This window comes from Chiloscyllium plagiosum, unplaced genomic scaffold (genome assembly GCF_037043375.1).
Source record: "Chiloscyllium plagiosum isolate Xiang-an unplaced genomic scaffold, Cpla_swu_hap1 HiC_scaffold_2, whole genome shotgun sequence".
Lineage (NCBI taxonomy): Eukaryota > Metazoa > Chordata > Chondrichthyes > Orectolobiformes > Hemiscylliidae > Chiloscyllium > Chiloscyllium plagiosum.
In genome coordinates this window covers 78755870-78827958 of record NW_028270140.1, presented here as the reverse complement: position 1 = coordinate 78827958, position 72089 = coordinate 78755870, and the positions used below count along the sequence as shown (strand labels likewise).

General features: G+C 40.6%; 1 protein-coding gene across 2 annotated transcripts; it reads right to left on the bottom strand.

Annotated features, from left to right (window-relative positions):
* Window positions 1–22014: 22014 nt before the first annotated feature.
* On the bottom strand, window positions 22015–50738 carry zfand5a (zinc finger, AN1-type domain 5a). Of its 2 annotated transcripts, none has more exons than XM_043712062.2 (6): window positions 50628–50738; window positions 44216–44375; window positions 40094–40199; window positions 37532–37629; window positions 35694–35819; window positions 22015–23808 (listed from the first exon to the last, which is right to left on the bottom strand). In XM_043712062.2, the coding sequence occupies exons 2-6, from the start codon at window positions 44364–44366 to the stop codon at window positions 23657–23659; spliced, it is 633 nt and encodes a 210-aa protein (XP_043567997.1). In that variant the 5' UTR covers window positions 44367–44375; window positions 50628–50738; the 3' UTR covers window positions 22015–23656. The 2 variants fall into 2 exon arrangements, with proteins under 2 accessions (XP_043567997.1, XP_043568006.1); XM_043712071.2 differs by having other exon boundaries at window positions 22015–23805.
* Window positions 50739–72089: the final 21351 nt, after the last annotated feature.

Below are 72089 nucleotides of genomic sequence, written 5' to 3'. Positions count from 1 at the left end.
GGGCTTATCTCCATGCTGTAGGACTCTATGACTCTATGACACAAGTCAGTTTGAACATTGGTGATGTAGAGGTGGGGTGCTGGACTGGATTTCCACAAATCACTCAAAATGCTGTCTGATTTCTTTTCTTAAATGTTTTCCTTAGTAGTTATTTAATGTCTAAGACAAAGTGAAATGTTATTAAATATATTAATTAATAAGACGATGTATTAATTGAATTGATTCTATGCATATTTTAATGCCTTTAATGAAGATTTTAATTGTTGGTCTTATATTTAGTAAAGGTCGATGCTTAGAACCTTTTTGATGAAACTTACGACATTGGGCTGAGTTTGGATTGTTCAATTTGAGCATTTGCCTAACTCCCCAGGATCCCTCTGTATGATACAGTAGGTATATTGATTAAATGGTTTTCATGTTTACCTTGTAGCATAAGAAAAACTTTTTTAAAATAAATACATTTCAAAACTGCAACATTAAGGAAAGAATATTGCCACCCCAGTTAGCCACTAAGTTGCATGGCATCAGCCAAAGGAGAGCTGGCACTGAGATAAAGAACTTGTAGCAAACAGAATCTATTTACTTGGTAAGGAGTGAAAAAGAATCAACTAACTATGCAAATAAGGTAGTTGAAGTAACACCTCCACAACTATAGCAAGTAGAGTTCATGACCAAACTAAAGCAAAGACTTCTGACAAAAGTTGCATTATTCTTCCAACAAACTGCTGTAAATGGGGGAGAGTTACATAATTCAAATTAAGAAAGTCAATCTCATTTACTTACAGTAGCACAGATTTCAAGCATGGTCAGCAGTGAATGATCTATTCTGGCAAAGACTTGCAGATCTCATTAAAAGAAAGGTTTGTGTGTGAGAAACAGAGTGAATAAACATTAGTATTCTGATGGCATGCTTATATTTTGTTTCAGTTTAGTTTATGTGTTTAACCTGAGTAACGTTGAAAGAAAAAGGCACAGAATACAGCAGTTCTGGGCCAGTAGGGGTGGTAAAACAATGAGGACGAGGAAAGGGCAAAACAAAACAGTGGATGGAAATAGAAAAGATTAGAAAGAGTAAATGTTAATGTTCAAGGAAAGAAATGGAGAATTTTCACATATTTGTGTTATCGATCTTTACCTTGTTGACCGTTAGAAAAGGTAATGACTAATTAATTCACTTTTGAGGCAGAGAAGCAGACAGACACATAGTCTACATCTATAGTCCATTTTGAAGGGAGATTTTCAGAGTCATATTGAATCTAGAGGTGTTTAGAAATTACAAACAGGACTTGATTATTGAAGTCTCATTCCAGTTACTGGTGTTGACATTTTTCTTGACTATTGCATAAGGATGTGGGCAGCATCCCTGTACTCTGTGTCCCCAGCTCATTCAGCTTCATTATTGGTATAGGCAACTCATAACCCTCTGTACTATTTGCAGAGTTGCACTACTGTTTAGATGACATGGCCTGAAGTTGGGAGCATAGTGTGGATTCAGGACTCTTTAGAAAGGTGAGTTTATTGGTATTATCTGAGTTCCAAGAGACCCCTCCACATCCCTTTCATGACCCTGTGCGCTCTCACACCTCTCATGCTGCCTCCAAGCATACCCTGATGTTAAAAGTCCCCAAGCCCCTCCAGACCCATTCATCATTCTGCAGCATGTATAAAATCAATGACCCATCTAATAACAATGCTTAAGTTCTGAATTGCTGAAGGTTAAAAAAATGCCAATTAGAAATCAGCTTGGCAAAAAACTGCTATTTATTGAACACTAGAAATGTATAAATCATACACAGACATTCAGAGCTAGCGAGTTTTGAGAAGATTTGTAGCTCAGGTTCAGGTTCTGGATGTAGGTTTGCTCGCTGAGCTGGAAGGTTCATTTCCAGACGTTTCATCACCCTACTAGGTAACATCTTCAGTAGGCCTTCGGGCGGAGCTTTCAGAAAAGTCTCAGAAAGCCAAACAGGATCTTCTATCCAGCCCACCTCAGCACTGACTTGATCATGATCCTGCTTCACACCTCAAAGCTACTTATTAAGACATGTCATTGACCTCCTTGTGAAGCTTCCATGTCACACTGTGTCAGAGCAGAACATGCTGTTTTATAGTGCTTGACGTGAGGGCTTAGGAATACTATTACTGAAATGCAGCTGTACTGCGATTGTACCAGCCTGGAGTACAGGATTCAGTGACTGGTTTTACTTCAATGTCTTCCAATTTCCTTCAACACCTCTTCAGTTCTTTGTTAGTCATGGAGTCATAGAACATTGCCCTTCATCCAAACATGTTAATGTCAACCAGCAAACACCAAACTACATCTACCCACCGTTGGTCCATAGCCTACTATGCCCTAGCATTTTAAGTGCTAACCCAGATGCTTCTTAAATGTTGCAAGAGTACTTGCCTTCACCACTGTCTCAGACAGTGCATTCCATATTTCTACTACTCTGTGGGTGAAAAATTAGATCTCCTCTAAGTCACTTTACTCTTCACTTTAAATTGATGCCCTCTGGTCTTAGACATGTCTGACACGGGAAAGGGATTCATATGATTTACTCTGTCTATGCCTCTCATAATTTTGTCTACCTCAATCAGATCCTTCCTCTCATCCCACTGCCCACTCCCACCCGCCGCCACCATGCCCCAACTGTCAGCCCACTCAGCCTTCTCTACTCCAAGGAAAACAAACCCAGTCTATACAGTCTCTCTTCATAATTGAGAATTTTCATCCCAGTAAATTCCAGGTGAATTTCCTCTGCACTCTCTCCAGTGCAATCACGTCATTCTGACAGTGTGGCAACAGAACTGCAGACAATTTCCATCTGTGGCCTAACCAATATTTTATGCAGTTGTGGCAAAACTTCCTTGTTCTTATATTCTATGCCCTGGCTAATGAAGGCAAGTATCTATTTGCATTTTCATCATCCTGTATTCTTGTGCTGAAACCTTCAGGAATCTGTGGACTTGTACATCAAGGTCCCTTTGTTTCTCAGTCCATCCTAAGGCCTTACCATGCATTATATATATCCTTCCCAAAATACATTACCTCGCACTTATCAGAATTAAATTCTATCTGGCATTGCTCGGCCCAATTTATCAACTGTTAAGGGTTTAGATGGAGAGGAATTTGTTAAGTGTGTACAAGAAAATTTTCTGATTCAGTATGTGGATGTAGCTACTAGAGAAGATGCAAAACTTGACTTACTCTTGGGAAATAAGGCAGTGCAGGTTACTGGGGTATCAGTGGGGGAGCACTTTAAGGCCAACGACTATAATTCTATTAGTTTTAAAATAGTGATGGAAGAGGATAGACAGGATCTAAAAGTTGAAGTTCTAAATAGGAGAAAAGCTAATTTTGACAATATTAGGCAAGAACTTTCAAAAGCTGATTGGGGACTGATGTTTGCAGGTAAAGGGACAGCTGGAAAATGGGAAACCTTCAGAAATGAGATAACAAGAGTCCAGAGACAGTATATTCCTGTTAAGGTGAAAGGAAAGGCTGATAGGTGTAGCAAATGCTGGAGGACTAAATCAGGAGGGCAAAACGGGGACATGAGGTAGCTTTGACAAATAGAGTTAAGGAGAATCCAACGGGTTTTTACAAATATATTAAGGACAAAAGGGTAACTAGGGAGAGAATAGGGCCCCTCAAAGATCAGCAAGGTAGCCTTTGTGTGGAGCTGCAGGAGATGGAGGGGATACTAAACGAGTATTTTGCATCAGTGTTTACTGTGGACAAGGACATGGAAGATATAGAATGTAGGGAAATAGATGGTGACAACTTGAAAAATGTCTATATTACAGAGGAGGAAGTGCTGGTGGTCTTGAAATACATAAAAGTGGATAAATCCCCAGGACCTGAATAGGTGTCCCCTAGACCTCTGTGGGAAGCTAAGGAAGTGATTACTGGGTCCCTTGATGAGGTATTTGTATCATTGATAGTCACAGGTGAGGTGTAAGAAGACTGGAGGTTGGCAAATGTGGTGCCACTATTTAAGAAAGGTGGCAAGGACAAGCCAGGGAACAATAGACCAGTGAACCTGACATTGGTGGTGGGAAAGTTGTTGGAGGGAAGCCTGAGGGACAGGATGTACATGTATTTGGAAAGGCATGGACTGATTAGGGATAGTTAACATGGCTTTGTGCGTGGGAAATCATGTCTCACAAACTTGATTGAGTTTTTTGAAGAAGTAACATGGAGGATTGATGAGGAAAGAGTGGTAGACGTGATCTATATGGATTTCAGTAAGGCATTCAACAAGGTTCCCCATGGGAGTCTGGTTAGCAAGGTTAGATCTCATGGAATACAGGGAAACTTGGATACAGAACTGACTCAAAGGTAGAAGACAGAGGGTGGTGGTGGAGGGTTGCTTTTCAAACTGGAGGCTTGTGACCAGAGGAGTGCTACAGTGATCGGTGCTGGGTCCACTACTTTTCATCATTTACATAAATGATTTGGAGGTGAGCATAGGAGGTATAGTTAGTTAAGTTTGCGGATGACACCAAAATTGGAGGTGTAGTGGACAGCGAAGAAGGGTACCTCAGATTACAACAGGATCTTGATCAGATCAGATGGGCCAATGGGCTCAGGAGTGGCAAATGGAGTTTAATTTAGACAAATGCAAGTTGCTGCATTTTGGGAAAGCAAATCTTAGCAGGACTTATACACTTAATGGCAAGGGCTTGGGAATGTTGCTGAACAAAGAGACCTTGGAGTGCGAGTTCATAGCTCCTTGAAAGTAGAATCGCAGGTAGATGGGTTAGTGAGGAAGACGTTTGGTATACTTTCCTTTATTGGTCAGGGTATTGACTACAGGAGTTGGGAGGTCATATTGTGGCTGTACAGGACATTGGTTAGGACAATTTTGAATATTTTGTGCAATTCTGGTCTCCTTCCTATTAGAAGGCTGTTGTGAAACTTTGAAGGGTTCAGAAAAGATTTACAAGAGTGTTGGCCAGGGTTGGAGAATTTGTATAATACGGAGAGTTTAAATAGGCTGGGGCTGTTTTCCCTGGAGCGTCAGAAGCTGAGGGATGACCTTATAGAGGTTTATTAGATCATGAGTGGCATGGATAGGATAAATAGACAAAGTCTTTTCCCTGGTGTGGGGGAGTCCAGAACCAGAGGGCATAGATTTAGGGTTAGGGGGAAAGATATAAAAGAGACCTAAGGGGCAACTTTTTAATACAGAGGGTGGTATGTGTATGGAATGAGCTGCCAGATGAAGTGGTGGAGGCTAGTACAATTGCAACATTTAAAAGGCATCTGGCTGCGTCCATGAATTGGAAGGGTTTGGAGGATATGGGCTGGGTGCTGGCAGGTGGGACTAGATATCTGGTCAACATGGGCGAGTTGGACCAAAGGGTCTGTTTCCATGCTGTATATCTCTATGACACTCTGCATCTATGTAGCCTGACCCCATCTCCTCACCATCAACAGCATCACCAATTTTTGTGTCATCTGCACACTTACTAATTACGCCTTGTGCATTCGCATCCAAGTTGTTAATATATATAACATAGAACATACAACATAGAACAATACAGAGCAGAACAGGCCCTTTGGCCCTCAATGTTGTGCAGACCTGTGAAATAATCTTAAGCTCATCCTTTTACACTATCCAATCATCATCCATATGTTTATCCAAGGACTGTTTAAATGCCCCTAATGTGGCTGAGTTAACTACATTGGCAGGGTTAGCATGGTACTGGAAAACCACAGCAGGTCAGGAAGCATCTGAGGAGCAGGAAAATCGATGTTTCAGGCAAAAGGCCTTTATCAGATGTGCTTTTCCAGCACCACTCTAATCTTGATTCTAATCTCCAGCATCTGCAGTACCCATTTCTGCCTAACTACATTGGCAGACAGGGCATTCCACACCCTTACCACTCTCTGAGTAAAGAACCTGCCTCAGGCAACTGTCTTAAATCTATCACCCTTCAATTAGCAGCTATACCCCTTCATACTTGAGTGAAAACAAATGAGAAATATTCATTTAGCACCTCTCCGATCTCAACAGGGTCCACACACAACTTCCTACTTCTGTCATTGACTGGCCCTAGTCATCCTTTTATTCCTCACATATCTATAGAAAGCTTCAGGGTTCTCCTTTATTCTATCTGCTAAAGACTGCTGATGTCCCCTCTTTGTTCTTCTTAACTCTCTCTTTAAATCCTTCCTATCCGATCTCTCACCATTGCCTCATCTGAACCATCTCAATGTCACATAAGCCTCCCTCTTCCACTTAACAAGAGATACAATTCCTTTAGTAAACTATGGTTCCCTTACCTTATCACTTCCTCCCTGCCTGACATGGACATACCTATCAAGGACACGCAATATCTGTTCTTTAAACCAGCTCCACATTTCAATTGTCCCCATCCCCTGCATTTTGCTATCCCATTCTATGCCTCCTAAGTCTTGCCTAATTGCATTATAATTGCCCTTGCTCCATCTATAACTCTTGCCATGTGGCATGTATCTATCCCTTTCCATTGCTAAACTAAATGTAACTGAATTATGGTCACTCTTTCCAAAGTGCTCACCTACCACTAAATCAAACACCAGACCTGGTTCATCACCAAGTACCAGATCCAGTGTGGCCTCCCCTCTTGTCGGCCCTTCAACATAGTGTGTCAGGAAACCCTCCTGCACACATTGGACAAAAACTGATCCATTTGACGTGCTAGAGTTATAGCATTTGCAGTCAATGTTGGGGAAGTTAAAGTCCCCCAGAATGACCATCCTGTTCCTTTCACTCCTGCCCAGAATCATTTTGCCAATCCTCTCCTCCACATCCCTGGAACTTTGCAGAGGCCTATAAAAAACTCCCAGCAGTGTGACCTCTCGTCTCCTGTTTCTAACCTGAGCCCATACGACCTCAGTAGATGAGTCCTCATCAAAAGTCCTTTTAGCCACCATTATAATGTCCTTGACTAACAAAGCCACACTTCCCCCTCTTTTACCGCCTCCCCTGATCTTAATGAAAGATCTAAACCCTGGAACCTGCAACATCCATTCCTGACCCTGCTCTATCCGTGTCTCTGAAATGCCACAACATCGAAGTCCCAGGTACCTATCCATCTGCAAACTCACCTACCTTATTCCGGATACTCCTGGTGCTGAAATAGATACACTTCAAACCAGTTTGCTGTCTGCCAGCTAACAAACAGCAAGGGTCCCAGCAGTGATCCCTGTGGTACACTGCTGGTCACAAGCTTCCAATTACAGAACAACCCTCCACCATCACTTTTTGCATCCTATTTGCAAGCCAATTTTGGATCCAGTTTGCCAACTTGCTGAGGATCCCATGGGCTCTTACCTTTTGGACCAGCCTTCCATTTGGGGCCTTGTAAAAGCCTTACTGAAGTCCATGTAAACCACCTCAACTGCATCAATATATTTAGTCACCTCTTCAAAAAGCTTGATTAAATTAGTCAGAACAGGATTTCTCTCTACCAGATCAATGCTGACAATCCCTGATTAATTTTTGTCTTTCCAAGTATTGATTAATCCCATCCTTCAGAACTTTTTCCCAATAATTTCCCTACCACTGACACCAGACTAACTGGTCTATAAATACCTAGGCTATCCCTGTAGCCATTCTTGAACAAAGGAACCACATTAGCTGTTGTCCAATGATCTGGCACTTCATGTGACCAGAGAAATATTAAATATATCTGCCAGAGACCCCCCCTTGCCTCCTCCCCTGCCTCCAATAGCACCTTGTGATGCAGCTCATGAGGTCTTGAGATTTATGCACCTCTATGTTCGCAAAGACATTTAATACCACCTCTTTATTAATCTTAACATATTCTGGAACGTCACCAACCCAACTGAAATCTCAAGCTATTATGTCTTTTGTATCTGTGAATACAACTGAGAAATATTCATTTAAGACCTCATCCACGTCCATTGGCTACATGTGCAGGTTGCCTTTCAGAATCTAATAGGTCCCACTTTTTTTTGGCAGTCCTCTTACTCTTAATATGCTTATAAAAGGCTTTGAGTTTTACATTGATCCTTGTTGATGACTCAAGGCTATATGCACTAAAGTTCACTCTTTCAGTTACTGGTTGAGAATTGACCCTTTGTGTAGTCTGGAAGGCTTTCTTTTTCCTGCCTTTGATGGTGTACGGAGAAAGGAGTTTACTAGAAATGTTAGGTGAGAACAGCTAGCAGAAGCTGGATTTACTGGTACATTTCACACACAGAGGGTGAAGAGTTATATCTTGATGCTTTTCCTTCAGAAATTAGGTTCCCATTTGCTGCATTTACCTACACTAAATACTAGAATCCATCTCAGAGGCCAATTCCAAAGGTGTTATTATTGGTGTTCTCTTCAGTTACCACAATTGGTCATTGGGAAAGCCAATCAATTGGTGTCGCTGGGTGGACTCACCCTTTACACAAAGATGTGAAGGCAATTTATCTGGCTGTGATGTCCCTCAAACTGAATCATTAGTCTGAACTTTCAGCTGGCCAGATAGTAGTTATTCCAGTGTAGATGTGAGTTGAGAATGGATACTCTGTGGAATCCTCTTTATAGCACAGGCCAAAGGAAATTTGCTGGAGCAACTGAAAATTCCACTGAATAATTCCTCTGTACCTCCAAAAGACTCCATTTAAATCAAATAATTTGGTGGGTTCCAATGAAATTAAGTAAAATAGTTCCTCTGGAAAAATTATATCACTAAATACATAATCAAATTCCTGAGTAAATATTTAACAAATATACTCACACCCACCAAGTATACATTCCCCATCCTTAAACCCTCCAGACCATGACTTATGCATCAAAATTGCCACTCCTTGGAAAATCTGACCCATTGTTTTTCATTCACCTGTTAACTTCACTTATTTGCAATCTGCAACCAGTTCCATTAAACATGATTTTTATATCTGCAGCAACTTCCACATTGTCTAGTCAAAAGTAAATATAAAATGATGTAGTCTTTCTAACAATATGTGTTGAATTGTTTAAAGTTAAATGAAATGGCCACCTAGTAGTGAGTGATGTTTAAGTCTCAAGAGTGAGCATTTAACTCTGAAGACTAACTAGTCCATACATCCAGTGTACTGCACAGGTCTATTAATGAACTCACTCTATTTGACAACTGCAAGTTTGGCTGGAGAACAGGCATTTGTGTCACAGAGGAAAAATGGGTTAAGATAAATGGATATCCGGCAAAATGGAACATTCTCACAAAGAAGTATATCATGGCTGTTCTGCACAAGTCGGGGCGATTGTGCCAGTTGTTAAAAGGTTCAGATTTAGGTGAAGGAAAAATATTCAAAAGGTTTGAAACTTAAGATGTTAACAAAATAGTAACACTTTTTTTTTCGCAATATATGATATAGTGCCAACTTTGAAACTGATTTTAGTGCAAATAGCTAACAGTGACTGGTCTTTGGCTAATTGAATTAACTGTTCGATTTTTAAAATGTTTTAAAATATTTTAAATGGTAGGGCATATATATGTTGTTTTTTGATCATTTTGTCTTCTGCTCAATGTTCTTATCTATCAACATTGGACAATTTTTTTTACTTGTTTTATTAATTTGTCCTTCCACTTTTAAAGGAATGTGCAACTAAATTGTTATGAAGTTTCTCAATTCTTCCTCCTAAAATCTCCCTCTTAAACTGCTTCAAATTCTGTAGACAATAATCTGCCTAATCTAAACCCTTATGTCCTCCTAAAATCACACTCCTCTACTCAGTTAAGGACTCTCCTTATTTTTTGTTACTTGTATAGCTTAATATGAATTTACAGACAAAGAATATAAATAGGCCATTCAGCCCATCAAATCTGCTTGACCATTCAATAGATCATAGCTAATTTGATGATAACATTAAATCCCTGATAACCTTTCACCTTTTCCTTAACAAGAATCTATCTACCTTTGCCTTAAAATTATTCAAGAATTCTGGTTCCATTCACCTTTCAAGAAGAAAGTTCCAAAGATTTACCACCTTCAGGGAGAGAGAATAAAGCTCCTTTAAAATGGTGACCTCTGTGTTTTTAAAGTGACCTTTAGTTTTAGGTTCTCCAATTACAGAAAATATCTTTTCTGCATCCATCCTGTCAAGAACCCTGTGGACCTTTCAATCAAGTTACCTTACTCTTCAAAACTCCAGTGGTTACAGAATTACTTTGTGCAATCTTTCCTCAGAAGATAACCCATTCATTCAAGATATTAGACTGGTGATGGCTTCCAATGGATTTACATTCTAAGGTAGCCAATAAGTTGACCAAAAATATGTCCCAATACCAAAGTCCATAGGATTTATGTAAATTAGAAAGATTAATGGTCCAACAATGCCTTTGAGGGGACATTATTACTCGCATCTTTCCAGGTGATCAACAATGAGGTTTGGCTGCAAAATGTGACTCCTTTCCAATGCTGTTTTTGGCATTACAGTAGCATGGAAGGGTTAAAAATGGCTTTAGCTTCACTTCTGTCCACTTGTGATATAGGTCACATCAATTGCCATTTTGGACTGGGCAATATTGCAGGCATTCACTTCATGTGTCACTCATTCTACTCTCCTAGTATGCTGCATTGTTTGCCCATTCTTCAAGATATTCAACCTCATTTCTCCATTGCATTCTGGATATTGGCTATGAAAAGTTTGGACGCCACCAGAGCACCTTTTTTCAAAAATTTCACTTGTACGCAATTTAGAAATAGCTTTCCCAGTGAAGCTTTTTTATTTGGAAAGGGGGAAAGTAACCCATCTCTATCAGATGTAAGCACTTAAGAGTTTCAGAAATGACCAGTTATGTAATTTGTGAAGTTTCCATTTAGCTTTTGATGCCTCATCTAGACACACTTGGTCTCCAATTTCATGTAGTAGTAAAGTACAAATATGAAATATGAAAATTTTTGCTCGTTTCAAACCCAATTCCAACCTGTCCACTTGCAATTTTAATAGAAGTTGGAAAGCATGAGTGATTCCCATGACCATATTTCATTTCCTGATTTCTGGCCAGCTATTGGATCTGCCGCATACATCATGTTGCAGTCTGTCCCTCCCATTTTCTAGACTGGACTTCCCACAATCAGTGACCACACTATCACCATCACCATTGTACTACCACAAACTCAGGTGTTAGATCTCTGTTTGCCCCTAGCCACCTATTATATTGGTCTCTGTGTACCAGTCACTGGTGGCTTGTGATTGAGTTAGTACGCTGTCATCAATCCATCTTTTATGTGAGTCTAAAGGTCTGTTTGATTATCAATGGGAGAGGATAAATCACTCGAGAATCTTAACAAGAAGAGGTATGTGTCATACACAACTAGGTATGATTTATTGTCTGATAACAATTGTGCAATTCTTCCAGAATGTACTCTCATTTGACTTGGAAGATTGGGAGTTATTTGGCTTAAGGACTGTTGACCCTGATTCTGATCTCCTATGAATATTTTATCCCTCAATGTCCTTTTTGGGAGGTGTTGTTCCTGTGAACTCCAGTTGTTGGACCTTTACATTAAAGAATCTATTATAAAAATATGTAATTGGAAAGCACTTAGAAACAATAAAATTCATCAGAGTCAACATGGCTTCATGATGAGGAAATCATGCCTGACAAATTTAATACAATTCTTTGAGCAGGTAAAAGGTCAGAAAGATAAGGGGAACCAATAGGTATAAAATATTGGATTTACAAAAAAAACATCTGTTAAGGTACTTCACCCAACTACTTAAGATCCCATGGCTTGGGGCGGGGGGTGTATATTCATGTGGATAAAGGATTGCCTAACTAATAGAAGATGGAGATTTATGATAAAGGGGACATTTTCAGGATAGCAATCTGTAATGAGTAGAGTGTCCCAGAGATCACAAGTATTTACAATTTACATTCGTTACTTGGATGATGAAAGTGAATGTATTATCACCAAGTTTCAAGATGGTACAAAAATAAGTGGGAAGGCAAGTAGTGAGGATAACACAAAGATTCTGCAGAGGGATATAGACCATTTAAGTGAATGGGCAAAAATGTGGCAGATGGAATATAATGTGGGAAAATGTGAGTTACGTAATTTGGCATAAAGAATAGAGGAGCTGAACACTATTTAAATGGGGATGAACTGCTGAAAGCTGCAGTACAGAGAATCTTGGGGGTTCTCATGCTTAATCTTAAAAAGTTGGTGTCTGAGCTCCGAACGTAATAGAACGTTGTTCTTTATTTCAAAAGGAACAACATTTAAAATTTGGGACATCGTGCTAAAACTATACAAGGCACTTGTTAGACCACACCTGGAATACTATGGACAGTTTTGGTCTCCTTGTTTATAGCAAGATGTACTAGCATTCGAGGCAGTCACAGGGTCATAGAGATGTACAGCACGGAAACAGACCCTTCGGTACAGCATGTCCATGCCATCCAGATATCCCAACCCAATCTAGTCCCATCTGCAAGTACCTAGCCCATATCCCTCCAAACCATTCCTATTCATATACTCATCCAGATGCTTTTTAAATGTTGTAATTGCACCAGCCCCCACCACTTCCTCTGGCAGCTCATTCCATACACGCACCATCCTCTGCATGAAAAAGTTGCCCCTGAGGTTACTTTTATATCTTTCCCCTCTCATCTGAATCAAAAGTTGGCATCTAAGCACTGAAAGTAATTGAATAGAATGTTGTTCTTTATTTCAAAAGGAACATTTAAAAATTGGGACATCTTGCTAAAAATATACAAGGCACTTGTTAGACCACACCTGGAATACTGTGGACAGTTTTGGTCTCCTTGTTTATTCGCAAGATGTACTAGCATTAGAGGCAGTCATAGAGATGTACAGCTCAGAAACATAGCCTTCGGTACAGCATGTCCATGCCGACCAGATGTCCCAACCCAATCTAGTCCCACCTGCCAGCACCCAGCCCACATCCTTCCAAACCCTTCCTATTCATACACTCATCCAGATGCCTCTTAAATGTTGCAATTGTACGAGCCTCCACCACTTCCTCTGGCAGCTCATTCCATACACGTATCACCCTGTGTGAAAAGGTTATCCCTTAGGTCTCTTCTACATTTTTCCCCTCACACACTAAACCTATGCCCTCTAGATCAGGACTCCCCCACCCCAGGGAAAAGACTTTGTCTATTTATCCTATCCATGCCCCTCCTGATTTTATAAACCTCTATAAGGTCACCCCACAGCCTCCGACGCTCCAGGGAAAACAGCACCAGCCTGTTCAGCCTCTCCCTATAGCTCACATCCTCCAAACGTGGCAACATCCTTGTAAATATTTTCTGAACCCTTTCAAGTTTCACAACATCCTTCTGATAGGAAAGAGAACAGAACTGCACGCAATATTCCAAAAGTGGCTTAACCAATGTCCCGTACAGCCGCAACATGACCTCCTAACTCCTGTACTCAATACTCTGACCAATAAAGGAAAGCATACCAAATGCCTTATTTACTATCCTATCTACCTGCGACTCCACTTTCAAGGAGCTATGAACCTGTACTCCAAGGTCTCTTTGTTCAGCAACACTCCCTTGATCCTTACCATTAAGTGTATAAGTCCTGCTAAGATTTACTTTTCCAAAATGCAGCACATCTCATTTATCTAAATTAAACTCCATGAAACAAATTAAAGTCCAAAGAATGTTCACTGAGTTGATTCTGGGTATGCGGGGATTTCCTTTGAGATATTCACACTTATACTCGCTGGGATTTAGAAGAAGTGAGAATAAACCTTATTGAAAAATGTAAGATTATTAGGGGACTTAATAAATTAAATGGGATGGAATTGTTTCCCTTGTGTTAAAGTCTAGGACCAGGGGACATAATCTCAGAGTACACCTTGAGGAGGGGATTTCTTCTCTCAGTGAGGAATGAATTTGTAGAATTCTTTACTACAGCAAGGGTAAGATAGACAGATTTTTAATCAATAAAGGAATCAAAGGTTATGGGAATAAGGAAAGTGGGAATATGGATGATCAGATCAGCCACGATCTCATTGAGTAGACTTGATGGGCCGAATAGCCCAATGCCTATGTCTTACGGTCTTATTTTATAGTGCATAAGATCACTGCCTCAATTTATTGATTAAGTTGGATGTCTTTGTTCACCCTATGTGATTTTTGTTTTGCTGAACTAAACCATTTCAAATCTTCAGTCATGTGTCTGTCAGTGGCACAGATAATTCTGCTTTGAGAGGTGGCAGATTGAGATGGTCTTTGCTAATGAAAGGAATGGAAAACAGTTTCATCAGTCTAATAAAAGATGTGACTTCCATCTCATTGATAGTATGAAACTATTCCTTCATTTCAATATATTTATTATTGACTCTGCCATGAATCTTGGAAGCTCAATGAAATCTTCTGCTGGTTACTCCTTGACTGGGTAATTGACAATGGTTTGTTTCTGAACCAGTTATTCTCAGTGAACTACTTGAATGCTTTTTCTCCCATAAGGGTGTTGAGTCCAAGATATAATGCAGGCTCAAAAGTTGATGTAAGTCACATACACATTTTCAACTGTTGTACACTGCTTGTGCTTTTCTGTTAGTTGTGGTGTACCTTTAATCTTGGAAGCTGTTCGACTTGGACCATGTAGTTTCATCGTTGCGTGCTGTAACGTCTATTTCCTCAACCTCTGATGTCTAATGCGGCATGTCTACTGATGGAGGTGGTCCAACTACATTAACCTCTTTGCAGGAGTGAAACTTCGGCTTCTTCGTACTCTGAAACTGTTCTATTGCAAATTTTCTAGAAGTAGCCAATAGGTTTATAAATCCATCCTTTTTTGCCATACATCTGTCATATTCCAATGCAGTAACCTACTGTCTTCAAGTTTGTATTCTTGAATTACATCAATACCATATCAATTTTGTTATTTCTGCAGTAGAACAATGCTGTGGAATTTTCCTCACCTGTAAACTTTTAAATTCTGTTTTGGCAATGATGGCAAAGTTCCTCCACTAACTTATTTAAGTCCATTTAACTAGCATTCCTGTATTGCATGAATTCCTGCCAATGTTAAATGACATTAAATAGCAATAATGCATCTCTGCATGGCTTACAGGAATTTTCCCAAGATTTTTTGATGATGGTTTCCTGTCTTCTGGAAGGTTTTCCTGTCTTTTACAAAGATGAGGTTTCCTACTTCTTTCTCAACAAAACAGATGTTTTCTACTTTTCACAGCCCAAAACAACCCTTGCAACTGTTTTTAATTAAACTTTTGGGGCTACAGCCTTAATAAAACTTCCTTAAACATTGTAGCCTATGAGTGTGTCAGTCTCCTATTTAAAGTTTATTTTGCTATACTCTTCCTTCTTTTAAATTTGCCTTTTAGTCCTGTTAAAACGATAAGCACTGTCAGCAACCTCTTTCATCACTTTACTGATGATTGAATGTAGACTGATGGGGCAACAGTTGGCCAGGTTGGATAGGTGTTGGTTTCGTGTTGGTTTCTATGTACAGGACTTGGCTGGACAATTTTCTACAATAGATTATCATGTATTGGAACACCATGGTCAAAACAGTTTGTTTTAAAACATAAATTCATTTGGTTTGGGAGAAATGCATTCAAAAGGGAAGGGACCCTTTTAAAAATTAATCTTATGACCAACTGATTATTGGATGAATAAAAAGGTGGACCTAATACATCCCTCCTCCTCCAGGAGCTTGAAAATTTGGTTATTCCCAATTGGAACCATAATAAATTGGGGAACCTCATCTGGGGGAGATAAAAAATATTTGGGTTGGATCTTTGTATTTTAGGATTGGCTAAGCTATTTTCAGAAACCATGGCCGAAGATTAATAGAGAGGATTATTAAAATTGATCAAGATTGGATGTTTAGATCTTCTCTCACACACCCATTATTAGCTTTCATAGAATAGAGAAATTGACAATTTTTAAATTTGATCTCTAAAAAGATATATTTACCATGTTTTCACAATGTCAATTATGCATTTTGGTTTAAATCTTCTTATGGTTAAATTATCTAAATGTTTCAATATGACGACTTTGGGATTGACTTTATTTGTCCCAGAAAAAGAGTGACTGGGATGGGGGAAATCTGATGGAGGTTGACAAGTCTGAAGAGACATAGATAGGGAGAAACCTTTCCTTTTTGGGGGAGGGGTCAATAGCCAAGGGCACAGTTTTAAGGTAAGAAGCAGGTGGTTTAGAAGGAACTTGAAAAAAAAAGTTGACACAAAGGATTGTGGGCATTTAGAATTCACTACCTGAAAGTGTGGCAGAGGTGGGAATGCACAGGACATTGAAGAAGAACCGTTTAGATGAGTACTTGAAATGCCATACCATACAATACCATCACCTATGTGGCAGAATTTGGGATTAGATTAGATGATGAATGTCTGATGACTGGCTTAGATAATGGGTTGAGGGGCCTCTTTCTCTGCTGTAAGCACTTGGTGAATCTATGTCTCTAATCTGATTTGATATCTGCATTAATAAGAGTCAGAATTTTTATAAACCAACTGAATGCTGGTCAATAGCTTACAAGTTTTTACATACTGTTACAGAATTGATGAACTTACAGCGTAGTCTGCTCCAATACGCAATGTTACGATGGATGGAAAAATAATGCAGCAGCAGTGATTTAATGAAATGGGTCAATAGGGTAAAAGGCAGAAGTAGTGAAAGAAAATAGTAACACATTTTAATGAATCTTTGGAAAATATTAAGGCCACTGCACCATCCCCAGACAATTATTTTCATATGACAAATGCAGAAGAGAATTCTTGTCAATGCAGCATAGTTAATATGTTTCTAAGAAAGTGATTCAGTTCATTAAAACAAAATCAAAAGACAAATCAAGAAAGAGGGCACCTATGTTGATGTGATTGTCTCTGAAGTTACTTCAGCAAAAGTTCACACCCATTTAGGCAGGTGGTGAATTCCCACTCAAATAGGACATCTTGGGGAGTCACAGTGGTGCTTTCCAGAGGACAGTATAAAACAGAAAATGAAATTCATACTTTTGCTGCTCCCATCCATAAACATGCAAATACTGTCATCAAATCATGATGGCATTTGACCCAACAAGCCTATGCCAGCTCTAAAAGAAATCCAGTTCTGTTCCTCAAGTCTTGCAAGTTTACTTTTAATTGTTCAACCAATTTCATTTTTAAAATCATTGACAGTTTCCTCTTTCATCAACCTGGTAGGCAGTAAGTTCCAGACTATTACTATTTGTTACGTAAAATATTCTTCCCTACAACTTCTGCTGCTCTTGCCACAATCCTTAAGTTACATCCTCTTGTGCACATATGATTAACTAATAGGAATGTATTCTTTGTTTATATTATCTAAGCATTCACAAAGAGGGTTTGAAGAGGAACATACTACAGCCTATTTCAAATGGAAAATAAATAATTTTAAAACTCTGGTTTAATCAAAGATAAAAAATAATTCAATTTACCTGTTTTCACTTCCTATAATATTTTTATATGTAAAAAGTAATGGTACTTGCACTGAACAGGTCATATGTGCACCTATCCTCTTCTCTCTTTCCTCTCCTCTCTCCCCCCCCCCCTCCAGTTTGTTGAACTTTTTTTTAAAATCCAGGCAGACAACGGCCTTTCCTGTTCTTTGAACTTCAATTTCATCAGTATGCCTTTTACATGGCATTTTGTCAAACACTTCCTTGAAATATATGCAGGCACTCATTACATTGATTAAGTAACAGGATGTTGAAGACAAAAAATTGAATTTGATTAGCCACACAATATTGTATAAACTTCAGGGCCATTTCTTTAAAATTAAAAATATGTTTCCCTCTATTACCAACCACTGTCTAGTTATTGCTTGCAAAGTAGCCATAGTGAAGACCATAAGAAATAGGAGTAGGCCGTTTGGGCTTGAGCCTGCTCTGACATTTAATAGGATCATGGCTCATCAGCCATTGATGTCTACTCTCCTGCCTTTTCTCTATAACCCTTGATAACTTCTTGATCACTGTAGACAGGCACGAGGCTGGAAGAACACAGCAAGTCAGGCAGCATCAGGAGATGGAGATGTTGGTTTCAGGTGTAACCTTTCTTCAGGACTGGGCGCAGCAAAGTAGGGATACATGAAGACAGGCAGAGGATATGAGCAGGTTGGTCAATAGAATGACTGACTTCAGTAGGTGGATTGGAGGGTGGGGGAGGAGGAGCTGGGAAGTGGTCAGGCAATGGGGAGGTGGTTATTTAAATTGGAGAAAAATAGAGCATTCTGGACTGTAGGCTTCCCAGGCAAATTATGAGGGGTTGTTCCTCCAATTTGGGGTTTGGTTTGTTGTGGCAATGGAGGAAGCAAAGGATGATCATGTCAGAAAAGGGGGTGGGGTGGGAAAGAGAATTACAATGGGTGGTGACTGGATGGTTGATTGGCTGGCCCCTGCAGGCCCACCCAAGATGCTCAGCGAACTGTTCCAAGTTTACATTTGGTCTCCCTGATGTAGAGAAGACTACATAGTGTGGTCCCCACCCATCCATTCCTACCTGCATCTACCTATCACCAACCCATCCATCCTTACCCAGACCCACTCCCTCTGTTTTGCAGCCCCCTTCCTCAGTCCTGATGAAAAAAAAGGTACCAACCAGAAGCTTCAACACCCCTCTTGCTGTTACTCTACCTGCTGTGCTACTTCTTCCAGCAATTATGCTTTAATTTACTTTTATCTAAAAAAGTTCTATTGAATAATTAATTATATACAAATTAAATCAATGATTTTACCAAATAACTGTTGACATTGAATACTTATGATATAAAGCAAAGACAGATTTTTAAAATCAGGGAATCAAGCATTATAGAGAAAAGACAGGAAAGTGTGATTGAGGACTCCAATCAGCATGATCTCATTTGAATGAGAGCCAACTATAGGCTGAAAGGCCTACTTCCACTCCACATTATGGCCTCATTTTAACCGAGAGTGTGAATGAATAGTGACAGTTCCAAGTCAGGATTGTTTTGGTAGACAACCTGAAAAGGATGGATGTCATTCGTCTTTCTATTACCTAGTCCAGCTCCAACGTTGACCACTGCAGTACAAACCATTATCTCAAGATAATTGTTTTTAAAATAAATCACTGAAGTGCCTTGAAATATTTTTCTTATGAGCTGCCTTAAGAGGTTGTTGTGTTGACCAAGTGGTTCTAACATATTAAGATTCATTTCAGCACAAGACCATCAGCTAGTCAAGTAATACCAAATTGTCTTTGTTAACTCAGATTTAAAATTTGTGCTATCCCATATCCTTCACACATTTGATGTTCCCTTCCATATTGAAGTACACTTAGCAGTTTAATCTCCAGGGGAAAAAAAAACTATTTGAATTGGAAATTTAAAAAACCTCAGCTTTGCTCATGTTCAAGGGTTAGTCAATTTCTATTTGAATTTGCTCAATTAAAACAAAGCAATTTTGAGGGGAAATCTTCAGGCCGAAGTGTCCTTTCCTCCACTCCAAGCCAACAGAGTTCATTTAATCAAAAGATACCCACTTAAAATGGCTTGAGGTCAAATGACTTTTGCAATTTCTGCTTTAAGCCTTCCAGAAATATCCTGAAATAACTATGGGTGTAGGCCTCCTCCTGTAGGGGTACCCAGCTGAAGACTGAAATTTAAAAATGCACTTTGCTGTTATCTGGAAACTTACCCAGAGTTGAAACACTAATTAGAGCTGTACAGAAGTTGCAGTGAAGTGACAAGTGTTGCCATTGAACCTGCTCAGCAGCATATTACTGACAGTTTGGGGTGGGTTAGATTCAGCTTCTGACCTTATTACTATCTTGGTTCAAATGTGGACAAAAAAGCTGAATTCCAAAGTTATGGCAAAAGTGGTTGCCTTTTAAATATGTGGGGCATCAAGGATCCTTCAGAAATTTCAGTGGGAATCAGTTGAAACTCAGTCATGTGGCACATGGGAGAACTCATGGTGCAGTACTAACATCCCTGAGCTATAAGACTTGGGTTCAAATCCCACTGGCTCCAGAGGTATTTCATGACATCTGTGCAGAAGGAAGGAAAATATCTGGCACAGAAAGATGGCTGTAGTCAGAGGTCTTTCATCTCAGCTCTATGACATCTGTACAAGACATCCTTAGTAGATTTTAAAAAAACCTTGTTCAGAGATGTTATTGCATAACTTTGGGAATGTAAACCTGGCCTGCTTTTGGACAGTGACACTATCACTGTACCACAAGATAATAGCTCTAAGATCTCTTCTTTCTCAGTACTACCTGTATTTTCCCCAGCAAGCTGCTAGAGCCTGATCAAACATTAGTATCTCTTCTGGTTCAAAATCCTGGAACTCCCTCAAAAAGGCATGAAAAAGTTTACCTACAGCACATTGACTATCTCTGGCTGGCAGCTCACCACCACCTTTGATTAGGGGCAGGTAATAAACATTGGCCTGGTCAGCAACACCCACGTCCCACAAAAGCAACACCAATTTATCCTCAGTTGTGAAGAGCTAATTCATTCTACAGCAATGACTTTAGTCAAGTTGTTCCAGGTAGATCAGTATTTGTCCTGTGCCCGAAACAAACTAAAAAGCAAGCTTTGAAGACCCAGAGTCTGTGGAGCACAATAAGCCATAACAGTTGCAGAACGATCTGTAATTGCTGCCTTAAGAATACAGTATTTAATATTTTAAAAGCGGTCCTAAAATCTTAACACTCCACAAGGAAAAAGGCATCTTTACTGCACCCAGAGATAGTCACAGCACAAAAAAAAAGACCCATTTTCCATGCAAGTCATCAAGCACCATCTCCAATCCTATTTTCCACCAAAAGCTAGACAAGATAGTATGCCCATTCCCCCAACTTGTGAATTTGGAGCAATTTTACTGTGGAGCAGAGGGCATTTAGACTTTTAGGTGAAATAACTCAAAAATCTATTACATGGGAGCACAGCCCTCCTGCAAGTTGCCTTCCAAGCCACTAACAATCCTGAGTTGGAAATACAATTACCATTCCTTCACTGTCACTGGGTCAAAATTCTGGAACACCCTTCCAAACGGTATTGTAGGTTAACCTTAAGTGCATTGCAGCCATGAAAAAGGGAGGCAGCTCTATCACCGCCAGGGCAACCAAGAATGGATAATAAATGCTGGCTGGCCAATGACACCTACATCCCACAAATGAATAAAGCTCTTAAACCACATGCTAATTGAATTTATCACATCTACCTTTCCAAAACACTAGAAGGAATTTGCAGGTTTCAGTTTAGCTCTGTTGTCCCAACACCATTGAAGTGACTGTGGTAAGCCACTGAATCTACACTTAATGGTTAACTTTACGGAAAGTGAAAGCTGCAATACTCTAGCTTTTAGAAATAATTTTGGATTTTTTCCACAATATTCCACTGGTCATGACAAAAATAGACTGATCTTGAATGCATATGGAATTTCTATGAATTGAATGGCTTTTAAAAAACCAAAAATACTGACTTAGAAATATATACAGGCATCACTATCGCAGCAGGTTGGCCAACTTTCATGACTGATGTTGAGTGACAAGACCAATGAGATTAAAAATCTACCTAAGAGCCAATAAACCAGTCAGCCCAAAAAAAGGCACAAAATGTCTTCATCTATTTGATTTACATCTGAGAATCATTATTCCAAACATGTTCACAACATGCTACAGATTCAAAAGCTTACAACTGCCAGTTTGAATGCAAACTCAAAATACATTGTGTTCTATTTTAAGAGAAGATAGGTTAGACTGAACAGACTGGAGAAGTTTGCTGTTGAAAGATTAGGAAATAACAATCTATTTTTCCCCTTAGGGCCAGCAATTAAACCATTTAATTCCCTTGAATTTTTGACTAATTGAAGATGATGTAGCCTCATGCTAAGAGTATAAACTACTGTTATGACCAACTGAAAGTTAAGAGCCAGTTCACTCCCATTTGGTTGAAGCACTGAGGACAATGCAAAATTAAAGTGGAAACACCAAAAAGATACCTGGAAGAGAAACAGGGTAAGGTACATGGGCCAAGTGTATACAACTCTAAATTAAAGTGGGAAAGAAATGAGTTATTCTGTACATATTTATTTACATCCAATTTCGCATAAATGTGGACAAGCATGATTATATGCATTACATAAATATAAATACTTCTGTACAAATTACATACCAAGATTAAAAATTAAAAAGGCATACTGTAGTTTGTCAACAAAACTTAAGCTGTGTACAGTAGTTGAATATGCAGAGTTATTGCAAGAATGAATAGTAATCAAAGTCACAGCCTGTTAAAATTAAGATTTGATCACGCTACATGTTAAATTGTACTAGATTTAAAATGAACTAATTTGTACATCACAAATCTAATAACAGATGTAAACGTACAATAGCTTCAATTGAGCATACTGTCATTTCTACAGTTCAACATTTTACACTGCTGAGGACATGCAGTCCATGCAATAAGCCAATGTTATAATCCTAACACTGTAGAATATATAGCACAGTTGTAATGCACTGTGGTCATGGTGGGATTGAGTAATGACAGGTGTGCACTATCAGCAGATGAACATACTAAAACAATTATGTCCTTAAGTGGCACACAGCCTATCAAATTAACTCATCTGCTTGAGCAGAGCACACAGTTTAACAGACAAAAGGAGTTAAGAAAAATAACTGGGCACTACATGCAGTCATACAAGCCATGCAAGGCTCTCTTCTCCCAGGTTGGTGATAGGAGGCTACCAAACTATGAAAATTGGCATTTTATTACACATTTGAATCCATGTGGCAAGTGTAATGAGATGCACCAACATATGCAATATAATTGGGACATTACCAATTAGTTACTTGGACACCGTTAATTCATTCACATCTGTTAAAAGCATGTGCAATTTTTGTAAACAGCCTGCATGTATCATATTGAGCTACATAGAGTTAATGTTTAAATTAATGAAGGCAGAGTTGCTATTCTAGGAGAAAGAGGCTCAGATTCATTGGCCTCGACAGCATTCTGTATTATTCAGACTCCCATTTTAAATACTTTGAACACATTTACAGGCTGATTGTGTTCTAGTAGAGGAAAATTGTTTTCTAATTAAAGTCTTAAAAACAAGTCAACTTGAAAAGCCTTCCCTATTTGCACAAGTTTTCCCTGAATAACATCAGCATGAAAGTCATTAACCTACAAAACTGAGTCTACGTATGCCTATGTGAAGACAGCTCCAAGACTAATGGAATTGGCTATGCACCTTAAAATCCAAGTTATTCAAATATACAGTCTATCATATTTTAAAATCTATTTAACTCTATAGACTATACTAGAAGTCATCCAAAGATTGAAGTCTGCTTAGGCACTAGAAACATGTTATCAAACAAGTTTTTGGTTGGTCAATTTACTCAATTAAAAGCACTACAACATACTGTCTTAAGCTAGCTTGGCACATCAACCACTACTAGTGATCGCCATTTAACCAGCTCATTCCATTCATTTTGTAGGTCAACGGTTTCACTTGTTGCGATTAGTACTGTGTGCTCAATTGCATTTAGTATTGTCCAGCCACCTTACAATTAGGAACTAGGGTTAAAGCACAATTGGAGAACAGACAAGGATTAAAACAGCCCATGCATCTGCTCTATGAGGACCCTAAAATAGATTGGGGATAAAAAGAAATAAATGCAGTCTTTGATAGTTATTGTCTTCAATTGCCTGTTTAAATCCTCTGAATTTTCTCAGCCACAATAATAGGGTTCTCTTTCCTGATTTTCATTGCTGCTTCTGCCTTGTAATCATAAGGGCAATTATGTTTATCTGAGTAACGATGAAGTCCACAGAACAAGTTCCCACAACGACAGTCAAAACCTGCTATAGAAGAGAAGAGAAAATCTTTATTCTAGCTTAAGTAGTATGAATTCAAAACCAGTGTTTTTATAAAAAGTTACATTGCTATTCATGCAGGTGCATCATGCTCATTTCCACCCAGAAATAAAGAATTTAATTTAAAAGTTGAGCAACCTGTACAAGAAATAGCTTGGTGTTGCTATATCAAGTTCTTCACTCCAATTAGTCATTGTGGCTACAAGCAGTAGCTATCAAGCTATTTTGGCATAAAAAGGCCTAAGAATGTCAAAGTGACCACCCATGTGGATTAAGTTATGGCCAGAGAATTTAACAACTAAACCAGTTGTGAACTAAAATTGATTTAAAACTAAAGGATCTTTGACAGGACATACAACAGGGATGTGAAATGATCAGGATATCAAAAGCAATTTAAGCAGGAAGAATATGAAACAAAAGAAAACCATGTCAGAATGAGAAGCTAAAGTAGGAAAATGATCTTGCGTAGTAAAAGAAAATTGGAATTAAATCATAATGAGGAGGTTGCTAAGCTGAAATCTCTACATATTAATCTTCCATCACCTTTCTCAAATTCATCCATGAGCAATACCAAGGGAAGAGGTCACTTAAAGGATATAATAGCAGAACATGCAGAAATACACAATCATGCAGCCAGCTTTGATTTAGGAATGGGAAATCATGCTTGACAAAGTTCTTTGACATGGTATAAGCAGGATAGGCAAAGGGAACTTGTAACATTTGGATTTGCAAAAGACATTTAAGTTGTGTTAATTCCAATAGGTTAGGAGACTATGGTGTTGGGGTAGTACAGCAGTACAGATAGAGGATAGCTAACCGTTAGACAGTGGAGATAAAATACCATTTTCAAGATGGCTACCTGCAACTAATGGAGTATTACAGGATCAGTGCTGGGCAGGGGGGGGGGGGGGGGGGGGGGGGGGGCAGTTACTGGATATTTTGTTTCAGGTGGTCATCACACCAGTAGATTAAGTACCTTAAGGTCAGTCCGGTCAGAGCAGGGTGTGACTGTGGGTCATAGATGTACCGCATGGAAACAGACCCTTCGGCCCAACTAGTCCATGCCAACCAGATATCCCAATCAATCTAGTCCCACTTGTCAGCACCAAACCCATATCTTCCAAAGCCATCTATTTATATACCCATCCAGATGCCTTTTAAGTGTTACAATTGCACTAGCCTCCACCACTTCTGGCAGCTCATTCCATCATGTACCACCCTCTGAAAAAGTTGCCCCTTAGGTCTCATATCTTTCCCCACTCACCCTAAACCTATGCCCTCAGTTTTGGACTCCCCCACCCCAGGGAAAAGATTGCCTATTTACCCTACCCATGCCCCTCATGATTTTATAAACATGAGGTCACCCCTCAACCTCCAATGCTCCAGGGAAAGCAGCTCAGGCTTTTCAACCTCTCCCTATAGCTCAAATCCACGATTCCTGGCAACAGCCTTGTAACCCTTTCAAGTTTCACAACATCCTTCTGATAGGAAGATCAGAATTGCACGCAATATTCCAAAAGTGGCCTAACCAACATTCCTGTACAGCTGCAACATGACCCAACTCCTGTACCTGATACTCTGACCAAAGAAAGCAAGCATACTAAACTCCTTCAAGGAGCTATGAACCTGCACTTCAGGGTCTTTGTTCAGTAACACTCCCTAGAACCTTCAGTGTACAAGTCCTGCTAAGATTTGCTTTCCCAAAATGCAGCACCTCATTTATCTAAATTAAACTCCATCTGCCACTCCTCAGCCCATTGGCCCATCTGATCAAGATCCCATTGTAATCAGAGTGAGGCAGGTAGTGGGATCCTGTATTCTGGAACAGAGGAGCCTCTGATCTTGATCTTGCCCAACAGGTACAATGAAATTTGCTCCCTGTACAGCTATAGGGAGGATGAGCCAGCTGACCATGGCACTGATTTAGGAGACCATTCAACAGGAAGAAGCCAAAACAATTGGTAGTTTAAGAGATTATAAAACTTGGAATAGACAGCATCCTTTGTTAGCAGGATCAAGACTCCTGTAAGACCATAAGACACAGGAGTGGAAGGAAGACCATTCGGCCCATCGAGTCCACTCCGCCATTCAATCATGGCTGATGGGCATTTCAACTCCACTTACCCACATTCTCCCCGTAGCCCTTAATTCCTTGTTACATCAAGAATTTATCAATTTCTGCCTTGAAGACATTTAGTGTCCCAGCCTCCACTGCACTCCGTGGCAATGAATTCCACAGGCCCACCACTCTCAGGCTGAAGAAATGTCTCCACATTTCTGTTCTGAATTTACCCCCTCTAATTCTAAAGCTGTGTCCACGGGTCCTAGTCTCCTCGCCTAACGGAAACAATTTCCTAGCGTCCACCCTTTCCAAGCCATGTATTATCTTGTAAGTTTCTATTAGATCTCCCCTTAATCTTCTAAACTCCAATGAATACAATCCCAGGATCCTCAGCCATTCCTCATATGTTAGAGCTTCCATTCCAGGGATCATCCGTGAGAATCTCCGCTGGACACGCTCCAGTGCCAGTATGTTCTTCCTGAGGTGTGGGGACCAAAACTGGACACAGTACTCCAAATAGGGCCCAACCAGAGCTTTATAAAGTCTCAGTAGCACAACAGTGCTTTTATATTCCAACCCTCTTGAGATAATTGACAACATTGCATTCACTTTCTTAATCACGGACTCAACCTGCATGTTTACCTTTAGAGAATCCTCAACTAGCACTCCCAGATTCCTCTGTACTTTGGCTTTACGAATTTTCTCAGTTTAGAAAGTAATCCATGCTTCTATTCTTTTTCCCAAAGTGCAAGACCTCGCATTTGCTCACATGGAATTCCATCAACCATTTCCTGGACCACTCCTCCAAACTGTCTAGATCCTTCTGCAGCCTCCCCACTTCCTCAGTACTACCTGCCTATCCACCTAACTTTCTAGCGAAGTTTGCCGACGATACAATGCCCCCAGTCCCTTCATCCAGATCATTAATATATAATGTGAACAGCTGCGGTCCCAACATTGAACCCTGCGGGACACCGCTGGTCACCGGCTGCCATTCCGAAAAAGAACTTTTATCCCTACTCTCTGCCTCCTGTCAGACAGCCAATCCTCAAATCAATACCAGCAGCTCACCTCGAACACCATGGGCCCTCACCTTGCTCAGCAGTCTCCCGTGTGGCACCTTATCAAAGGCCTTTTGGAAGTCTAGGTAGACCACATCCACTGGGTTTCTCCGGTCTAACCTACTTGTCACCTCTTCAAAGAACTCCAACAGGTTTGTCAGGCACGACCTCCCCTTACTAAATCCATGTTGACTTGTTCTAATTCGACCTTGCTCTTCCAAGAATTTAGAAACCTCATCCTTAATGATGGATTCTAGAATTTTACTAGAAGGTATGCTGCCTGTCTAGTGCCAAGGTAAGGGACATCCGACTGACTTGAAAGGATATTGGGGGGAAAAAAAAAAAAGAGGGAATCCAGTTGTGGCCTATATCAGGGCAAAACGATTTGGGTTAGCACTGCTGCCTCACAGCACCAGAAACCCTCTAGGTTCAATTCCTGCCTCAGCCGACTGTATGGAGTTTGCACAATTCTCCCAGTGTCTGCGTGGGTTTCCTCCCACAATCCAAAAAAGTGTGCAGGTTAGGTGAATTGGCCATGCTAAATTGCCGGTGTTAGGTGAAGGGGTAAATGTAGGGGAATGGGTCTGGAAGGGTTGCGCTTCATCAAGTCAGTGTGGACTTGTTGGGCCGAAGGGCCTGTTTCCACACTAAGTAATCTAATCTAATCTAATGTGGGCATGACTCGAAAAAAAAGGTCTTGTTTACGGAATATCAGAAACTAGGAAGTAAGTTAAAGAACAGGTCCTTAAGGGTTAAAATCTTTGGATTACTACCTGAGCCACGTGCAAACCGGCATGCGATGAGAGAATAAGGGAAGTAAACACATGGTCTGACAAGGGGTTCTTTTCATGGAGCACTATCTTTAGCATTGGTACAGGAGGGATCTGTACTGTTGAGGGTATAGTCTCCATCTTTAGTGAAAGAGTAAATAGTGTGGTCAACAGGACTTAAAGTACAGGTTGGACAGGGGAAAAAGGGAAACTCCAATTATATTGGCCAATGGGAAACAAAGCAGGTTAACATCTCTGGAGTTGGATTCAACTGTATGGGGGAAAAGTTTAAAATACAAAAAAGGAGAACTCCAGTACACATGTTTGGAAAGGGTTAGGGATCAAAACTTCAAACACACAGGATAAAGGATGACAAATAAGAGGGTCAGTAAATATAGGACTGAAGATGCTGTACCCAAATGCATGCAGTATATGAAATAAGGCAAATGAACTTGAGGTGCAAATCAAAGTTGGCAGGTATATTGTGCCAGGCAGAGGTGGCTGTAAGGAGATCAGGACTGGGAGGCAAATATCCAAGGATATACATTCTAACAAAAAAGATAGGCAGGTGGGCAGAGGGAGTGGTCTTGCCTCATTAATGAAATCAAGTCAATAGCCAGAAACAAAATGTAGGGTCAGATGTAGATGTCTGAGGCCAGACTGAGGAATGGCAAAGGTTAAAAAAACCATAATGGGAGTTATATACAGGCCTCCAAACAGCAAGATGTGGGGCACAAGATACCTTTCTTACAACCTTTCAACCAAGGTTGCAATGATCATGGGGATTTCAATATACAAGTGGACTGGGAAAATTAGACTGCTAGTAGACTGCAAGAAAAAGGGAACTTGTGGAATATTGACAAGATGCCTTTTGGAACAGCTTGTGGCGTTTAGGGAATAGGAAATTCTAGATTCAGTGATATGCAATGTGAAAGACTTGATAAGGGAACCTAAAGGTGAAGGAACCCTTATAAAACAGACGATAATGAAGTAATTTATTCTGCAATTTGAGAAGCTAGATTCAGATGTAATGGTATTACAGTTGAATAAAATGCAACTGGAGGCATGAGGGTGCAGCTGACTAGGACTGACTGGGGAGAGAAGCCTAGCAGGAAAGGCAGTGGAACAGCAATGGCAGGAGTTTCTGGGAGTAATTCAACAAAAGGTTGAGCACACATTTGATAGATGAGGTGGATTTTTAAAAGAGTCACCTTGTACGGAGAGGGGAAAGTGGCTTGATGAAGGGACTTCAAGCAGGTAATTCTAGTGTTTGGAACCTGGCACGGCTGTCAATTATGGGTGAAATGTGGGAATATGACACTGGGTCTACGGGATGTGGTTGTAGGCTGGAGGAAGTTACGCAAGTTAAGATGGCTGAGGCCAAGAAGAAATATTAAAGGTAATGATGAGAAACAGATGCCTTCAGCTGTCTGGGTCCTCCCTCACTATTTCCCTTTCCTCATTTTATCTCCTTTCTTGCTCAGGATTTTTTGATGATTTTGATAGTAAATGACACCTTGTGGCTCTTTTCAATGAAAGATGATTGAAATACAAGTAGTAAATATTCTGTAAAACACACAGGCTACACTATCTTTTAGCTTGCCAATGGTCTTTAGTGATTTCCTGTGATGTGCCCTGTTCCATTAAAAATATTTCCATCCAAATTTAATGTTTTTCAGGAAAATAGAGGAATAAATAAGGTTGGTGCTGTGATGACTTTACCAGTGCAAGGGACAAGATTTTAAGTTAAAATCTGATAAATTGCGATTGATTACCACTTAAGACAATAGGTGCAGGAGTAGGCCATTCTGCCCTTGGAGCCTGCACCACCATTCAATATGATCATGGCTGATCATTCCTAATCAGTATCCTCTTCCTGCCTTATCTCCACAACCCTTGATTCCACAATCCTGGAGAGCTCTATCCAACTCTTTCTTAAATGAATCCAGAGACTGGGCCTTCACTGCCCTCTGGGGCAGAGCATTCCACACAGCCACCACTCTCTGGGTGAAGATGTTTCTCCTCATCTCTGTTCGAAATGGTCTACCCCGTATTTTTAAGCTGTGTCCTCTGGTTCGGCACTCCCCCATCAGCAGAAACATGTTTCCTGCCTCCAGACTGTCCAATCCTTTAATAATCTTAGATGTCTCAATCAGATCCCCTCTCAGTCTTCTAAACTCAAGGGTATACAAGCCCAGTCGCTCCAGTCTTTCAGCGTAAGGTAATCCCACCATTCCAGGAATTGACCTAGTGAACCTATGCTGCACTCCCTCAATAGCCAGAATGTCTTTCCTCAAATGTGGGAACCAGAACTGCACACAGTACTCCAGGTGTGGTCTCACCAGGGCCCTGTACAGCTGCAGAAGCATCTCTTTGCTTCTATACTCAATCCCTCTTGTTATGAAGGCCAGCATGCTATTAGCCTTCTTCACTACCTGCCGTACCTGCATGCTTACCTTCATTGACTGGTGTACAAGAACACCCAGATCTCTGTACTGCCCCTTTACCTAAATTGATTCCATTGAGGTAGTAATCTTCCTTCCTGTTCCAAGATGACAATTACTCTAACACTCATCTTTGTAAAGGCTGTTTTAATTCTATCAATCAAATTAAATTCTGACTGCATTGTCTGCGATTAGAAAATATCACTGTCTTCATTTGTTGCTTCTTTCTTTCCTTCCCCTGGTAACTGGATTTTCCTCAGTAGGAAGAATTAAGCTCACATGCATATCCATATTCCGATAGCACAGAACCTGTGTGTTGAAAGTTTACTTCTGTGCTAATTATTTCAAATCGAATAGTTCAGTTAGAGTCATGGAGATACACAGCACAGAAACAGACCCTTCGGGTCCATGCTGACCAGATATCTTAAATAAATCTAGCTGCATTTGCCAGGGTTTGGCCCATAACCCTTTAAACCCTTCCTATTCATATACCCATTCAAATGGGTTTTAAAAAAAAAAAGTGTTGTAATTGCAAAGATTTTGCAAATCTTTTCTGAACCCTTTCAACTTTCACAACCTTCTTATAGCATTGAGACTAGAACTGCATGCAGTATTCTAATAGTGGCCTAACCAATGTTGTTTTTCAACAAAGTTACAGAATAGTCAGAGGGAAATTCAGAAGCAAACTTGTAAGATCTCAGCTATTTGTAAGAATAATAGGGTAGTTATGGTAGGGGATTTTAACTTTCCAAACATCAACTGGGACTGCCAGAGTGTTAAAGGTTTAGATGGAGAGGAATTTAAGTGCGTATAAGACAGTTTTCTGATTCTCTAGTAGATACATCCACATACTGAAAGTACAAAACTTGACTACTCTTGGGAAATAAGGCAGAGCAGGTGACTGAGGTGTCAGTGGGGGAGCACTTTGGGGCCAGCGACCATAATTCTATTTGTTTTAAAATGGTGATGGGAAAGGATAGACTAGATCTAAAAGTTGAAGTTCTAAATTGGAGAAAGGCCAATTTTGACAGTAATAGGCAAGAACTTTCAAAAGCTTATTGGAGGCAGATGTTTGCAGGTAAAGAGACAGCTGGAAAATGGGAAGCTTCAGAAATGAGATAACAAGAATACAGAGAAAGTATATTCCTGTCAGGGTGAAGGGGAAGGCTGGTAGGTATAGGGAATGCTGGATGACTAAAGAAATTGAGGGTTTGGTTAAGAAGGTATAGACAGGAGAGATTGAGTGAATCCTTAAAAGATTATAAAGGAGTATACAAGAGGAAAATCAGGAGGGCAAAAAGGGGATTGAGATAGAATTAAGGAGAATCCAATGCTATTTGCCAAAGGGTTTTTACAAATATTAAGGACAAAAGGGTAACTAGGGAGAAAATAGGGCCCCTCAAAGATCAGCAAAGCAGCCTTTGTGTGGAGCCACAGAAAATGGGGGAGATACTACATGAATATGAGTATTCACTCTGGAAAAGGGTATGGAAGATTAAACTGTAGGGAAATAGATGGCGACGTCTTGCAAAATGTCCAGATCACAGGAGGAAGTCCTGGATTTCTTGAAACGGTTAAAGGTGGATAAATCCCAAGGACCTGACCAGGTGTACCCAAGAACTCTGGGAAGCTAGAGAAGTGATTGCTGGGCCTCTTGCTGAGATATTTGTATCATCGATAGTCACAGGTGAGATGCCGGAAGACAGGAGGTTGGTAAACGTGGTGCCACTGTTGAAGAAGAGCGGTAAAGACAAGCCAGGGAACTATAGACCAGTGAGCCTGACCCTCGGTGGTGGTCAAGTTGTTGGAGGGAATCCTGAGGGACATGTATTTGGAAAGGCAAGATTTGATTAGATAGTCAACATGGCTTAGTGCATGGGAAATCATGTCTCACAAACTTGATTGAGTTTTTTGATGAAGTAACAAAGAGGATTGATGAGGGCAGAGTGGTAGATGTGATCTATATGGACTTCAGTAAATTGTTTCACAAGGTTCCCCATGGGAGACTGATTAGCAAGGTTAGATCTCATGGAATAAAGGGAGAACTAGTCATTTGGATACAGAACTGGCTCAAAAAAGGTAGAAGTCAGAGGGTGGTGGTGGAGGATTGTTTTTCAGACTGGAGGCCTGTGACCAGTGGAGTGCCACAAGGATCAGTGCTGGGTCCTCTACTTTGTCATTTACATAAATGATTTGGATGCAAGCATAAGAGGTACAGTTAGTAGGTTTGCAGAGGACACCAAAATTGGAGGTGTAGTGGACTGCGAAGAGGGTTACCTCAGATACAACAGGATCTGGACCAGATGGGCCAATGGGCTGAGAAATGGCAGATGGAGTTTAATTCAGATAAATGCGAGGTGTTGCATTTTAGGAAAGCAAATCTTCGCAGAACTTATACACTTAATGGTAAGGTCCTACGGTGTGTTGCTGAACAAAGAGGCCTTGGAGTGCAGGTTCATAGCTCCTTGAAAGTGGAGTTGCAGGTAGATAGGATAGTGAAGGCGGCATTTGGTATGCTTTCCTTTATTGGTCAGAGTATTGAGTACAGGAATTGGGAGGTCATGTTGCGGCTTTTTACCAGGACATTGGTTAGGCCACTGTTGGAATATTGCGTGCAATTCTGGTCTCCTTCCTATCGGAAAGATGTGGTGAAACTTGAAAGGGTTCAGAAAAGATTTACAAGGATGTTGCCAGGGTTGGAGGATGTGAGCTATAGGGAGAGGCTGAACAGGCTGGGGCTGTTTTCCCTGGAGTGTCGGAGGTTGAGAGGTGGCCTTAGAGGTTTACAAAATTGAGGGGCATGGATAGGATAAATAGGCAAAGTCTTTTCTGAGGGGGGGTGGGGGTCCAGAACTACAGGGCATAGGTTTAGGGTGGGGAATAAAAAAAAAGTCCTACGGGGCAACTTTTTCATGCAGAGGGTGGTACGTGTATGGAATGTGCTGCCAAAGGATGTGGTGGAGGCTGGTACAATTGCAACATTTAATAGGCACTTGGATGGGTTGATGAATAGGAAGGGTTTGGAGGGATATGGCCCAAGTGCTGGCAGGTGGGACTGGATTGGGATATCTGGTTGGCATGGACAGGTTGGACCGAAGGGTCTGTTTCCATGCTGTACATCGGACTCTAAATTAGAGATACAGCAAAAACTCATCCCTTGGAAAAAGCAGCATACTAAGGAAGGATGAGGCAACCATGCCTGACAAATTAGGGACAGAATAAAAGCGAAAGAAAGCAATGTGGCAATGGGAAGCCTACAAGAAAACAACAGAAAGTGGGGGGGGCAAAGGTCAGTATGGCCATCACTAATGTGGTGCTAAAAAAAAAAAACTGAAAAAAGGCCTAAATCGCCTGGATCAGAGATTACAGCCCAGAGTTTGGGAGAAGATAGCTAGAGCTCGTGGAGGTCTTAAGTGATCTTTTGGGAATCACTAGAGTCAGGGATAGTCCCAGAGGACTGAAAAATCAGTAATGTAATGCCCTTGTTAAAGGAGGGAGTAAGGCAAAAGACAAATTACAGGACAATTAGCCTAACCTCAGCTCTGGATAAGATTTGAGTCCATTGTGAAGAATGGGATTTCTGAATGCTTGGAAGTACATGGTAAAATGGGGCAAAGTCAGCATAGTTTCATCAAGGGAAGGTCATGCCTGACAAATCTGCTGGAATTTGAGGATATACCATGGAGAGCCAATGAATGTTATCCACTTGCACTTCAAGACTTTGACAAGGTGCCACATGAGATTGTTGAGTAAGCCAAGAGTCCATGGTGCTAGAGGCAAGGTACAGCATGGATAGAAGATTGGCAGAACTCTGGGCTGAAAGGACCCTTCTCAGGATGGCAGCTGATCACTGTTGCAGAATGCCATTGTCAGTGTTGGGACAACTTTTCACTTTACACATGAATGATTAGATGAAGGATCAAGGGCATTCTAGCTAAGTTTGCAGATGTAAAGATAGACAGAGGAACAAGTATAGAGGAGGCAGAGAGGCTGCAGAAGGATTTGGACAGGTTAAGAAGTGGGTAAAGGAGGACAATACATTGTGGGAAAGATCTGCACTTTGCTAGTAAGAGGCATGTGCAGTTTTCTAATGTGGAGAAAACTCAAGTCTGAAGCACAAAGGGACTTGGTAGTCCAAGATTTTCAAACTTGTAGGTTAAGTCAGTAGTTAGCAAAGCCAGCACTAGAATATAAAAGCAGTAATGAATTGGAGGCTTTAAGAGGCACTGGTCAGACATTTGGAGTTGAGCAATTTTGGGTCCATGCCTCAGGAAAGATGTACCGGCCCTGGAAAGAGAATGACTGCAGGAATAAAAGGCTTAACATAAATGAGGAACGTTTGAGGACTGAGTCCATACTTTGAGTTAAAAAAAAAAAGGATGAGGGTGCTCTAACTGAAACCAGAATACCCAAAGGCCTGGACAGAGTGGACATTGGGAAGATGTTTCCATTAGCAGGAAAGACTAGGACACAAGGGCACAGCCTTAGAGTAAAGGAAGACCCTTTAGCACAGAGACAAGGAGAACCTTCAGTCAGAGTGGTGAATCTATGGAATTCATTTCCACAGGAAGCTGTGGAGGCCAGGTCTTAAATATATTGAAGATAGATAGGTTCTTGATTGTCAAGGGGACCAACAATTAGAGAAAATAGAGAATGGGGTTGGGACATTATCAGCATAATTGAATGGCAGGACTTAGTGGGCTGAATGGCCCAGCTTCTGATCCTCTTATGGTCTAATATACTATTGCCAGGTTTGCAGATGACAATAGGTCAGAAAGAAAGTATGGGATGAGAGTCTGCAGAGGGATATGAATAAGTGTATCTGCCAGGGTTTTTGCTCAATGTAAAGTGGAAAAGTGAGGTAAGAACAAGAGATGAATATTGTGGAAGGATTGTAGAAAGCTTAGCAGGCAATAGGAAAGGGAAACAGAATATTAGCTTTGAAGTCAAAGGAGAAAGTGTCAAAGGGATGGCTTGCTAAAGCTATACAAGCCACTAGCTGGAATACTGTGAACAGTCTGAGGCCAATTTAAGGAACCTATTTCCCCTGGTGAGAGAAATCTAGGGCTGGAGGATAATGTGTATCCAGTCACTATAAGAAGTTAGGAGAATTCCCCCTCTCCCCTCAAGGGCAGTGAATCTCAAATCCTTTACTGCAAAATAAAAAGACTGAATATACTTAACCCAAGGTGAAGATAGTTTAACTCGGCAAGAGAACCCAGAATTACAGGGAAAGGCAGAAAAGTGGAATGAGGATTACATCAACCATGAGCTCACGGAATTAAAGCAGACTCAATGGGTCAAGTGGCCTATTTCATCTCCCACTCAATACTTTTATCCATAATATATTGCCGGTATAGGATTGTAGATGCCATGGGACAAATGTAAAGTGACAGATTTCTTCATATTTTTCTTCATATGAAATATTATGGTGAGGAGGACACTGGAGTCATAGCAAAGTCTATAAACCAACCAGCTGCAAATTTGTTGGCACTTACAAATGCAAACACTTCAGTTTAGCGCTTTATAAACTCACCTGTAAGACCAACTTTTTTCCTGCACTGAAAACACCTATTCTTCTTTGGACGGGGTACCTCTAGCAATTTATCTTCACTCCCTGATGTACTAGCTGGTGCAGGTAGGGCAGATGGTTGTGCTATAACTAAACACAAGTAGGTTATTCACATTATATCAATTGGTTATAAACATCTATATCAAATAACTACATTTACTCCTTAAGTATTACCCTGATTATCCATATTTGCAGAAGGAAAATTCAAAGTTCAATTGATGTTCCATCATTTTTTCTTATACAATGAAGGTAGGCATATTGAAGAGTGGGTCCCAAACATGGTATACACTGCAGTCATGTTGGTACGAAGCATTTTCCATTTAGCAGTAACATTAAAGTGACAATGTCACAATCCAGCCCAACCAAAAAAAAGCTGCTGCAAACCAACTCTGGTTGTTTTAAAGCTTGAGTACATATTGAATAGAAAAACAATACTATGATGTGCAGACACCTTGAGCGAGACCTAACAAAGAACAAATGCATATCAAATACTTAGCTATTGATAAAGCTTTAGAAAAGGGATTGGTAAGAAGCTATAAGTATTGTTCTAGATAGCTAGATGAAAAGGTTGTTCAGAAGATAGTGATAGAAAAGTTTAGGACTGGACAAACATGTAAGTATCGAAAAAAACTTGACATGTTCAGGATCAAGGCCAGCAAGGACAGAAAATAAACAGACCCCTTGAGGCTGCATTGTTACTCAGTATGATCTTGGCAAGTCTTCAGTTCATACCAATTACCCACCTGCTTCCATATGCTCAAGTCCTTGAAATTAAGTCCAGTCAAGAATTAAAATATTTGCAGCCAGTGAAAGGTTCTCTGACTACAGTATAATACAAGACCACTTTTGGAGACTGCTTTCAAGTTTCAAATTCCCCAAAATGAAAACTACTTCAACCCTGTAAGAAGCTGGCTTGAGTCAGATGTACAGCATAGAAACAGACCCTTCAGTCCAATTCATCCATGCTGACACTATCCTAACCTAATCTAGTGCTATTTGCCAGCAATTGGCCCAGATCCCTCTGAACCTTTCCTATTCATATACCCATCCAGATGCCTTTTAAGTATTATAGTTGTACTAGCTTCCACCACTTGCTCTGACAGCTCATTCCATACATGCACCACAGTGGGGGGAAAAAGTTGCCCCTTGGGTCCCTTTTATATCTTTCTCCTCATCCTAACTTATGTCCTGTAGTTAGGGACTTCCCCCATCCCAGGGGAAAAGGCTTGTCTCTTTACCCTATCCATGCTCCTTGTGATCTTATAAACTTCTAAAGGTCACATGAGACTAAGTCCCATTCTAAATTCTTGAGTGAAAGCCTCCATAATAAATTGAGGTTTAAGAGATTTAGCCTAAATTTAAGCAACAAAAGGTTCTGAAGTATAAAATCAGGAATGTGACCCATTCTGAAGTTTGCCCAAAAGTAACTGTGGGTAGTTTGACTGTTTAGATCAGGGAAAGTTTTGATTATTTGACTGAAGGTAGTGCAAGCTATTTAATCTTAGTAAACTCAAACTGCTTCTACTTTCTCCTGGAGAGGACATCCACCAACACCCCCACAAGAAAAAAAAGGGGCTACAGAAGGAATGTACTTAATCATCTCACCCTTCAAACTGAAACTCTACAGCTGTTTCCACATCTGTACAAAAGCATCAATTCTCCCAAACTGATCTGCTGCCATTTCAAAATGAAAATCAGTTCTTCTATGGGCCATACTGAACACCATGTTTTGCAAGAACCTCTTCAAGCATTGATAAGGAAGAAATTGTTTCTTCAAGATGTTTAGTGGTTAAAAAAATTACCTGGCTCTGCCAACTGAACTTCTGTCTCCTTTTCCTCTCTGGAAATACTCATTTCAGTCATCTGCTGCGTCACAGGCAAGGTTGATCCAGACATGCTTCTGCCAAGCAGAAAGATACATCAGGATAATTAGTTTAGTTCTCAAAAGAAAAACCTGCAAAAACAAAAATCTATTAGCACTATTAAAATGAAGGAATTTTCTATTGTTACTGCCATTTGATCCACATTTTTCAAAAAAATTCTGCAGTTTTATTGCATTTTAACTGTGCATCTTGGGACTGGAACTATATCTGCAAGGTGTCCTCAATCAGATTTGAGCAACTCAAAATAGAGACTCTTCATAAGCACCGGTTCCACAGGGACTAATGGAAAAACAGGAGTCAAGTCTGCAGGATTGACCTCAAAACACTTAAAACTATAGCGTTCAAATTGAAATACAGTACTTCAAAGTCTTACTGGTAGAAATTGTTAAAATTTTCAAAGGAAGTGAATAATTTACTTAGCAAAACCAAATGCAAAGGGGAGCTGCATCCAGGGTGTTTGCTGGGGTGGATGACAGGGGCTGTAGTTCACTTCTTGGTATTCCTGACTGGCTTGCAGTTACTCCTTGGTATCTTTGAGCTCATGGCAGTGGGGCAGCTGCAGTATTTTGTCTGGGGCTGTCATGGAGATGGCTGGCTGCTCTGGTATGGATACAAGTACAGTGATCCTCTTGTGTTCCATTAATTACAGCTATAGGACCTGTGCCATTCTAGCCACTACCCAGGAGGTGGTGACTTTAAACAGATGGTAAAAGAAAACCATTACAGTGCAGGTGACCTTTCACCTGATCATACTTGCATCAGCTCATTATCTCAATCAACCTCCTGCATTTTGACACATTACTATCCAAATAAGCCACTCAGTGCAATCTGGAATACTTCCTCTGAACTTGCTTCCATCGTTTCCAGATAGTGCATTCCATACCCTAATAACTTGCTGTATGACAATCATCCTTGCTTCATTTGTACATTTTAAATCTGTTTTCCACCTGTAAAAGAAGACTGCTTCACTCTGCTGTGCAGCAACCCTAAATGGGATGACTTAAAACCAGCTTCCTATAATCCAATCATAAACAATTTGTTTATAAATTCATGATATAACTTTGACATAGGGAAAGCAGAACTGACAGCAGGCTGGCTCACTGCTTTCAACTTTGCAGGATTTATCTCCAAGGAGAAAGTGAGGACTGCAGATGCTGGAGATCAAAGTTGAAACTTTATTGCTGGAACAGCGCAGGTCAGGCAGCATCCAGGGAACAGGAGATTCGACGTTTCGGGCACAGGCCCTTCTTCAGGAATGAGCAGAGAGTGTTCAGCAGGAGAAGATAAAAGGTAGGGAGGAGGGACTTGGAGGAGGGGCGTTGGAAATTTGATAGGTGGAAAGAGGTCAAGGTGAGGGTGATAGGTCGGAGTATCTCCAAAACCATTTTACATATTGCAAGGTTCCTGAAGATTACAGTGATTGACTGTAACCAATAACCTATAGAATAAGCTTGATTTCACTTAAAAGGTTTTAAAACAAAAAGGATATGCAATATGGATTTGCAGGTACAGCACTGGTGTTTGTTATGCTTTCCTTTATTGGCCAGAGCATAGAGTATAGGAGTTGAGGTAATGTTGCAGCACTGCAGGACATTGGTTAGGCCACTTTTGGAATATTTCATGCCATTTTGGTCTCCCTCTCATCAGAAGATGTTGTAAAGCTTAAAAGAATTCAGAAAAGATTTACAAGGATGTTGCCAGGGAGGGAAGATTTGAGCTTTAGGGAGGGGCTGAAAGGGCTGGGACTGTTTTCCCTGGAGTGTCAGAGGCTGAGGGGTACCTTAGGAGCTTTATGAAATCACAAGGGGCATAGATAGGATAAACAGACAAGGCTTTTTCCCTGGGGTAGGGAGTCCAGAACTAGAGAGCATCGGATTAGGGAGAGGGGAAAAGTTTAAAAAGGGACTAAGGGGCAATTTTTTCCAGGAGGTGGTGAATGTTTGAAATGAATACCAGAGGAAGTGGAGGAGGCTAGTACAATTACACAATTTAAAAGGCATCTGGATGGATATGAATAGGAAGGGTTGAGGGATATGGGCCAAGTGCTGGTAAACAGGACTAGATTAGGTTAGAATATCTGGTCAGTATTGGTAAGGTGGATCAGAGGATCTGTTTCCATGCTGTACATCTGACTATGAGTATTGTGTTTCCACGAGTAGTAGTGCACACTTCCAAAATAGGGCTTGACTTATGTAGAATTGAAATTGAATCCCTGGTACAATACAATCCATTCTATTCATTCAGTTAAACATACTGCCTGCGTGATCTTATGCATGAGAGATTAAACTTACAGGTTTAGGGGTATAAAGCTAAAAATATTACATCCAACTGAGCTATTATAGCCCTAAACACAATGTGACGAAAACTGAGCCTTGGTTTAATAGATGTGCATGTGATCTACACAGTCATTTAAGGAAGGCTCAAATAATATCCCATCAGGCAAAAACTGGCAAGCACTTGCAAGGTGTCATTTAGACTTACTGTGTTTTGACATTTACATTGATGGAGGCTCCTTCAGATTTAAAGCTCTCTGTTCGCTGGATGTGAGCAAAGTCAGAGTTGGAACTATTAGAATTACTAGCTGTACCTAAGGATTGAAAACAAAAAAATCAGTAGCTGTTGCAATTTCTTGTTGACACTAACAAAATGAAAAGCTAGCCACGAGAAGTGTGGCAGGGGTCAGGCATGAGCTTGTTTCCTGAAATAGGATCGGTTATATATAAACATGCCATTTATGAATCATGTACACCAAACCAGTGAAAAATAAGTTTAACATCAGGTTTTGCGACAAGTGGATGCAATACTCCAAAGTGGAATGAAACTGACCCCACAGGGCACAGGCAAATTGCAGTGGTCATCGAGACCATCTTTAAGAGGGTTGTTATCTCACTTTCCTTCCATCAGATCTTTTTCTTGTTTTTTTACTTGCTTAAAGCAGTTACACAAACTTTATTTCCAGTTCTGATCAATTTGAAGTACCAACTTTGATATTCCCTAACCAGAGTATTTCTGGCATTTGGTATTTTGTTGTGGTTCTGTTCGCCGAGCTGGGAATATTTGTTGCAAACGTTTGGTCCCATGTCTAGGTGACATCCTCAGTGCTTGGGAGCCTCCTGTGAAGCGCTTCTGTGGTGTTTCCTCCAGCATTTATAGTGGCCTGTCCCTGCCGCTTCCGGTTGTCAGTTTCAGCTGTCCGCTGTAGTGGCCGGTATATTAACTAGCCACGAAACACCACAACCAGCTATCCTTAGTAGCCACACACGCAGACCACAAGCAACATGAATTCGACTGGGACAACACTACCATTATAGGGCAAGTGAAACAAAGAACAGCCAGGGAATTCCTAGAAGCATGGCACTCATCCACAAACTCCATCAACAAACACATCGACCTGGACCCAATATACCGGCCACTACAGCGGACAGCTGAAACTGACAACCGGAAGCGGCAGGGACAGGCCACTATAAATGCCGGAGGAAACACCACAGAAGCGCTTCACAGGAGGCTCCCAAGCACTGAGGATGTCACCTAGACAGGGGACGAAACGTTTGCAACAAAAATTTCCAGCTCGGCGAACAGAACCACAACAACGAGCACCCGAGCTACAAATCTTCTCCCAAACTTTGGTATTTTGTTTAGCACAATTTTTTTTAAACATTGAAAAGTGATTTTTGCACCACTGCTCCAGCACTTTTTTCCCAGCCTCCATGCGCAAAGTACTGAACAAAGTTAAGTGACACCCTGAGAAGTGTAGTAAATGCCCAGGGAATCAAAGTAATTGAAAGCTTTAAAGAACTGCCTAGCTTAGTTTCGACAATGGCTACTTCATGTACAGGGCTTACTTTTAATTTCCATTCATTAGGTCTGTTGCTGACAGGCTGCAGCAAAATGTTAGTTTTGGAGAACATTCTACTTTGATCTGGCATTATATGCCCACTGCTACATTTGAGAATGTCAACTGACAACTTACAGGTTGTATTAATTATGTAAAGAAACATTTCGTTGTAAAAAGCCACAGAACAAAATTCAAAACTTTCACATGAAATATGGCTAGTTTCACAATCTAGAAATTAAGATAACTAATGCTTTAATGTTTGGTGATAATTTGAAATAGTTCATTCACGAGAGAGTTATGCTCACAATAGTATAAGGAACTCAAAAGGAGACTACCAAAAGCCTAGAAGGGATTGCTGTTCTTATAGCAAAGAAGAAAGGAGATCCAAGGTAAGAATATAATGTAAGAATTTACTCTACAATTTGAGGGGGAGGATAGAATCAGAGATAAGTGATTTACAGCTGAATAAAGGCAACTGCAGATGTGAGGCAGGAGCTGGGGAGAATTGACTGGCAGAGTAGCCTAACAGGAAAGACATGGAACAGCAATGACAGGTGTTTCTGGAAGTAATTCAGAAGATATGGCAGATTCAGCCAGAAGAAAAAGCAGCATGGTACAGGGAGGATGAGGCAACCACGACTGACTAGAGAAGTCAGGGATATCATTAAAGCAAAGAGAGAAAGCATACAAGGCAAAGGGCAGTGGGAAACCAGGGTATTGGGAAGCTTGAGACCAGGCAGCAACAAAAAAAAGGTTAAAATGAAGGTAAGCTAGCCAGTAACATAGCAAAGACTACAAGAGCTTCTTTAGATATATAAAGGGCAAAAATGACATTGGGCCCTGTGAATATTACACTGAAGGAGTGGGAGACAAGAAATGGCTGAGGGACTGAATAATTACTTCACATCAGTCTTCAGTGGAAGACATGGGTCTTCCCAAAAATTCAATTAGTGAGGGGGCAGAGCTGAGTATGTTGGCCATCACCAAGGAGAAGTTGCTAGAAAAACTGAATGGTCTGAAGGTGGATACATCACCTAGACCAAGTGTACTAAAATGAGATAGCTGACAAGATATTGGAGGTGTTAATGGTGATCGTTCAGGAATCGCTTGAATTAGAAAGGGCTCACGACTAAAAAAACCCACTAACATGTCACCCCTATTTAAAGTAAAGGAGTAAGGCAAGAGTTGGAAAATTACAGACCAATTAGCCTAATTTTGGTTGTGGGTAAGATCCTAAAATCCATTGAGGGGAATGATATTTCTGAATACTTGCAAGTGTATGGTAAAATAGGGCAAAGTCAGCATGGTTTCATCAAGGGGAAAGAGATGCCTGATAAATCTGAGAATTTGAGGAAACAACAAGCAGGTTAGATCAAGGAAAGCTAATAGACGTTATCTACCTGAACATCAAGGCAGCCTTTGACATAGTAATGCACAGGAGGTTACTAAGCAAAATAAGGGCCCATGGTACTAGAGGCAAGGTGCTATCATGGATAGAAGCTTGGCTGTCTGGCAGAAAACAGAGTGGGGATAAAAGGGCCCCTTCTCAGGACGGCAGCTGGTGACAAGTGGTGTCCCACAAGGCTCAATGTTGGGACCACAACTTTTCACTTTATACATTAATGATCTAGATGAAGGAACAAGGGCATTCTGGCTGACAATATAAAGATAAGTAGAGGGACAGGTAGCATTGAGGTGCTGTGGAGGCTGCAGAAAAGATTTGGACAGGTTAAGAGTGGGTGAAGTAGCAGCAGAAGATGGCGTACAACATGGAAAAGAGGTCATGCACTTTGGTAGTAAGAAGATGCATGTGCTATTTTCTAAATGGGGAGAAAATTCAAAAGTCTGAAGTGCAAAGACTTGGGAGTTGTAGTCCATGATTCACTCAAGATAAACTTGAGTCAATAGTTAGGAAGGCAAATGCAACAATGGCATTTACTTTGAGAGATCTTTAATATAAAAAGAGATGTACTTTGGAAGCTCTAGTCAGACCACATTTGGAGTGATGTGCAGTGTTGGGTCCCATATCTCAGGATGTACTGGCTTAGTGTATTCAGTGGAGGTTAACAAGAATGGTCCCAGGAATTAAAATCTTAATGTCCAAGGAACATTTGAGGACTCCAGGTTTATACTCAATAGAGTTTAGAAGGATGAAAGGAGGGGGTTGGGGGGGGGGGGGGGGGGGGAAGGGGGGAGAGAAGAGAGAGAAAGAGAAGAATCTAATTAAACATACAGAATACTGAATGGCCTGGACAGAGTGGATGTTGGAAAAATGTTTCCGTTGGTAGGAGAGACTAGGACCAGAGGGCACAGCCTCAGTAAGGGAAGACCTTTTAGAATGGAGATAAGGAGAAACTTTGTTTGCCAGAAAGTGGTGAATCCATGGAATTCATTGCCATAGAAGCAGAGAAAGCCGGGTCATTTGAGTACATTTAAAGACTGCGGCAGATAGCTTCTTGAGTGTCAAGGGGATCAAGGATTACAGGAAGAAAGCAGAGAATGGATTTGAAAAACTTAACCATGATTGAATGGCAGAGCAGACGCCAAATAGTCTAATTTCTGTTCTTATGCCTATGGACAAAATTTTGCCTGTCATTCTTCCAGATTAAGTCAATCTAATTTCTTGTCTGGAATGTTTTCTCAATCTAAATTTGGCAACTAGTAACTGTATTCAGGCCAATTTGGAATAGCAACTATAATTGGGGCTACAATAACTTCACAAGGTGGTACCTGGGAGTGGAGAAACAAAAAATCAATTTAAATCCTACCTATTGGACTCATACGGCCACCACTTTGCTGTCTTTGTAGGTGTTCCTTGTAGCATACTGAACACATTCCATTTGTCCTGGGATTTCCATAAAATCCACACCCAGTTGAACACAGCATAGGCACTTGAGTTTGATTAGTTTCTTGAGCCATATTGGTAAACTGCAGGTACAAAAGACAGACATTGAATGGAGTTGACAAAACTTTGGTATCTGTTCCATGAATATGGTAAGGGAGTTCAAATCTTTAAACTACTCACAGCAAGGGAATCTAAAATTGTTATGTAATAGAAGGATCTAAAATATTTTAGATATGATGCATTACCATTCATAGGCAGCTGTAGAAAATTACATCCTCATTGATTTGCAACATGTACACTCCAGAGTCAGATGTACAGCATGGAAACAGACCCTTCGGTCTAATCCGTCCATGCCACCCAGATATCCCAACCCAATCTAGTCCCACCTGCCAGCACTCGGTCAATATCCCTCCAAACCCTTCCTATTCATATACCCATCCAAATGCCTTTTAAATGTTACAATTGTACTAGCCTCCACCACTTCCTATGGCAACTCATTCCATACCTGTACCACCCTATGCGTGAGAATTTATACTAGATTAGATTAGATTACAGTGTGGAAACAGGCCCTTCGGCCCAACAAGTCCACACCGACCCGCCGAAGCGAAACCCACCCATACCCCTACATTTATCCCTTACCTAACACTACGGGCAATTTAGTATGGCCAATTCACCTGACCCTGCATATCTTTGGACTGTGGGAGGAAACCGGAGCACCCAGAGGAAACCCACGCAGACACAGGGAGAACGTGCAAACTCCACAGTCAGTCGCCTGAGGGGGGAACTGAACCCGGGTCTCTGGCGCTGTGAGGCAGCAGTGCTAACCACTGTGCCACCGTGCCGCCCACAAATTTGGCCCCTTGGGAATCTTTCATATCTTTCCCCTCACCCTAAACCTATGCCCTCTAGCTCTGGACTCAGACCTCAGGGAAAAAGACTTTATTTATCCTATCCATGCCCCTCATGATTTTAAGCCCCTAAGGTCACCCCTCAGCCTCCGACACTCTAGGAAATACAGCCCCAGCCTGTTCAGGCTCTCCCTATAGCTCAAATCCTCCAACTCTTGTAAATCTTTCCTGAACCCTTTCATGTTTAATTATTAAACATGCTAAACATTTAGCGTTCTGGTTAGGCCCCAATTACAGTACTGTACACTGGAAAAATATTCTTAAGTTGGTGCAAAGTAGAGACTTGACTAATGCTTCCAGGGAACAAATACAGTATGTTGGAAAAGCTGGGTTTATTCCACTTGGAGCAAACACTGTAGGAGTAGGCACCTCCAAGCCTGCTTCATTTAGTAAGAATGACAGTTGTTTATGACTCAACTCAATACCATTAGACCCCTCCATTCCCTGGAACAATATAATTCAACCTTGAACATGTTCAAGCCTTCATGACCTCCCAAGATCCAACAAACCACAACTCCCCAGAACAAGTCTTTGCACTTAAATGGGTGACCCCTAATTATTAAACTGGGTTGCTCTATCCCATTATGGGATAGTCTAAAAAGGTAGGTGCATAGTACAACATACCAGGCTCAGCTATACAAGACAAAAACACTTCATTAACTGATAATGCAAAGGAGAAATGGATTTAAGATTTTTGGGCAAGAGATGTGGAATGACAATGACTTAAAATTCAATGCAGGTGAAGAATGTGGAAACATTTCAAATCACAATGGAAATCAAACAAGACAGGGACTGATTTAATTCTTTGGGGATTCTTCAGCATGGATTTGAGACAACCTACTGTGTCATATTGAATTCCAACATTGCTTTATGAACCACACTAACCCAATTCTATGCACTTTAACCTTGACAGCGTTGAAGTCTCAACACATCTGAATCTAAGCAGACTCAGCTGGTGAGTACTTAGATGGAAGACCACCTGGGAGTATGAACTGTTGGGAGTAGTATCCCTACCTTTGAGGGAGGAGGCTTGAGCTCACCACACTTGCTCCAGATGTGTGTAACATCTGAACAGGCTGATCAGAAAAGTCTATAAAAACTGTCCTTCGATGCATTGCCTCACCCAACTGACTCCATTCATCAGGTTACACTATTCCCAACTGGGCACAGCATCAGCCAAGATGACTATACGATCCTTGCATTAGGAAATCCAGAAAGAACCATCCTCAGGCTCCATTTCTCATCTTGTTCTGAGGGAAGGAGCAGCAATTGTGAAATTGCACGCCAAGATCTACCACACCTTCATTGACCCTGCAACTTACTTGTCAACCTGTAATAGATACCTAGCTCTGGGAGAACCAATTTCCTAGAGATCAGCTAACAATAGTTCTTAGGCACCTGGAGTTTTAAAAAAAAACAAACGGTCAATGCTCCTGATGACATCCTTCCTAAGGAAGGTCTCTGGATTAAAAAGTACAAGTTACTATAGTGCTGCATTGGACCCTGGGCTCAAATTCTGATGTTGTATTCTCAAAGCACCACCTACCACCATCAGTCCAGCATGATGCTCTTATTGCAGCCAGCTTACTAAAACCCAATCTAAGCTTTTACACTATTATTCAGATAATATGTTCACTAGCTTCCTCATTTCAGAAAGGGAATTTCACTCAAACCTCTAGCATCAGTATCCCAAGTTACACTAAGTCTTGCTATGCTACTGGAATCACCAATTGCTGCTGCGACCTCAAGTTTCAGCAATTTCTCTCATCTGTTCAACTAACTTGCACACAAGCAACTTTTAAATCACCTCTTGCCTCTCCACCTCAACTGGCATCTTAAAATTACCATGTTGGCTCCAAGCATTCATTGATTTTGTAGACTTCTGCTTTTACTAGTGGAAGCCAGGTGACAACCAGCTCCCTATTCTAGAGAAAATTGCTAGGACCACAAGTAAACACTGCCACGATAAGTACAGTATTGATACACCAGCTAGATAACTGCTTTCCTAAAAGGAAGGCTTCTCAGATGCTATTACACACTTGTGGAGCAGTGGGACTTAAACTCCGATCTCCTAGCTCAGGATGACACTAGCACTACTCTACAAGATTCCTACAACACACCAGGCAAGAAAATTGAGCCATTACTTACCTTTGAGAAAACCCCATTGCTTAGCACACAACTAAGGGAGATCTCCTTTTGATAAAAAGCCCCATATAAGTGTCATGGTGACTCAGTGGTTAGCACTGTTGCTTCAGTGCCAGGAATCCAGGTTCGATTCCACCCTTGGGCATCTGTGCAAACTCCATACAGACATTCTTCCAGTGTCTGCATGAGTTTCCTCTGGTTTCAACCCACAGTCAAGGATTTGCAAGTTAAGTGAACTATCAAAGCTAAATTAACCATAATTTTCAGGAATGTTGTCATCTAGTTGGATTAACCATGGGAAAATGCAAGATTACAGGTTTAGGTGAGGGAAAGATGCCTCTCCACCTCAACTAGCATCTTAAAATTACCATGTTGGCTAGGATGCTGATCAGAGGATCAGTGTTGACTTGATGGGCTCAATGGGCTACTTCCACACCATGGAAATTCTATTTAAAAATCCTGTGTTCAGCAATTAAACCAGAACTAATTCATTCAAGACAAAATGAAAAATATAAACAGTCCAGAAACTAAAAGGACACCAGGTTATCAAGGCCAAAAAGTAAAAATCACTATGTAAAAATAGTGAATTACATTGTATTGCACCAATTGTAACCAACTGTATTAACATGGCACCATAGCTAGGATTAATCCTTTTGTACAAGGTATAACTACTGTACCAAATCAGCAAAAGTTTAAAAAGTCATTACTTTTTGGAATTGATTTTCATATGTAATTTCTCCATCCAAATCTGAATAGTGAAATTCAGAACTCAAATTCATGATCACACAAGTTTGACCTGATAAAAACAAAGGTTTCAGTATCCAGCTCTGACTGCCTCACCAATTGCTCTCAAACAAGTCATTTAACTAGAGATCTTTTGTACAAAAATTAGCATTAGGTCACAGAAATAGCTTTTTTCAAGAGGGTAGAAAGGACTCAGGTTTGACATGAGGGAGGAGGGATGTTAATTACCTTCATTTTGAAAGTTTAGATTACTTAGTGTGGAAACAGGCCCTTCGGCCCAACAAGTCCACACCAACCCACCGAAGCGCAACTCACCCAGACCCATTCCCCTACATTTACCCCTTCTAGTAACACTACGGGCAATTTAGCATGGCCAATTCACCTAACCTGCACATTTTTGGACTGAGGAAACCTGAGCACCTGGAGGAAACCCATGCAGACACGGGGAAAAATGACTGTATGGAGTTTGCACAGCAAGTCGCCTGAGGCGGGAAATGAACCCGGGTCTCTGGTGCTGTGAGGCAGCAGTGCTAACCACTGTGCCACCCAGATCGTGCCAAGAAAGAATCAACCTTAATTAGTTGAAGACTGAAACCACAGGTTTGCTTCACATCATTTAACAATTAGATACAGAAAACCAGTGATTCAACATCTGTCAAGCTTTCAACATTGTGTACCATCTCTTCCCATATCATTCAACTGGGCAGATTCTCTATTGCCTCTATACAGCTTATGGTGCAAAGCTAGATTCAATATTATCAATTCTAAATTAACTAGGTACGAGAAGTGTCACTCAAAATACCCAGACAACATCTTAAAAAGTACTCCATATCATTCATCTTTATGAAGTCAGCTGTGCTTAAAACTGTGCTAATGCAGATACACCATGACAACAGTATTTTTAGTACAATCCTTTATCAAGTGGTGACTCAGTGCATAAACCCATGTCCAAATATACTTGAGGCATGTATCTGTATACCAAGTAGGTCATATGACTAGCAAGCAAAACAAGTTCAGCAATCTTCTGCTTTTGTTAGGACACACCCATTTTAGTAGTAACTGGCTACCATTGAGTCAATAATCAGTACAATTTGCATTTGTAAAGAGAAAAACAGCCACAAGAGGAATACCAGTCTGATTTTGTGCGGAAGTAAACCAAGGCTATATACACATCATGGATCTTTCATTCCACAATCATATTGTTATCAAAATAATTAATTCTCCACTTATTACATAGCACTAAAGACAGACATTAGGTTAATAACTTCACTGTGGCATAGTTTCCTCATATAGCAAAAGGTGAGTTATGTATCTTTAAATAGATGCCAACTAAATTTTCTCAGGAAAAATCACAAGGATCAAAGCATTCAATTCTGACCATCACAAGGCTGCAATGTGACTGATCAGGGACATAAACAGCTGCTATTCATACAGTCCTGTTAGTACGAGAGGACTAACTCTCTCCCCATTACACCTTAATGTGCACTCATGTCACATATTTCAGCACAATTAACCTTTTTGCCCCTGGGCTTCTGCCTCGGGTATAAAAATCCCTAATACTTTTCAGGTGTGAAGTGCCAAAGTGGACTCGAAATTTTAACTGCTGCGCTCCTCAGATGCTGCCGGTCCCGGGTGTTCTGTTTCAGATTACCAGGACTCGCTGTATTTTGCCTCAATTGTCACTATTTCTAACGTGTTAACGATAGATTTAAAAATCGTATTCGTGCAGGTAAGATGATTCTCGAGACTCATGGTGTACTAGCGCTACAGAAAGTAGCGTAAATTTTACTTAACGGACCGATAGACAAACTCCCTACAGTGTGGGAACAGGCCATTCGGCCCAATAAGCCCATACCGACCCTCCGCAGTGTAACCCACCCATCCCCCTTGACTGATGCACCCAAGGTCCTAACCCCTGAGCACTGGGTAACGTGGTACGGCCAATTCACCCAGCCCAGGGTGTTCAGGGTATTTCCCAGTCTATGACATGTTTTGTGGGGCGCAGCAAAACAACTTTTGCTGCGCCCCACAATTCACCGGATGACGAACGTTATTGCGAATAGAAAACAGCCCAGTCGATCACAGGCTACTCGTGTCTGACTCTCTCTTCTCCCCCACCTCCCACGTCGAACCCAAACAGGCAATACCCCAGTGGGAAGCGGTGGATATATTTCCAACTTCACTTTTGAACCTTGGATTTTTTTATTTGGGGAAAAAGTGAATATCGAGAATACGAGAAAGGCCACAAACAGACCGAGGAGCGGCCGGTGCCGGACAGAGCGGGGCCTCTGGAGGCCTCTCCTTCCTCCTCCTCCTCCTCCTCCCCCCACCCCACCGCGCACGGCCGGTGACTACTGGAGCGCTCAGGCCTCCCCGCTCAGCCAGGGCCCTCACTCCGGCGGCAAGGGCCAGGCCAGGCCAGGGACAAAACAGCGCGTCCTCCCGAAGCTCTCGGGGTTCGGGCTCCTGGGCCTAACCCCGCCCCCCCGGCCGGGGCCTGGGCCTTGGCAGGCGCGCGCACACACACAGGTACCTTACCGTCTCCGCCACCTCGGTATATGCCTCAGCTCGACCACCTCACTCCGAATCCGTGTATCCCGGAGCCCGGAAGCTCGCGTTCTTTTTCTCTTGCGCGTGAGGAGCCTGACATCACAAAGAGCCATCTCGTGCTGGCCCGTGATTGGCCCCCGCGCGGGGTCTCCGCCCCTCCCCGCCCCTTTTCCCCATTCCCGGAAGAGCAGGTGTCACCCCCACCGGCGAAAACACACGTGTGTGTCCAGGCTGCTTATGTCTCTGTCTTGCTTTGTTTATTCAAGATGTTTGGCTTCAGTTTAAAATTAGCAGGCTTTAGCCTTCAGCTGTCTCCCTTCTTCCAATGCACTCGGCCTCACCACTCATATTTTCTCGGAGGTCTGACCACCTGACTTCATTAATCTGCCTTGTCGGGAGGCTCCCCGAACAATCATGTGCTCCCGATGCTGTCCAATTTCAATTTGAAAACTGGAGTAAACACTCCACTGTTGGACCCACTAACATTGCTTGGATTGGATGAAAAGTTGCTTCATCATTAACCTCCCTGGAGTGCGCATCCACCCATCGAATGCTGACAACCCACTTATAAGAACTGAACAAGTTCACGCTCGCGTGTCATTTCGATAGATCATGGCTATTATGTTCCTTAATATCAGTTACCTGTCTTGGTTTTGTAACATTATCATTTTTGTTCGGCAAAAATATTTAATATTCTTTTAAGGGACCACTGACAAAGCTTAAGAATAACAGACTCTACTCTGCCAATATACACATATGGTTACTAGGGTTTCTCCTTTTCCAAAACTTGTCCAAATTTATTGCTGGCATTAAATATTCTTTTAGAATCATGGAAGAAGCCAACCACAATTGTAACTATGCATGGTTGACATGAACTTCCCCTGCCATTGAGCACAGAAGCCCACTTTATTTTCAGCAGCACAATCAGAGCATTAGGTGAAAAGAAATTTAATTATCCAACATTTGGAGATGCCGTGTTGGACTGGGGTGTACAAAGTTCAAAACTCACAGAACACCAGGTTATAGCCCAACAAGTTTATTTGGAAGCACTAGCTTTCAGAGCTCTGCTCCTTACCTGATGAAAGAGCAACGGTCAGAAAGCTAGTGCTTCCAAATAAACCTGTTGGGCTATAAGCTGGTTTTGTTTGATTTTTAACTTCATTATCAAAAGCCTTAGAAGAAACTTTGCAATTTTGTATTTAAATTTAATTATACACACACAAAGTTCTGTATGTTTTCGTAAACTATCATAATATTTGGAATCTACCATTAGTGTCAATAATCTAACCATGTTTTATCACCATTTCTAACAATGGATTTTATTTTTCAAGTCATGAGTGAACTATTGTGTGTTATGTCTGTAATGTTGGTTTAAATTAATTTAGTTCTTGGAACTTATTTTCTCCATACTCTGAGAAGCAGGACTCTGAAGACTTCCAGAATACAAATGTAAAATCACAGCAACCAAACACATTAATTGTACTCATGGTTCCGAGAAAGACTGCTGGGCTGATTTCTCTGTATCATAGCAATTGGACTGTTTGTTGATCATATAAAACTATTGTCAAAAACGCATCTATTGGATTTCAACAATATGAAAGAAAATCACCTTGCAAGAATTATTAGCCTTCTTTGTTATCACATATTATAAGTGGCAAGAATGTCAGATAAAAGGACATAATATTGTTTGATATCAGAAGGGGCAGACCTGAAAACTGGCCTGTCCAGTACAAAACTGGAGAAGTGAACTACCATACTCAGTTTTAAACCGTTCAATTGACCTGACTAACACCATTTTTAGGATATTGCTGAGGGAATTCCTCAGGGCATTATTGTAGGCCAACCATCTTAAGTTGTTTCATGAATGATCTTCCGTCCATCTTAAGATCTGAAATGGGAATATTTGCTGATAATCAACCTCTAATTCCTCCGTGCTTATCCACATTCCAGGCACAAGTCAGAAGTGTGATGAAAAATACTTCACTGCTTGGGTTTCTCCTTTTCCAAAACTTGTCCAAATTTATTGCTGGCATTAAATATTCTTTTAGAATCATGGAAGAAGCCAACCACAATTGTAACTATGCATGGTTGACATGAACTTTCCCTGCCATCGAGCACAGAAGCCCAATTTATTTTCAGCAGCACAATCAGAGCATTAGGTGAAAAGAAATTTAATTATCCAACATTTGGAGATGCCGTGTTGAACTGGGGTGTACACACTTCAAAACTCACAGAACACCAGGTTATGGTCCAACAAGTTTATTTGGAAGCACTAGCTTTCAGAGTGTTGCTCCAATGGCATTAAGGAAGCTTGATTCTATCAGAGACATAGCAGCCCAATTAGTTGACACCCCACTGACCATCTTAAATATTCACTCCTCCCACCACTGATGCACAGTGGCAACAGTGGGTAACAACTTCACGATGCATTATAGTTATTCCGTAAGGCTCCATTGATGGCATCTTCCTCGTTTATCCCCCTTACCATTCTTAATTACTACTAGTATAATGCTATTGGAATTTTCTAATCCAAGGGCACAATTCCTGAATGAAGGCAATTTTAGATGATCATGACTATGGCTTCCACAATTCCCTAGCATACTTCTTTTAATTGACTTTTAACTCTTACAGTGTATTTTTACCATAAGGATTCAATGAGCTGATGGGCTTCTTCTAAACTCTATGCTACTATGACTGTAATTTTACTCTTGGAAAGGAACCAATAAGAGATTTGGAAATTTGACTTTCTTTCATCATGCTATTTTCTCTACTAACTTTTGTTTTTCACATATATTGAATTGAGTGATTTTTAGTTTTCCTTGTGTCATTCACAATCTTCATTCTTTACTGTTAAGATTGATGTGTTTATTTAGGAAGTCTGTCATTTCTTGATTTACAATTACAATATTACCTGCTCCTCCGATGCTGCCTGACCTGCTGTGCTTTTCCAGCACCACTCTAATCTCTTTATTTTGTGCTGAATCTATTCTATTAATTTCTTGTGAACACGTTATGCTTCTCTCAATTTTTTTCTTTTCGTTCCCCTTTTGCAACTCTTAGGATTTTCTTTGTATACTTTCCAGTTCTTTTCATCATTCTCCGTCTTGAGTGTTGTTTGCAATCAGTTAAGTTTGTTAATGTAGTTTCATACTACCTCTCACTTTTTGAATGACCATGGCTGTTTAGTCATGCCAGTAGAATTTTTACATTTTAAGGGTTTAACTCCTGTTCTTCAATACTTCTTCAAACACCTTCTACTGTCGTTTTGCTGTCTATCCATTAATAGTTCTGCCCAGACCACTGCATCTACCTCATTCCAGCATCTACCTCAGGTCTGTCTCAGATGAATTGAAAACCTGATTATGACCCATCCTTTATCCCTCTGAAACCTGACAGCAAATTCAATCAGGTTATGGATCCCTCTAGCTAAGTGCCCTCTTAACATAACATTGCTGATTAATTCAGGAAAATTACTCATTGCCAAATCTAAATGTGCAGAAAAGTCAGATGATGATGCTTACCCTGCTATGTTTTAGCCATCTAGTCTCTTCTTTTGTCCTGGAATTGATAGTGCCTACCAAAAGGTTTTGTTTTCTTGTTTACAGATGTGCTTGTCTCCCAGCTTTTCATCAGGTTAAATGAAGAAAACCAAAGATATCTTAATAAATAAATGCAAATGGAATTGGTTCTCGTGATGCAATATGGAGAAAAAAAAAATCTGACAGCTACTTAAATTTTTCTCTGCCTTTTTATAAAACAAATAATGGCTCTTTGTTTTGTTCAGTGAAATTTGGATAAAATACATGAGTAAAAATTAACTGAGTCCCAACCCTTTAACTGCATTAGCCTCTGCACTGCAACAGACCAAAATGATGACACACAAAAGGGACTTTCTGATGTATCAACTAAGCCCTGAGAGGGTCACTCATAGACACTGTGTGTCATTGCTTAGTCCATGTTGTCCTGGAGTCACCAGGGTAAAAATGGGAAGCAGAAGTAGTGGTTAAATCTAGAAAGAACTTAGTTGGTTGGTACCTAAAATTTTCCTAAAGGCAATTTATCACCTTAATTGCCTTATTTGGGAAGATACAATGCAAGTATGAAGAAAGAGAATGGAGGCTGTAACTCTACCCTTCCTAAGATCTCTCCACACTAGTACACAGGCAAAAAAAAATTCTAGATGCAGGGCACAAGTGGATGATAATGGAGATTGGTTTCTCAAAACTCATTTGGAGTCAAATCACATTTCACAAATATCCTTAAAGCTCAGCGTATCCATTTGATTATTTTAAAATACAAAGATTGTTGTTAAGCAAGTATGGGAGCTGTTTTGGTAACAGTAAGATCTTAAAGAGCAGTGAGATGAAGGCCAATCTGACCTATTTGTTGGTCGAGATAAGAATAATGATTAGGCCATTGGAGAACACTCTTCACTCCACCTCCTCGCAATATAGGCGTGGATTTACTAATATTCACCTCAACCAGTGGTACAGGCCGGCTAGACCCTCAGAACAATATTACTGGAAGGCTAAGACCTCCAGGTATAAGATACTTCCTCTGTACGAAGAGATTATATCAGGCTAGAGATTGTGTGTAAATCCTGGAGTGATGCTTGAGGTTTTCCATGAACTGGTCATTTGTGCTTTTTAATAAGTAAATACTATGAGAAGGAACAATTATTTCCTTCTATACTGGTGAAGTTCCTATGGTTATCAAAGTTAAGAGATAATGGTGCTAGGTGAAATAATAGAGGAGTGTATTCGATCACCAAGTCACCCTTTGTTTACACGTGGAGAGTCCTTGACACTGAACCAGCTCTCAGTGAACAGCTCAGCAATCACTTAATCTGAACTATCAACATGCTTTCTCCTCCAGCACTCCAAACAAACCTCCCCCAACTCCACTATTGCATAAATGCTGCCCCCTCCAGAGAGTAGGAATAAATGGATCATTTTCAAAATGGAAGGTAGTGATGTACAGTGCCATGGAGATCAGTACTTGGACCTCAGTGAGGACTGCCGATGCTGGAAATCAGAGTGTGGTGCTGGAAAAGCATGGTTGATGATGTTCTCCAGTGCATCTCGTCCACTTCCCGTACCTCCGCTCTTGAACCCCATCTCTCCCAACGCAACAAGAATAGAACCCCCCCTGAGCGTCACCTTCCACTCCACCAACCTCCATAAACACCGCATCATCCTTCACCAATTCCGCCACCTACAAACGGACCCCAGAGATATGTTTCCCTCCCCACCCCTATCAGTGTTACGGAGAGGCCATTCCTTCCGTGACTCCCTTGTCAGATCCAAGCCCCCCACCAGCCCACACTCCATTCCTGGCACCTTGCCCTGCACTGCAGGAAGTGCAAAATCTGCACCCACACCTCCCTCCTCACCTCCATCCAAGGCCCCCAAGGATCCTTCCACATCCAACAGAAATTTACCTGTACCTCCACCAATGTCATCTACTGTATCTGTTGCACATGATGTGGTCTCCTCCACATCAAGGAAAGAGGATGCCACCCTACGAATTGTTTCAGCAAATACCTCTGGGACACCCGCACCCACCAACCTGCAACCGCCCCATGGCTGAACACTTCAACTCCCCCTCCCACTCTGCCAAGGACATGCAAGTCCTGGGCTTCTTTCACTGTCAAACCCAAATCACCTGACACCTGGAGGAAGAATGCCTCATATTCCACCTTGGGACCCTGCAATCACATGGGATTAATGTGGATTTCAACTGTTTCCTCATTTCCCTTCCCCCCACATTAACCCCATCCCAAGCCTCCAACTTGCCACCGCCCTCTTGACACGTCCATCACCTTTCCCATCTATTCGCTCCACCCTCCTCTCCGCCCTATCACCGTTTCCCCCACCTTCATCTACCTATCACATTCTCAGCTACCTTCCCCACAAACCCACTCACCTCCCATTTATCTCTCAGCCCCCTGGCCCACAAGCTTCATTCCTGATGAAGGGCTTATGGCTGACACGTTGATTCTCCTGCTCCTCAGATGCTGCCTGACCAGCTGTGCTTTTCCACCACCACACTCTTGACTCCACACTTGAAGTATTGTGTGCAATTTTGGTCTCTTAAGAAAAGATGAGCTTGCCAGAAAGGGAGTGCAAGGAAGATTCACTGACAGATTTCTGGGATCTGGATTAGAGTGGTGCTGAAAAAGCACAGCAGGTCAGGCAGCATCCGAGGAGCAGGAAAATCGACTTTTTGGAAAAAAAGGCCCTTCATCACGATTCCTGATGAAGGACTTTTGCCCGAAATGTCGATTTTTTTTTTTCCCCTGTTCCTCGGATGCTGCATGACCTGCTGTGCTTTTCCAGCACCACTCTAATCTAGACTCTGGTTTCCAGCATCTGCAGTCCTCACTTTTGCCTAGATATCTGGGATGGCAAGATTCTTTTCTGACAATCTGACTGTCCCTATATTCACTGGAATTTATAATTATGAGTGAGGATCTCTTTGACATGGATAAAATTCTTGCAGAACTGGGCACACTGGATGCCGAGGTAATGTTTCCTCTGGCTGAGAGGTCCAAAACAAGGGATCGCAGTTTCAGGATATGTGTGAGGATATTTCAGACTGAGATGACAAAATACTTCTTCACTCAGAGGGTTGTAAATCTGTAAAATGATCAACCATAGAAGTTTGTTGATGCAGTTACTGAATATATTTTCAGGAATAAATAGATTTTTAGAAGCTAAAGATGTCAAGGGATGTGAGGAGAACACGTGAGTATCATATGGAGTTGGAGGATCAGTCATTACCAAGCTGAAAGATAGAGCAGGCTTGCTGGGTCAAAAGGCCTACCCTTTCAATGTTTCTCATTTATGGTGGTGTTACTTCCGCCTTTTAAAACAACTTTCTAGTGTTAGCTTTAGCTCAATGGGAGCATTCCCACATCTGAGTTAGAAAATCATGGTCTGATGTCCTGCTCCAGAGATTTGAACATGTAATTATATACATTCAATCCAATATCATAGAATCCCTACAGTGTGGACACAGGCCACTTGACCCAACAAGTCCACACCAATCCTCTAAAAAGTATCTCACCCAGACCCATTTCCCTACCCTATTACTCTATATTTCCCCTAACTAATGCACCTAATCTACACATCCCTGAACACTATAGACAATTTAGCTTGGCCAATTCCCTTAACCTGCACATCTTTGGACCGCGGGAGGAAAACCAGGCAGGCAGGAAGAGAATGTGCAAACTCCACACAGACAGTCGCCTGTGGCTGGAATCAAACCCGGGTCCCTGGCGCTATGAGGCAACTGTGCTAACCACTGAGACACTGTGCCACCATATTGATAAACACGACTTAATACTAAAGGAGTGCTGGAAGGTCAGAAGTGTTGTTCAGCAAACACAATGGCACTATTTGAAAAACGGCATAAATAACTCGCCAGTAACAGCAGAAGTGAACTATTTAGCTATTCAATCATTTGTGGAATCACTTATTTAATTTCATGCTGCATTTTCCACTCAGTAATAGACGTTTACAGTTTCTTAAAAATTCAATGTTTGTACAGTGTTCTGGAAATTCCATAGAATGTGAATGTCACCAAACTTCAAGTTGCTTCAGTTGGATTAAATCATTTTCTACTGTTAAACTTGAATTACTAAAACCAACGCTTATATGAACCATGAGCTAGACATTTGCAATACTCAGTTAAGCCATACTTTAATAACTGAGCCAGAAAGGGAAATGGCCATACAGGTCTTTAAGATTGAATTATTGGCATTATGACTATTATTGATCTTGTCACTTTGCAATCTTAATAAAATCAGTTTCAGTTCATGAAATTGTAATTTTCTTTTTCTCATGGTGATTTAAAGTATTGGTCAGTGTTTAGTCACCTAACATTGAACAAAAAATGCCAAGTTGCAAACTTTCATTCCTTCTTGACCATGTGCAGCTCTCCACAGCTCTCCCTAACTCTCAGATTTAGAAAATGTACTTAACACAAACGGTCTTTCAAACTCCGTTCCATAACCTCTCTCGACCTGTTTTGATTTTAAAATTAGTATTCTCATATTCAAATCCATCAATGGCTTCACCCCTCACTTCCTCTGCAATTTCTTTCAATCCCAGAACCTTGCAATATTTGGGCTCTTCTAATTCTAGCCTCTTGATTGTTCCCACTTTTATTTCCTGCATCATCACGGACCTAATTTGAAATGCTTGCCTTACATCTCTACCTATCTACCTGCTTTGCTCTCGTCTAAGGCATACACATAAAACATATCCCTTTGGTCTAATATATTTTCACGTGAATTGGTGTCATATTCTGTTTTATGATGCAGCTGTGAAGTGCCTTGGGACGTCACAGTGCATTAAAGTTGTTATATAAACATACACACACACACACTCCTATACACAGACACTCATACAGACACTCCTACAGACACACACACTCCCACACTCACACATGCACCCTCTCACAGACTTAGACCCTTTTAGACTCATATACACTCTCTCTCTCACAGATGCTAACAACACCCCAACTCCTCCGCTGCCCCCCCCCCCAACACCCCCCCCCCCCCCCCCCCCCACATGCACACATACACATACATGTTTGTGGGGTGAATTTGTACTTGCAGAGTTACATTGTACTTTGCTCAAAAACTGGATGAATCCATGTAAGATTCTGTCAATTCATTTTTTAGATTATAATCAGTTTAAACATTATGGCACAAACAGCAGCACACAGAGGGCTAACCCCTCCAACACATTATCTGGGGTGACACCAATTGTTAAAGTTAACCTGAGAATGTATCTTTTTTAAAAAAAATTGTGATTTACATATAAAAGAAGTGAAACTAACATGGTCATTCTAACAGATGAGAGATTAACATACAATCAAAGTATTTTTCAATATATAATTTCAGTTACATCGCACTGTAAACTTTTGCTATAAATTCTGTGTTTTACAATTGTGTCCTCCACAACCACCTGATGAAGGAGCGGCGCTCTGAAAGCTACTGCTTCCAATTAAACCTGTTGGATTATAACTTGGTGTTGTGTATATATAGTTAATATAGTTATATAGTTAAAAATCTATATAAATATAAGTCATTGTTGTTCTAATTGCTGCCAATTATTGCATTTGCTTGGTCTTAAGATGCTGTAATGTGGGACTGCTGCTTTTCATCTGATTTAGGCGTACATACAAGTGAGTTTTGAAAACCAAAGAAGCATAAGCAAAAAGGCAGTATATACCTATATTACTTCTTGACCATGTGCAGCTCTCCACAGCTCTCCCTAACTCTCAGAGCATAGTACTTGGTCACAATAAAAAGAGAAAGAGTGAGGCTTATCCCTAAATACTGAGACTCTCATGTGAGTGGAGTAATCCGATACTCATAACACAGCACTGCGTAATAGACTGACTCAACAGTACAAGTAAGAAACCAGAGGCAGTTTCAAGACACTGCTGGCTGGGTATGAATCATACACCAAAAAAAAACTTCGTCATGCAACACTACACTGTTTGTGGTCAAACTTCTATAAGACAACATGCAGTCAGATGAGTGATATATATCATTGTAGCACATTTCATCACCCAACTGGTCTGAATCACCAATTCAAGCCAAAGAGTGCTCACCATCAAATTAATTTAATGCAATGGTAAGAAGGTGGTGATACTAAAAGTCCCATTTCCAGTCAAAGTTTGAAGAGTCTCAAGGATAAACATATGGACATAAGAATTAGGTGCAAAAGTAGGCCATTCAGCCCCTCGAGCCTGCTGTACCATTAAATAAGATCATGACTGATGGGCTGAGTTTTAAATGCCGCATTCCTATCTCCTATCAATGAGTTTAATTCACCTGCCTAACAAGATTTTATCTACATTTCTCTAAAAATATTAAATTATTCCACCTCCAACACATTCTGAAGTAGAGGGTTCCAAAGTCAAGCAACCCTTTAAAAAGTAATTTCCGTCATTTGTGTCCAAAGAGGTAGACATTTAATACAGCATTCCCCCCCCCCCCCACCCCCCCCACCCCCACCCCACCCCTTACTGTTTCCCCCATTCTGGAGTCATCCACAAGAAACAACATCATTTCCACTTCCACCTTGTCAAGACTGTTTAGGATCTTGCATTTCATACAAGTCACTCACATTTTACTAAACTTCTGTGAAAACAAGCCCAGTTTGTCTAACCTGTCCTCATAAGACAAGCTACTCATTATAGGCATCAATCTAATGAATTTCTTCTGAAATTCCTCCAACACAGTTACATCCTTTTTTAAAGAGGGAGACCAAATCTGCACATAGTATTTGAGATGTAGTCTCAGCAGAGTCCTACATAACTGAAACAAAGCACCCTTATTTTTGTGTACAATTCCTTTCATTTTAAAGGAGAGCATCCATTAGCCTTCTTAATTAGTTGCTGTATTTGTATACCACCTTTTTGTGAGTCATTCACAAGATAACCTAATGAAAACTGAAAGAACTGTGGATGCTGGAATCAAATAAAAACAGAAATTGCTGGAGAAGCTCAGAACTGAGGAAGGATCACTGGACCTGAAATGTTAACTCTGATTTCTCTCCACATACGTCGCCAGACCTGCTAACTTTCCCGGTAATTTCTGTTGTTGCATTAGTATACCTAGATTACTGTCCACTTTAAAGTAACATTTAAGTAACATTTAAGTAACACTTTATTCTTCCTGCTAAAGCGAAAAACTTCAATTTCTCTACATTATACTTCAGTTGCTGGATTTATGCCCACTCACTCAACCTATCTACACTCGTGTGCAATAGCTCTATGTCCTCTTTACACCATATTTTCCTACCCATCTTTGCAAAAAAGTAGTCACCATATCTTTCTTATCAATGTCACTGTTACATATAGTGAAAAACTGAGCTGACAATAAATGCCTAAAATGCCCAGCCTAACTTTGCTTTTTAAAATACCATCTCACAGGAGAAACAAATGATCGCATTTGTTCTTAAGGAAGAGTTGCTAAGAATCAAGGAAGAGTGACTTGTGCTCCAGATCTATACATTCCCCTCGGTGGCTCAGTGGTTAGCACTGCTGTCTCATGGTATTTGGAACCTGTATTCAATTCCATTCTTGGGCAGATTGTCTGTGTGGAGTTTGTATGTTCTTCCTGTTTCTGTGTGAGTTTTCTCCCACAGCCCAAGGATGTGTAGGTTGGGTGGATTGGCAATGCTAAATTGTCCATGGTGTCAAGGGATTTGTAGGTTAGATAGATTAATCATGGGAAATGCACAGTTACAAGGATAGAGTAGAGGCATGAGTCTGGTTGGGATACTGTTTGGAGGGTCATTATGGACTTGTTTGGTTGTGTGGCCTGTTTCCATACTGTAGGGATTCTATGAATTTTGGTAAGATTAATGATGGCTTGCTTGAGAGACATCATCTATCACATGGGCTGTTGGTATTTGAAGGATCAAGTAGATGAATTGGTGTGTGCATTTGGCCTCTGCAAGCTTAATTGAAGTCTTTCAAGTTGCTTGATGTCTCTTTGAATGCTCCTTGCCCATTTTGTGTAGTTGTGGGCCAGAGATTCTTGAGAATAGCTGGATCACTTCTGAGACGTTTTGAGAATCCTTAAAGTGTTTCCTCTGCCCTTTTGGAAGTTAGTTATTGCCTTGAAGTTCAGAGTAAAATGATTATTTCAGGATCTGATGTAAGGCAGTAACCTAGCTGGTTTTGTGTGATGTTGCAATGCTGTGCACATTGACTTGAGAGAGAATGCTGACATTAGATCACCTATCCTGAAAATAAATTTGACGGATTTTGCTGAGATAGTATAGGTGGTATTTCTCTAAAGCATTGAGGAGACTGTTGCAAATTGTCCAAGTTTCCAAAGCATAATGAATGCAGGTATTATTCCTGTCTGGTAAATTATGTCCTTAATTCCAGGTTTGAGATCCTTGAGTATTTTATCCTTCAGTTGGCCATCTGTTGACCTGGTACATTGCAAGTGTACTGTAGTTTGTCATCTTTATTTGCCTTCATTGAAAAGGACTCTTATATCAATACGTGTAAATTGGTGATATTTTCCAGGGTCTCATTCTAGATCTTGATTAATGGTGACTGAGATTTTGCAATGGGAGTAGGTTTGAAGACAAATTTAGTTTTGCAGGTTTTTAAAATACATCAAAACCTCTTAAACATTTCAGTGAAGGAGAGCATTTTCAATTAGACACAAACAGGTCTGAGGTCTGAGTGACCTTCGTGCTGCGGTGGAGGAAACAAGAGTTAATTTTCTCCACTCCTTGTAGGTAGAAAAATGGTGCACAGGATTAGTGAGATGACACAGTCTTATTTTGTTGCTGTCTTCATTGAGATAGGGTCACCTTGACACAATGAGTAAGTATCACAACTTACATATCATCATGTTGTAGGGCAGAGATTATTTGATTCTAGTAGGGAAATGTTTATGATGTGTTATTATCAGTATGATAACTGTGATTGTAGGATGTATGCCCAAGACATATGCTAATTATAAACTTCCCACTAATGCATGGGTTAAATTTGGGATTTTTCCCTTGGGACGAGGAAGTTAAAAGATATTTGGTCATTCTGGAATTTTAATAAGTGGTTGGAAAATGAATGTTTCCTGAAAACTTAAGTGATAACAGACAGGAAGATGAGACGTGCGAATAAGGGAAGTGAGACTGAGAAGACTGAGGAGAAGGAATAGCATAAATTGGAGGCTGTTGATTAGAAAAAGAAATGCAAGCATGAGATTGATAAGACCATCATCTTATAAAATACATGCATCGATAAGGTTACAGAACTTGAGGTCCAAACTTTTTCTAAGTCAAATGTTATTTCAAATTACAAAGGACAGATGTTCAATATTTTATTCAATCTTAGGCAATGGAGGAAAGCAAATTATTCAAAAGTTTCTACATTCTTAATGACAGATATCACCTATGCCCTGTAAAGACGAAACCTTGCCATCCTTGTCTGGTCTGCTTGTGTGGGAGGGGTAACCTGTGAAAAGGAGGAACATCCACTTACTTTTCCAAACTGAAGTAAGGTGTACGATGTTCTAGCCACAGTACCACATTAACCAATCAAATTCATATAAACAGTCCATTGCATAATATATGAAACCATAATTTACAGAGATTAGTGACACCAGGCAAGGATATCGGGGATATGTACTTCCATCAGACAGATTAGAAATCATTTATGTTCCCCAAGGATCCTGGTTTGTTAACTTGTGCGTAGTGTACCAGGTGAGTACATGGTCTTTCCAATTTGGCCATAGTGCTCACACACAAGGGGCCTAAATAGGAAATAGAGATTTGTTCTTTCAGAACATTTTTAACATGAAAAAAAAAGGAGTTGCTTCTGATACTTGCTTTTTTTATAATAAAAGGAAACTGAATCACCAAATGGTTTTAAAACTACGAAACAAAACACATGCTAAGTGTGAAAGTAAAGCACCCTCTCCCTCCCTCACGTTCATTGTCCATGGAATTCCTTTCATCGCTGTGCATGTGGGACAACCAGGCTTTTACCAAATAAGTAAGCTTTTAAAAGGGATGCAAGAAAGGAAGAAATATTGGACAAATTGGTTTGGTTCAAATAAGGTGACTCATTGAGCTGAGGGCATATGTTGTGTTCTGTACTTTCTTATCTTTGAAGATAAATTGTAGAGATTGAACTAACTGACTGATCATAACTATTTTTCTGGAACAAGTTCCTCCACTAACATTTTATTAAGATATTAAAGACATATTTCTGCAAAACATGTGAATATCCAGCTCAACTCTCAAGACAATTCTATTTTACATCACAGACCTGGGCGGCACAGTAGCACAGTGGTTAGCACTGCTTCCCTCACAGCGCCAGAGACCCGGGTTCAATTCCCGCCTCAGGCGACTGACTGTGTGGAGTTTGCACGTTCTCCCCGTGTCTGCGTGGGTTTCTCCCGGGTGCTCCGGTTTCCTCCCACAGTCCAAAGATATGCAGGTCAGGTGAATTGGCCATGCTAAACATGCTAAATTGCCCGTAGTGTTAGGCAAGGGGTAAATGTAGGGGTATGGGTGGGTTACGCTTCGGCGGGTCGGTGTGGACTTGTTGGGCCGAAGGGCCTGTTTCCACACTGTAATGTAATCTAAAAGAAAAGACCATCTAGAGTTGGAATGGGGAAGATTACATAATAATTGTGGTTTATTTCTGAAATGAGCCTAAAGTAGGATTTTAATTAATATGAAGAAAACTGTCTAGTTGTATGTTGCTGATGGAAGATTGGACCAATATTGAAAGCAGGGACTCATTTACATGCATCTTGCTAGTTGACCACTGAGAGGAGATGAAAATATATCTGGCCGTTGAAAATCATGCAATGTTACTATTGCACTTTTTATGCACTTGTAGCTCATGTTATTTTTGTAGTTACATTTCATAAACTTTATTGTTTATTATATCTTGAATAAATTAGTAATTTTAATTGTTCCTTTGATGTAATGTAAAGCTCTGGGTGTCAAAATTCAGCTCCATACACATACTGTTTTACTTAGAAAATGGTGTCAGCATATCCTGGTGCAAGTCAACCAAGATACTATCTTGGTGAATACATTAGCACAAGTAATGGGCTTCCATCAGATGTTTGTAGAGAAGGCAGATCATAAGATGTTGAAGTCTTTAGGGAATGCTATTGTCTCTCCTATAGTACTTTGTCCAAATCATGAATTCTGCATAAACCACATGGTTCCAAATATACATATGTACTCAACATCCATCTTGGATTACTGCATAGTAGAAGGAATAACTAGAGTTGACAAAGACCGAGAGAAGTTGTTGAGAAAGGGAAGAGGGGAAACTATAAACCTGTATAGTTTTGACATCTCTTAGGTTAAAGCTGACAATATTTGGAACATCTCTGAGTTTGCCATTTATTATTGCATACCGGGTGTTGCTTAAGTCAGCTGTATTCTCCCTTTTCCAGAGGGAAAGCAGACAGATACCTTTGAAAGGATGCTGCAGGATGTCATTGACTCCATGGATATCAAATATGCTGCATCCAACAGCAATTCATCACCCTTAACATCCAGCTGAAAATTCATATGTCAGTAGGTTAATACTTAGTGTCTTGGGAGCACTCACTCCACTGTACCATCATAGAGTCATAGAGATGTACAGCACCGAAGCAGACCCTTTGGTCCAACTCATCCATGCCGACCAGATATCCCAACCCAATCTAGTCCCACCTGCCAACATCCTGCCCGTAATCATCTTCCTTCTGAGGTTCCCACCACCACAGATACCAGTCTTCAGCTAATTTAATTCATTCCATATGCTATCAACAGACAGATAAAAGCAATCAAGATTAGCCCCACAATAGTACTGAAGACTTGTGCTCCAAAACTGGTCACACCCCTAGGCCAAGCTGTTCCAGTACAGATAGATAAGTAGTCATCTATCTGAAAACATAGAAAATTGCTCAGGTATGTTGTTTTCAAAAGGCAGGACAAATCTAACCTGCCAGTTACTTCCCTATCACTCTGCTCTCAACCATAAACTGCAAATAAAGGTTTTGAATTAAGGGAAGGCTAGTTTTAATAAGATAAGATAGAATCTTGCTAAAATGAATTGTGAGCAGGAAAGTCCACATCAGAGCAGTGCAAGACTTTTGAAAGGGTAATAATGAGATTGCAAAGCCAGCATGTTTTTGTAAAGGTGAAAGGTGGAACCAACAAGGTCCAGAGAACCTGAATGCCAATGGGTTGACGAGATTGGATAAGGAGGGAAAAAAATAAGCTTATGATGGATACTAAAGGTTTAAAACACAGTATGTTATAGAAAGTTGGTGGTTGCTTAAAAAGAAATTTGGAAAGCAAAGAAGGGATATGAGAAAACACTGACAGGTAACATTAAGGAGCATCCAATGGCTTTTTTTTGGAGAATATATTAGAGGCTAGAGATTAAGCTGGGAAAGGATAGTGTCCATTAAAGACCAAAATGACAATTTGTGTGTGGATATGGAAGACAGAGCTGAGGTTGTAAAGGAGCAGTTTGTATCTGTAGTCACAATAGACAAGGTGATGTTGATATAAAAATCAGGGAGGGGGACTTTGATATACTTGAACAAATTAACATTGAGTGGGAGGGGATAATAACACTTTTAGTGGGTTTGAATGATAAATCCTCCAGTTCAGATGAGCTGTATACCAGGCTGGGAGGTAAAGGGGGAGACTGCAAGGATTGTTAAATGGTAGAAATCTAGAAAGTATAAACAATCAGAGGGGCATTGATGTGCATGTCCACAAATCCTTGAAGGCAGCAGGGCAGATAAGAAAGTAGTCAAGACATCATATGGGATATTTGCTTTTATTAGTCAAGACTTTGAATATAAGAGCAAGGAGGTTCTGATGGAGCTGCATCCTGATCCTTCTCAATAACACCCAATAGCCCTTTCCCAACCTGTAGCATCTTTGAATGAAAACACAGGAGATGCTATACCTGTCATTTTATCTTCTGGTTTTTCATCTCCTACAGCCCATGTACTCTTCAGGGATAAAGAGTTCATGTGTACTTATCCCCCTTAACCTTTTAGTTATTTATTGGTTATGTTGTACTGGTTGCTTCTGATCCTCTATGCTAGGACTGATTTGCAGAATGCTGCCATTCAATCAATATGTGACCCCAGACCTCAAGTTGTTTGACATTTTAACTTGAATTTCAAATTGTAAGAACTTTTGTTCCCATTTTGCTTTTGGATGACAATTGTTGGTCATAATTCTGCATTTTCCATTAACAACTCCTCTCAACTCTTGTTATTTAGTTGCTTTTCATATAATTAAACTGCACCTGCTGTTTTGCTTTGCACCATCAACCCAATTCTAATGAAATCTCATTGGTTGAAATTGTAATCTGTTTTTCTCTCTCCACAGATGCTGCAGACTGTCTGAGTATTACCAGCATTTTAGTCTCCCCTCTTCCCTTCCCCCTCTTACGTAAGATCATACTATCTGCTTGGGCACAATACAAAAATGAAACCAACAAACAATAACTACTTGAAACCAAATTTAGAAATCAAAGCATTCCATATTGAATATAAATATCAACTAACTACCTTTGTGCATTCCTCAGTACCTCCCTTTTCATATACATTCTTCTGTGCAGGCCTACCCCAGTCTTTGCAGCATGGAGATGTAGTAATGGTAAGACTTTGGAAGATTGCTTGGATTTTAGAAGACCTTGCTTCAGTTTGCTGCTTTGGAGGTTAACAGATAACACTAAGGGCCCCAGTAGAATGGCATTGATAGGGGAACAAATATTGTGTCCTTGAAAGAAGATAGCAGGCTCTTGCTGCTTGGAAGTGCTTCATTAGGGTGTTACTCCCCTGGTTCTGCAGCATAGCAATGCAGTGATCTTTTAGAGGACCATTTACTGAATTCTGTGACACCTTGTAAGAGGGTTCTAGCTGCAATGGTGAAGAGGGCATTGATCTGGGGAACTTGAGCAGTTGAGTATACTCCCTCCAGAGTAAAGGTTGTCTTTGGCAGAAAGAGATTGCATGGAGAGACAAACATAAGGGCTCCCCACCGGATTTGGGCAATAGGCTTAATTCCATGTAAGTCCACTGTTTCCTAATTCACCATTAATTTCCCTTCATGTTTGTAAATACCTGATGCCAGTGGAATAAGTAATCCCTGTTTCATGACCTTTGGGCATTCATCTGCTTAAATATTGTACTGCAGCTCTTTGAATACAAGACTGTGAATCTAAGTTTGGTTGTGGGTAAATTGTTGGCGGTGATTACAAAAGATAGCATTTATGGACAATTAGAGGGGCAAAAATTAAGGATAGTCAGCATGGTTTGTGCGAGGAAAATCGTGTCTCACAAACTTGACTGAGCAGTCAAGGTTGATGATGGCAGTGCAGTACGCATTGTTTATTTGGATTTTAATAAAGCCTTTGACAAGGTTCTGCAAGGTAGACTAATTAGTAAAGTTAGGTCACATGGGATTCAGGGTGCCCTAGCCAATTGGATACATAATTGGTTTAATGGCAGGAGACAGACAGTAATGGTGATGGTGGCTTTTTGGACTGGAGGCCTGTGACCATTGTTATTCAACAGGGATTGGTTCTGGACTCTCTTTTGTTTGTCATTTACATAAATGATTTGGATGAGCATATAGAAGATATGGTTAGTAGTTTGGAGACGACACAAAAATTGGTGGCATAGTAGACAGGGAAGAAGGTTTTCTAAGATTGCAAAGGGATCTTCATCAAATGGCTGAAAAATGGCAGATTGAATTCAATATGGACAAATGTGAGGTTTTGCATTTTGGTGCAACAAACAAGGGGAAGGCTTATACAATTAATGGTAGGGTATTGAGTAGTGTTGTAGAACACCGAGACCTACGGGAGCAGGAACATAATTCTTTGAAGTTTGCATCACAATTAGACAGGATTATTAAAACAACATTTGGCATGCTTGCTTTCATTGCTCAGTCCTTTGCATATAGGAGTTGAGATTGTACAGGATATTAGTGAGGCCTTTTCTGGAATAATGTATCAGTTCTGGTCCCCCAGTTATAGGTAGGATATTATCAAGTTGGAGAGGGTTGAAAAGAGAGTTACCAGGATGTTGCTGGGTCTGGAAAGTTTGAGTTATAAAGAAAGGTTGGCTAGGCTGGGACTTTTTTCACTGGAACATAGGAGGTTGAGAAGTGATCTGATAGAAATTTATAAAATAATGAGCGGTATAGTTAGAGTTAATGGTAGTTATCTATTCCTTAGGATGGGGGATTTCAGGACTTGGGACACATTGAAGATAAAAGGAGAGAAATTTTCAAAAAGACATAAGTAGCAAATTTTTACACAGAGGGTGGTTTACATGTGGAATGAACTTCCTGAGAAAATGGTGGATGCAGGTACAATTATAACATTTAAAAGACATTTAGATAGATACGTTAATAGGAATGATTTGGAGGAATATGGGTTAGGAGCAGGCAGGTGGGATTAGTTTAGTTTGGGATTATGTTCAGCATGGACTGGTTGGACTGAAGAGTCTATTTCCGTGCTGTATGACTCTATGGGCTGCAGCCGTAATGGCAGTCTGTAGAGTCGACATTTTAGCAAGGTTTTGCTACATTTTGCTCAAAAGCTGTGTGAGCCTCCAAAACAGCAAACTTCTTGGCTTGAGCCTGAGTTTCCCTGGCACCACCCAGACAGGCTTCTGCTTTTGTTGAAACGGAAGCTGAAACATCAGTCACTCAAGTGTGTAAAGGAAATTGTCTACTATTTTCATGCTGGACTGGTAGAGTTTTAAACTTTGCACTAAACCCTGAACTCCTTCATGCTCTTTGTTATCGATTGCAAGTTTTCTGGTACGCTTCCCAATGCACTAAACAATTGTATTGTGCATTATCATCAGTCTTCTTCTGGAGGCTGCCCTATCAACCACTGTAACCTCCGGTGATCTAGTGTTACCTGTACTATCCTGTTCCCTAACCCCGCTGTATTCATTTCATATGTGCTGTCTCTGCACATGCAGCTCCTGCCTCAAAGATGGTTTACAAAAATGTAATAGCCATATTTGCTGATGATACAAAAGTATGGATATATCATCTTATATCTGAGCAATAATCACTGCAGGTGAGAAAGCAAGTACTTGTGATTTGTCTTTCTCACTATTCTATCAATTCTTGCTCCTTCACCAATGTTGTCAAAGGGGCCACAATGATCATACATCTTACTTTCCCCCTTGCATTCATTATTGACCTGAAATTTTATGCATCCAGGTAATTTCAGGAGATCCCCTGACCTCTGTGGCACCTTGCAGTTGGCAGCTCATCACATCATCAGATGGTGGAAAAGAGATACATCTACTCTGATGCAGAGGGGCTTGTGCAGGTATAAATGACATTGGACTTTGCCTCAGGTCCAGATAGTCATTAATCAGACCCACATTCCCATCAATGCACCAACTGACCAACCAGTCAAATTCCTGGACAGAAAAAAGCTTCCACTTGTATAATATCCAGCAGGTCTGCGACCACATGAAGAGCAAGTTTGGAAGACTTCGCTCAGTTCTTATCATTCCTTCATCTTGAGTAATCCAAGTGTTACATCCTTATAGTTGCGCTCACCCTCAGTCTCCAAGGTTCTCTGTGACTGAGAATGAATTTGAGGAAGCCTGCTTTATTGTCACTGTATCTGACTGATATGCCTATGGCTTACATCCTTAACTTGAAGATGTCATTCGAGACTTCTCTGAAAGTTGTCGCTTGTGTGGTCCTTGGAGGAGTATCCTCTGTCAAAAGACCTGATAGCAAGAATCTTTCCTGAAAAGCAAGCAAGGGATGGCAACGGGTATAGGCATAAGCTGCTCAAGCTTTCCTGACAGAATGCCTCCTTAATCTCAAGAATCAGTCAAGTGACCTTCTCTGAAATTATTCTGATGTAATTTGTGAAATTGTGTTCAAATAATGACCGAAATTGGTGAATGGCAATAATAGCCTCTTTATTCAGCAATCACAGCACATGTTTGTGGAGGCAATAGAATCCCGAAATACAGTTCTTATAAGAGCCCCTTTATACATGCTTCTTACATATCATTACTATAGTGTTACATTTTTCATCTGGAAGACAGGAGATGGGTTAAAATGTGCTAAATACTGGCTGCTACTTCTGATGGGATGTGTGTCCAGTCTGCTTGCATAATTAGAGGTGTTAGTTGTTTTGCCTTTTAAATGAGTAAATGTTAGTAAAAATACTAGGCCTATATGCTCTAAATAAGTTAGAAATTGGAAAAAAGAATAAAGGATATTGAAGTGATTACTGCAGCTATGTGGTGAGATTTATTTATTATTTGCCGATATAAGTTTCATTCATTCATTCATTCAGGCAATTTCATGCAAGCACTGTTTTGCCAGTTGGTTTCTTAAAGGGATAATGGCCCATTTAAAAGGTATTTAACAGGTAATGTTTCGTGGAGACTTGACGGGGATGATATTGTTCTGTATGCTGAGGTAAACTTTGCTTGTGGAAGGGGCTGATTCGGTGTGGAAATGCAGTGATGGGTTTGAAAGGGTTGTTTTCAAATTTGGATACGACAGAACTGGGGTTTTATGAATGAATGAAAGAAGCCATGTTAATGTAAATAACGGGTTGTGAATGAATGAGCAGGGACCCAGTTTAATGAATATAGAGAGCTGGTGAGTGAGTTAATAAAGATAGCCTATAACACAATATCTCACAAATTATATACATTCTCAAGAAAGGAGACCAAAACCTAACAATCCCCCAAATAACTCTCACTGCAGCCCCATCAGCTGTAGCAACACTCCCCTACTTATATATTTTTTTTTTTTTTCCTTTTTTCTCCACACTACCACCTAAGTGCGCTGGTGCTTATTTTATCCCCAGCACCCATGGTGTGTGTGTGCAGGTGGGAGACACAGTGAAAGACACAAAGTGCAC

What these genes read in the sequence shown, in the direction of transcription:
- zfand5a (XM_043712062.2), bottom strand. Translation starts at nt 44,366, where the DNA reads ATGGCTCAAGAAACTAATCAAACTCAAGTGCCTATGCTGTGTTCAACT. An exon ending in AATGTAAATGTCAAAACACA is followed by an intron (nt 37,630 to 40,093) that starts GTAAGTCTAAAT and finishes TCTGCTTGGCAG; the next exon opens with AAGCATGTCTGGATCAACCT. An exon ending in GAAAAAAGTTGGTCTTACAG is followed by an intron (nt 23,809 to 35,693) that starts GTGAGTTTATAA and finishes TCTCTTCTATAG; the next exon opens with CAGGTTTTGACTGTCGTTGT.